The sequence below is a fragment of the Cheilinus undulatus genome, linkage group 19 (genome assembly GCF_018320785.1).
Source record: "Cheilinus undulatus linkage group 19, ASM1832078v1, whole genome shotgun sequence".
In the NCBI taxonomy this organism is placed as follows: domain Eukaryota; kingdom Metazoa; phylum Chordata; class Actinopteri; order Labriformes; family Labridae; genus Cheilinus; species Cheilinus undulatus.
In genome coordinates, this window is record NC_054883.1 from 10305979 (window position 1) to 10364327 (window position 58349).

At 39.4% G+C, this 58349-nt stretch overlaps 1 protein-coding gene across 3 annotated transcripts; it reads right to left on the reverse strand.

The window, feature by feature from the left end:
* Nucleotides 1–3725: 3725 nt before the first annotated feature.
* rbm33a (RNA binding motif protein 33a) lies at nucleotides 3726–52534 on the reverse strand. 3 transcript variants are annotated; one of them, XM_041813749.1, is made up of 19 exons: nucleotides 52328–52534; nucleotides 40490–40565; nucleotides 38931–38979; nucleotides 37631–37704; nucleotides 37227–37545; nucleotides 32599–32757; nucleotides 30592–30766; nucleotides 30212–30420; nucleotides 27260–27578; nucleotides 19615–19676; nucleotides 16954–17083; nucleotides 16191–16558; nucleotides 15340–15594; nucleotides 14882–15166; nucleotides 13765–14466; nucleotides 10317–10493; nucleotides 9332–9520; nucleotides 8832–8920; nucleotides 3726–6346 (listed from the first exon to the last, which is right to left on the reverse strand). In XM_041813749.1, exons 1-19 carry the CDS (start codon nucleotides 52344–52346, stop codon nucleotides 6298–6300), a joined length of 3705 nt encoding a protein of 1234 aa, XP_041669683.1. In that variant the 5' UTR covers nucleotides 52347–52534; the 3' UTR covers nucleotides 3726–6297. The 3 variants fall into 3 exon arrangements, with proteins under 3 accessions (XP_041669683.1, XP_041669684.1, XP_041669682.1); XM_041813750.1 differs by having other exon boundaries at nucleotides 16203–16558; nucleotides 27260–27581; XM_041813748.1 differs by having other exon boundaries at nucleotides 27260–27581.
* Nucleotides 52535–58349: the final 5815 nt, after the last annotated feature.

The window sequence follows — 58349 nt, forward strand, 5'->3', positions numbered from 1 at the left end:
TGTCAAAAATCAACATCAATTCTACTTTTTCATTGACAAAACCCTAAGAAAATAGGCCCAAACATGTTAAGTATCCCCAAAGACCTTTGTTTAAACTACTTAAGTAAAAATTTGGCCATGATCTTATCCCTATCTAATTTTGACAACCTCATTGGCACCCCCCCCCCATGCTTTACACCCATGCATTATTGCAACTACACAACAACTAAAGATTCTGATCCACATTTTTAAGACACTGTTGTATGGATAGGGTGTGCCTTGAGGTCTTGGTTTGATCTTCGGTGTGCCTGTGGAAGAAAAGGTTAAAAACCACTGCTCTAGATGATCTACTTTTAAGATAGATTACAGTATTAGAGGAGCACCAATCTTAAGAATCAGACTAGCTTAGCCATTCTACATTTTACCAATTTGGGTTTTCAAATGGAGTTGCATTATAAAAAAAAATCTGAAGTGAAATGTTACCCTGTCAGTGTAATCAATGCTCAACAAGCTCAGCATGTTCAAAAACGTCTTTATTGTTCTAATTTCACATCAAGACAACATTCAGCAGCATAGTTGCCATTGCTTCTTTGAGAATTTGAATTAGTGGATGGCTTTTAAGACTTACCATTTTTCTTGACTATCATCTTATCTGTACATGTTTTAACAAAAAAGATGGAGACCAGGGTGCGCAGGTGGCCTATTGGTTGGAGGCACGCACCCGGTCAGTCTGGGTTCGAGTCTGGGTTCGAATCTGGCCTGTGGCACTTTTCCACGTCTCTCCCCAGCTCTCTCATCCCTGGTTCTGATTCTGTCCACTGTCCTCTGTCAATAAAGGCATAAAATGACCTAAAAATAAATTTAAAAAAGATGGAGACCTATAAAGAGGTAAAACTAGCAGTTAAGCTCAGGTAGCAAAGGAATTCCAGGAACTCAACCTCACAATGTGATCCAATGCAATATCAAATGTGGCCTAAAGTGTACCAGTAATGTCGCAATAAAGTCTGCAACAGTTGATTGAAAGACAGTCATACCACAATGTGTTTCATCTTTTTATAGCTGTCTGATATTATCCAGCTTTTTTCTTCTTCTTTGGTCAAACAACTTCAGTTCATTTCACGCTCATTTACAAGCACCATCATCATTAAATAGCAATGTGGTCAAGTTAGATCTGAAATCAGTTTGTAGTACCATATTTTTTTACTTGGCACTGATGATTCAATACTGGTATAAGTTTGTTATAAGAATCTTAAAAGGATTAAAAAAAAAAAGATAAAGTTAAGGGCCAAGGCCAAGCAGGACACAACTCCATCTAAGACATTTAAGAGTCTTTAATTGGTGGGGAAATATTTTGAATTCAAATGATATTCACTTTCACAATGAAACAAACTCAATGCTTTGCTTTTATCAAAAAGTTTATTTTTCTCAAGTTTCTCACATCTAGTTTTACACATTATGCTTCTTCAAGAATTCTCTTTTCTTGAACAATCTCATTAGACAATCACATTTCCAATTATCAGATCAAATCACAGTGATTTCAGACTTTTCCAACACAAAACATGATTGTTTGACATCAAAATGTGAAAACATATCAGGATAGACCGTCAAGTTTCAGTAAAACCAGAGGTTGGATTTCAGTCATTTTTCTGTGCACCAAACAGTTCGAGATCAGGAAACCACTGAAGTGTCTTTCTTACATCCAACCAAACTCATGTCAAGAAGTCAGGGAGACTTTTGGTGCATTGACAGCCACAAAGTGGTGCAAGAGTTACGTGTCTGCTCTGTGAAGCCCGCTGTCTTCACAGAGATGGAAACCTCCATCCAGTGGACTAACAAACAATCCAGGTAGGCCCCCCTGCTTGATACAGAAGTCTTAGGTTTAGGAAGAGAAATGGTTATATCACTTTGTAAGTTGGAAGAACAGAAATGGTGGCAAAAGTAGTAATGGAAGGAAATATGGCAGGTCCCCTTTCTATGGTGAAGGAAGTAAGTTTAAGTAAAGTCTTCACTGCAGGCTTGGACTCAGCACGGCTGTAAAAAAACCTCAAGTGTTAGATGAGTGAGTAAAGATAGAAAAAGTGCCGTAGAAGCATCGTAGTCTCCTGTCCCGCCCTACCAGCAGGCTGTTGAGAAATGAGCATATTAAAACATGAGGTGTTCTGGTGGCATCTGTCATGACGCACAGTCGATTTAGGGATGCCTAGGTGAGAAAAATCCAAATTGTGCCACCTTAAACAAAAAAAAGTATGCCCAGTGGATTTAAACCAGTAACACCATGTGTTGGACCATGAAAAGGGTTTTGCAATATTTTTATCTTTGCAGCAATTTGTTGCAATAAAAAAACTTTTTAATGCTTAAATAAAAGGCCATTTGTCAACGTTAAGGCCACGTTTTGCTGGTAAGAAAAAATATTAAAACTTTTTTATAAAACACTTAAAAATGCGGCAACAAAACGCATAGTGGGGAAAAAATGTTGTTCTGAAGCATGACTTAAGTTCAATTTGGAAGCTTTTCTATATAACATGCAGCAATAACTTAGTTTCGTACCAGCATGATAGAAAGCCTTTGGAACATTGAGAAATGGCATTTTAGAAAGTCAAAATTGGTTTCACTTGAGCCAGTATAATTTTCAAAGTGTTGCTTTAATATCACCTCAAGGGGAAAACTTCTCAACTCAAATTTCAGATGGTTATTAATATCCAAACACATAAACAATGAGTGACTAACATCAGACTGCTTTACTGTGCCAATTTAAACTAACCATAAAAAATAATACTTATAGTTAAATAGGCTGTTCTATCAATATCAAACCCATTTATTCCCATTTAGTTCAGCTGCATTTGGGTTGAGAAGAGCGTCAGTTATCATTTAAACGTGCTAAGAGTTTCCTTGAAAAAACAAAAAGCAGATTAGTTGAACATGCTAAACCTTTGTTATGGTCCATTTACTCTGAATTCAGAGCTAACAAACACAGTTACAACGGCTTATCTTGCAGAAGACACCTGAAGGGGAAAAAAAGGAATAATTATTTCAGCCACGCCGCATAATCTCAGGACCATCTATCACCTAAAGGACCTGTTGGAAGAAAAACGTTAAGTTCTACAAAACCCAACCTGGTCTGTGAATTGACCCAAAGCTAATAGAAACAGCCTGATAGTAGTCATTAGTAGCAAAACTGAAGGTCACTTATGACAACATAAGAAAGCCCAAAATAAATATGAAATATACTCCACTGTAACCATATTTAAATATTAAGTTAAATGTCTTAGCGTAAACCAGAGGACAATAGAGCACCATTTTCCTATTTAAAACTTTGAGGAAAAAATCTGTACATGTGTACTTAAAATTAAGATACAAAAAGATCCAATATGAATCTGTTCTGTCATTACAAGACCAGTTGTCTCATATTAATAGAACTACCATCGGCACAGCCAGTACTTTTTCAAATCCACAGGATTTACCACAGCGCTAAAAATCCAGAGTAACACACATGGATAACATTCAATTCACAATGTTATGGAACAAAAACCACAACATAACTTCAACTCAAAACAAAAGGAATAAAAACATAAAGAAGTCAGTTTAGTACAACTGTACAACACACAAAAATTGCAACCACATGATTTCAAGTTTTAACAAATGTAACAAGGAACTTCAAGGAGGGAAGACATTATCAAATGTCTCACTCATCCCAATATTTTTGATGCTAAAAGCATCATTTCTGGTAAGAACTAGACATGTGCAGCTTATTTTAGGAAAGATTTTAAGTTAGGGATAATTATAGGGTAATACCACTAAATTCATCAATTTGATTCCCAAATGACAGAGGCCAATGCTAGTGAACAATAAACTCAATAATTAAATCATTTAACAAAAATCTGTGATGTCATCCAGATCCACAGCTAGTTTACAAATAATAACTGACAGGGTACATGTCTTAAGTGTTAAGGCTCCAAATCAACATGGCCTAAAAGCTCATTTGACCACAAATGAGTCATTTAAAGTGCTTTAAAGTTTAATTTGCCTTCTATTTAAACTCTAACTTGAAGAGGCTGTAGAGAGCTGAACATCAGTATGACATCATGATAAAAGTGCGGAGTTAAAATTCCCATTTTTGATGACAAATTATTTCAATACCAAAATTCAGTGGCATCCCCAAATACTTCTATGAGGTAGTATTGATTTCCATACAATTTGCTGAAACTGTTTCTATTCAATATGTTATTTTGCAATTTGAATACCCAAGACCTAACAGAATAAGCTAATTAAAAATGAATATAAGGGCAGCACAGCTAAAGATAACTGACCGTAATGGCATCAGACACATGGACATCAAACACAACCACACATCTTTGTGCTAAAGTTGAACTGGCTTCACATACCTGCATGCTCACGGTATATTGGCCATGTTTTTATTATTTTCTTGTTTTTCCCTTAAATTGTTTTGTTGCGTATAAACAGAAATGTGGTCCATTCAATCTTCATTTTGGATGTAAATCAGAAACAAAACACTTGTAAAATGTCTATGTCTGGATACATCAGCTTACCCTTACATATAAAATGTTTAACTCCATACAACTTGAGAAGAGAATAACTAAAAAAAATTAAATACTGAGGAAAAATTCCTGGTCTATTTATGTACATGATCCTTTACAGATAATGGTTGCCCCCTCAGATCCCTCTGTCACATTGCGATTTATGTATCCTCTTATTTATACACGATATTCACTTCTGAACTTTAGTAATTGGTCAACTTTGCAAACGACAGCTGAATATCTGCAAGAACTTTCTTGTCTTACACACTTTAAACCCTGTTTTGACTAAAATAAAGTGTGGTGAGCAAAAAAAAGTCATGGGAGGGAGATGAATAAAGTTGGCCAAACTTGCTTTATGTGCTTCAATAATGATATCAAGTTTAAGCCAGAGCTCATAATGGAAATTAAGTTTTTTGAGGTTTCATAGTGATGTGGTAGCACTCCATAAGAAAGGTTGCATGCCAGACATTCTCACATATCTGACATGCATCTTTAAGTAAGATAGTAAATTAGATTTTGTAACAGTGAGGGGAATTCAATCTATAGGGGAGTATTGCTTTAAATCTTTTCTATCCTGTTTCCACATTATCGTCTCAGTATGAAAACAAGCTCAAGCACTATCCCAGATACACCTCACAACTCAGCCAGATACAGACACCTAACATATATCTTCAAGCAAAACTGTTCATAATGTATCATGAGTAGAAGGGAAAGCAAACCTCTCTAGACCACCAAACATACTGTATGATGAATATCACTTTAACAGCACACATTCAAAGGTAAAAAATAAAAACAAAAATAAACTTGAATTACTCACGCCCTCGAAGCACACTCAGCTCAAATTGAATCTTACTATTTGATGATCACACACAATTAAAACATACATCCCAAAGGCATAAGGGAAACAGTTAACAGTAACAGTTAAAAGGAATATTTACAAGAAGGAGCAATGCCAGATCAAAATGTTTGAGCTGAACAAGAGGTAATCCGAACAATCTTTCCCTGAAGCAGCACTGAAACTGAAAAGCACCTCACAAAACCCACACAAGTCACAACATTTACAATCCCCAACACCAAAGGGAATCCAAAGGAAAGCCGTATTTCTGACAAATCCTGCACCAGTTTTGTCACAGTCACTGTTGTGTCTGATATGTAAATCCTCCATCTCTCTGCCTGTATACAAGTTCTCCACTAGGTAGTGCCATTCACCCAAAAACCACTAGGTAGCTTGGCCTGAGAGCTGTCTAGACAGGGAGAAATGAAACCATCAGTGATGAAATACTGCCATCTACAGGAGGGCGGGATACCCTGCTACGTGAAAAGGCTGAAAACATACATACCCTGCATCGAAATCAAACAGCAAGCCACTAATAAAGTTCTATAGAGGTTGTCATATTGGATCTGAAAAGTTTGTGTTGCTTTTAATTCAAGTTTATCTGAAGAGGGAAGCAACCATTATCCTGTTTTAAATTCTACGTAGTGTCCGTGTAAAATGCTCAAAACATTCTTAACAAATTACATTTAAGTCTGATTAACTGTCCAGTGCCTCTCCAGTGCCTTTGTACAACACTGGACATTTGGTAGACAAAGTAAAACAGTTGCATGGCAGCAGTCGAGGTCTTCCTATTCACTGTTCCAAGATGAATGATGCTTCTCTGCAGAAATGCTGACTGTGTTAGACCCCCCAGAGGGCTGCAGGAACATTCCTACGCCAGGTTAGAGGCTCTCGTGCAGGGAGAAAGTGACATCTTGTAACAGGTCTCCCCTGGCTCTCTTCTGCTCCTCATCCATCAATCAGCGACACATCAATGTGGGACAAATCAACCATGTGCCTGTGTGGTAATTGTGATAATGATGTTTTAACCAGAGTCTCAGGGGCAAAGATACAAAAGAGAAAGTATTTTGTGTTGCAGCAGCTTAATACCAGCATGTGGAGACAAAAACATGGAGCTACTATTGTTGCAAAACTATCTGCAAATACATAAACAGAGCTGCATATGCAGTAACACTATTAAACTGGTTCAGATGTATTAATGGCCAAGAAGTCTAATAGTATGTTCCAAATCACATACTTTTGTTTTCTTTACTGCAGTGGTACGCAGCACTAAACTCAACAGGGTAGTAGTGTCCCATATTATGCACTGCTGTTTGGTGACAACTGTTTAATCGCCTCTTAATTCCTCTTCTACTTATTTTTCAAAGGCAATTTGCAAACAGGCATCGTTAATAATCACTGAAATTTAGCAACAATTTTCGACCGCTATAACATTAATTTAACTTAGATTTCATTTAACATTCCCTTAAATAAAATCAACTTTAAATGCCTTATGATTGATAAGGCATTTAAGGATAGTCCATTATCTAGCTAGCAGACGTCAACAGTAGCTCGCATTCTAACAGTCCCAAATCCACTATGTCACCAATATGCAGAGCTGGACTGGAAGGAAAATTTGACCCTGGCATTTTCTGTGCAAATGAGCCCTTTACTCCCAGTCAACACATAACTACACTGTTCCTCTGTTTCCTTTAATAGTTCTGCCAAATTTTCCCCCAAACTAATACAAAGTTAAGAAGTAATTGCCATGAACAAATACAATGGTGTAAATTTACTCTGTTTTCACTGACTCTCTTATTGTTAGAGTAAAACATCCTTAACCAGTAGTACATAAAAAGTAAGACAAAGTATGCTCGGAATATGCCCCGTATGCCGGATAGCCAGTCCATCCTTGCCAATATGGCATTTATTGAGAGTGCAAAGTGTCCACTGTTCCACACTCAATTCTTTAATGGTCTTGTGTGCACCAGTAGAACACTGCATATTAGAATTCCACTCAATATTAATGCCCTTTGCATACTTATGCACGCAAAAAATTCAGTATTTAGGAGAGTAGTATGTGATTTGGAACACACCTTAAGTGTTTTTGCTTTAAAAGCCAAGCATTCACACTGAAGTAACCAGCCATACGTGAGCTGGCCTTCTTCATTAGCTCTCTTTTTACAAGTGAATTTTTGGAACACTTCTGATGCCGAAATTTCAGAAATGTTTGTTTCAATCGTCAAATATCTGTTGAGAGTCTTTTGGTCCTGAGGTAGCCCTTATATGCGCAATAAAGTTTACTTTTGTCCACCCAGCTTCAGTGATAAAAGTCATGAACTAAGAAGTCTTTTCAATCAAACTAGCCCCCTGCAAAATACACAATTTATAGGATTTATTCATCCATTTGCTAACAGTTTTTAAACAATTAATGCTCCATTAAAGTCCCTGTAAAGTGATAAAAAAAATCAGTAATTTAGGTCTGTTGTATGACAGGTGACTGTGTTATGAACCACCAGGCCAAATTTCAGTCATGAAAAACATCTCTAAGTTTATAAAAATTGAACTTCAAAATCGTGAAAAATGAGGCAGTAATATCCCAGTCATGAGACATACAATCCTCTTAAATTAAAAAAAATGCAACAACCTGAATGAGGAATCATCTGTCAGCTATGCTGCTATGTTAAAACTCTATATCTTATTTTCTGAAACATGTGAAGTTGTTTCTTCCACTTATAAGATGTCTTTGTCAAGTTGCTCCTGAAAACACTCCATTTCCTGATGTTGCTCTTCAAAATAAAAGTCTTCAATGATGATTAGCATTGGAGACTTTTATTGTTATAGACCTGGCAGGAAAAGGATGTTTCATCAGATACTTTACTAAACTATAGCATTGCAATGCTAACAGATAGAAAGGCTTGAATTGTTTTTGCTTTGAGAGAGACAAAGCCACATTCTACTTCTTTGAATCATTCAGGTCAAAAGACAAGTAAATTATGGATTAAAAACATCTTCAGCAGATACAATGTTTGTTCCTGCTGCATCTGCTTCAGTTGAAAATTAGACAAGTACTCCATCAATTTGCCCCCTGACTTACGGTGAACTATTGCCTGAGTGCCTGGCTCTGTACCAGAGCAGAGACAGAAGACTGTTTTCTGTGTCTGATCTCTCTGTTATGATGCTTTAAATGATCTGCAGGCCACTGTGGCAGATAGATTTGGCAAATTTACTTAATAATGACCAAAAACATAGCATTTTGACCAAATTAAATCTAGCTAAGAAAGAGGTGAAAAAATATTTCAAACAGTCTAAATCACACAGTCACACACGGAGTTAAGTGTTTTCACATTTTTATAGCAAGCTTATTCCAACATATAGAGCGTGTTTGGGGACAAATTTTGGATTTCACCTTACAGGGACTTTAACGTGGCACATGTAAACACACTTGACAACTGAACTGACACTTCTATAAAAATACGTTTAAAATAAAAAATATTCATTACCTGTGGAAGCTCATTTGAAAACTGGCTGCATGTTCAGGGTTGGAAAATTTTGCCACCGCTTTCCTCTGCTGAGGCATCATTTTGAACATCTACAATACAGAGAGAGAGTAAAGTTAATCTTTAGCACTGGATTCTTCAACCATGCACAAAACAAAGTGAGGATGGAGGAGGTCAACTGATTAGCACATTCACTTCCTCTACCTACCAACTCACTACGACAGAGGGCGCTACGGGACCATGCAAAGAAAACGTAATCAATTCCACTGTGTTGGAAAGTTAAAAGTATTCGTTAAATATATACAGCTTAAAACTGGAAAATCATGCATTTCATTTGGAACAGCCTTAATTTCTTCAAGAATGTTAATTTCTACACCAAGTAGAGATAATTTGGTTAGTTTTATTCAACTAGATGCTTTGCAAACACGATTACTGCTAATGAAAGCGCACAGATATAATAGCATGATTGAGGTCTGTGGAGGTCCATTCAATTCAGTGCATACCTCTATGGGCCCGATGGACCTTAGGAGACTTCTCATCTGCATGTCTGTTGTGGATGAGGAGAGGCCCTCTATGGACACAGTGCAGCGCCCGCCCTCTGCACCTCTCTGCTGGCTCTGTCTGGTGGACATCGGACGACCTCTACCCATCTGACCAACCCCTCTCCCTCGGCCCCGGCCCGACACGACAACCTATACCAACGCCAGGCGTGAGAACATACTTTTTACCACATGAGGAACAGGAAACAACGGGGAGGGGTGTAGAGGGAGCACACTCTGAGGTTTTGCTTAAACAGGCATGTTGATGTTTTAATTCTGCATTCAACTGTATGCAGAGGAGCTATACGGCTTCTCCCCACACAGCAAAATATAAAAACGCTATGCGTTTTCCTTTCAGGCACACCAGGCGATATGATTGACTTATCATTTTTCTACATAGAGCATCAACGTCAGAACATGATGCATGTGGGATGGCATATCTTCATTTGAGCTTTGAGAGTGAGAGGTATGTTTCCTCGGCTGCAGAGGAAGAGGAGGAGGAGGGAGAGCCTGGAAAGATAGCGAAGGAGGTAGAGGGTGTATGTGTGTTGGAGGCGGGGGAGCATGAAAGGGAGAGAAGCCATGCAAGCGTTATGGTGACTGCCTTACCCTGTCAGCGTCAGTGAGTATGGGAAGTGTGACAGCAGCCTGGTGGTGACAGGCGTGCAGAGAGGCCAGGGGACCTTGTGTAGCCCCCCGTGTTACACTGCTTTCAGCTTGTCAATACTGCTGCACCTGGCATACTGTCCTGTCTTATTACCACTGCAGCTCGATTGGTATGTCTCCTGAATGCCAGGTTGGTGCCAGAGGCACAGGACAACTTTACAGGAGGCATTTCAGCGTCTTTTATTTCAGAGCCCAAAGTCTGCACTATTAATACATATCTCTGAGGTGAAATAGTTCCTGGTGTCTAACACACAGAAGAAGGGGAGTGCTCATTACGACATACCCTGTTCTGCTGTGGGTTGCCCGTTCCCCCTCGGCCAGCCTGCGGTGCGCCGCCTGGTCCCTGTAGCTGCTGTCCTGCCACAGTGACCTTCCTTTGGATGGCCTGATTGTGCGGTGTTGTCTGCCAGGTGCCTTGTTGCTGTGCTGGGGTGTCGGCAGCAACAGGCCCTTTTCCAGTCTGAGAGGGGAAGATGGAGGACAGAACCAAATTAGCATCTCTATGAAAATGTCAAACCTCTATTTCTTTCTGCAGCAGAGATGAGCAAGATATCGAAATGGCTTTACATAATAACATTTGATTACTAATTCCAATTTTAAAAATAATAAAAAGATGCTCTGAACTTATTTGCCTGCCAATGTGCCTGCCAATGTTGGAAAAGGTCACAAAGGTAAAGCTAAGAGATGAAGGGTGATAAGAGGTGAAAGTGACACCAATTTACAGTGAATCAACACATTAATCCTGTGCTTTACGTTTTGCAGGGAATTTTCTCATTTTCATTTAATCAGATATCCATGTGGCAGACAAAACTGAGTCAACAAGGCATATTAAGAACTCCTTTGTGTCCAACTCGGTTGAATTTTTAAATAAAGTTTCATGAGGATTTATGGGGTTGTACAAAAAAGCCATGATGTTTTGATCTTTAACTGTTAAGTTTTATGCAGATTTATGCATTAAAACTAATGCATAATCTGCTGTATATTGTTTACATGTGGATTGTTCTTTATTTTGTTGTTCTGTATACTGTGAAAGGAGCTAAATGTGTACAGGGCCGTCAAAAGATTACATTTTTAAAATGTGATTAATCTGAGGGTTTTTTAAATTAATCACGATCAATCACACCCTTTTAAACACATTCAAAAATTCCACTTTTTTCTTTTGAAACTCTTCATGTGTCATTTCTGGATCATTCTACTGTTTTAAAATAAGGGTAATCGACTTACAGATCAGGTATAGACCTGCGTTTATAGTTTGACTGAAGACTTGACCAAGGAAAAAGGAACTTGTTATGGACTGAAAAGGAAATAAATGAACGAATGTTTGATCACACATGGACTGACTCTTTACTGGTCTAGTGACCTGTCTGTGAGGTTTATCGAGTAAGTAGAGTAGTGGTGGACTCATTTTACATCAGTGTGGCTGCAGGGAGACACTGTAGTGGCTTAACCAAAGTTTGTTCACAGGGACATACAAGTCATATGATTAATCTCAATAAAAAAGTGCACTAATTGAAGAATGGAATTAAACACGATTAATCTTCCCAGTCATTGTAAATATCATACTGTGTTATTACTAGGGCTTTCAAAAGATTAAATAATTTTAATTTGATTGATCTCAAGATTTCTGTAGTTAATCACATTTAATCGCACCCTTTATATCACAATTATAAATTCCAATATTTTGCATTTTATACTTATCTTGTGTCATTTTGGATTGTCTTTAACCAAGATAAATTGACCTGTTTGGATACAGACCTGCATTATAGGGTTAATCAAAGATTATAACATGAGGTTAACCACTGAAAAAGGAACTTGTTACGGATTGACAAGGAAGTAAGTGAACAGTTAAATGTTATGGTAAATGTTTGATAGCACAATGTGCAGATGACTTTTGGCTTGCCCATGAGCTGTCTTTGAGTTTTAAAGTGACATTACAAAAACTGAATAATACAATTTGATATAATTATTCCATCATATTAAAATTTTGATTAACTTTCAAGTTACAGTTACTCGCTGCAGTAGACCTTGATAAAACAACAGGGTAGTTTATGTTTTAAATCTATTTTTAATTTAGATTTTTACATCATTTTTTGCTCTCTATTCCTAAAAATGGTACCTTGTTAGCCTGTTTAGGACTGGGCATATTATTAATGCATGACACAATAATTCAATCAAATCAATCAATCAGCTATTCCCAGTGAGCCAAAGTGTTCATGGACAGCAGGAAGAGAGATGAGAGGCCACATCTATCTACAGAGAAAACGGAAAATGTGCCAGTATTGAAACTGGATCCCTATCAGACATTCTGCAGGGAATAAAGATCAACCCAACAAGGTGATGGTCTCATTATCAAATAAAGTCACAGCTCTACTCTGTTGACATGCGGGGAGGAATTGAAGGTCGTCTCTTCCCCGACTCTGCAGAGAGATGTGACAGATCAATACAGGGGAAGAAAAGAGGCGATATCTCTGACCTGTCCCCAGTCGAGAGTAAATGGATTAATCCCTCCTATAGAAATCACAGCTCCTGATTGCACCCATCAAATGCTAAGCTGCATTACACTGAAACGACAGCAGCTCGATGTGTACCCCATCCCCCTTACACCCCCTCCCTCCTCCTCCTGCTTTTGTGTCTTGCGTTGCTTTGTATTATCCCTGATGAAAATATAATTTGCCTCTTATCTGTGTGCCTAAGCCATACAAATCCAAATCCTCAAAAGTGGCAACTTTCTTACACAGGTATTATGCTCTCCCCCCACCACCCCTGTTCAACCAAGAAAGATTAATTACAAGGGACTTGGATTGGCATTCTTTTGTTGCCTTGCACCTGAGAGATGGGATGATGGGAAGAAAAGCAACCCAGGGATGACAGAGAGGAAAAAGGAGAAGAAAAAAAAGAGAGGAGAGGAGATAACATTGTCAAGCGGCTGTTGATGACAGCAGAACAATGTGGAAGAGGGAGCATCAAGACAATCTTCTTTTCACCTCAGCTATAGGCTGTTTCCTTCTCACATCCCACTCCCCCTTTTCTCTCAAAGATGCGGCACATCAGATAGCTCTGCGCAGGTTTCCATTAACGCACTGACACCCAGTTATCTTCATCTGCAGCTAGACAGAGATTTTGGCTCTGCGGCTTGATCCTCAGGGATGGAGTCAGAAAGCGGCTTAATTTGAAAATACTATCATATCCCACCAACATGTCTCATCAGCGACAAGTATGAATGTTTAACATGTGTGCCTTTGTGGTTTTTCAATAAAGATTAATGTGTAATTAACGCCACAGCAGTGACTTATCAAGCGGTCATAAAACAGCCGAAGTGGTGATTCTAGACTTTGTTGGTGTCACCGCCACTCTCTGTGTAAAAAGGATACTCTTCTGCCCTTAAAAGGAGGATATCAACCTTTAAGAGCAGTGATGAGGTGTCCCTAACGCTTAAGATAAATGTCAGTCTGCTCTCCTAATGCCTTTCTGTGTTCTTAAAGGTAAAATGTACGTGCAGGCATTGTGGCTTAAATACCAGTTCTCAAAGCTAAGAGGGGAAACTCTTAACAGATCAATTTTTGGCAAAATGACACAGACATCATCTTGTCATTCCCATAGGTTAGATATCGTCAAGATTACGAAAGACATCAGTGGCATTTCATTTCAAACCAGTCGTTTCCCCTGTGGCTACAATCCATTCAAGTCTTTCAAATAAATGTCGGACCAAAACAGAGAATAAAGAAGCTCACCGCTCCTGAAAGTTTGACAACTCTGACTTTCTGCGGCACCGTCTGGTCTACGATTCCTGGGTTCTTGCCCCGCTGCATCACAGTTCTTTTAGCTCCTGGTTTAAGTCCCAGAGTCTGAGCCTGGCCTGGCCCCACAGAAGGAGATACAGGTATGGTCTTTGGGGTGGCCTGATTGGGCTGGATCTGAGCACCAGGTCTGCTGACGTTCTGCAGAGTGTTGTTCCTTTGCTGTTGTTGAAGCTGTTGAAGATTTTGACGGGGACCAGGGGTTTGGGGCAACTGGGTGTTACCTTTCACCATCTGCAGGCGTGCCTTAACGTTGGGACGAGGTGTCTGGGTCTGACCTTCGCCAATTTGAGGGATGGTGGCGCCTTGATTAGGACTCTTTAATGGTTGATTTAATGATTGTGGTTGTCTCGGTGGGAACTGTCTCTGCTGCTGTGGTTGTAGAGGGTTCTGTTGCTGTGGCTGTTGGTGTTGTACAGGGTGCGGCATTTGCTGGGTTTGTTGTGAGGGTTGACTCTGCGAAGGAGCTGAGCCTTGACTCTGAGTTGAATTGAGCCGGTCCAGCAGCTCTTTCTTCCTGGCGCCTGCCTGCATCTGACGTCGCAACTCCTTTCTTCTCAGGATCTCCTCTCTGAGACGTTTCTGCTCCTCGATCTTTAGACGGTACTGCCTTGTCTCCTCATCTTCATCTGGGTCCTGTAGCATAATAAAAGCAACAATATAACTGTTTCTGCTTACTGGAAGGGAATTCATGTGCTACTGTGTCCTACTTGAACCATATTACTTGGCCTGACACTCAGATGTAATCAAAGGCAAAACCCAAGAGGAAAATGCAATAGTATTGATCTGTTCTTTCTAATGGAATGAGACTGCAGTCATTAACAGCCTTATGATTGGGCTTTTAATAAATGGGAGTGCTTCTCAGCACACTAATAAGCTTGGCTGAGCTACAATTTCTAGGTCACTGTATTCACTGTAGCGAGGGGAAAAAAGCAGTTTACGGTACCATTTCAGGAGACAATTAAAATAAAACCCTATCACACATAAATCTAAGTTGTTTATCTATTATGCTAGAGTGTTTTTCTATTACTCTGAGTGTTAAAAAGCTGACCTGTGGTGCTGTGCTGGCCTGCGATGTTGGGATTTCCTTGCGAACCACTGTCCTACCATCTCCTCCAGCCTGGGATTCAGTCTTGGCAGCAACTTGGCCTCTTCCTCTGCCAATGCCAGGCACCGGCTGAGTGTTCTGCCCAGGACGCACCCCCTGTGTTGCCTTGGCAACAGGCCTAACGTTGGCGGCAGGGCGGGCACTGTTCATGTTTGTGTTGCCAGGTGCTACAGGGAGCTCCCGTAGGTTGCTATTGCGCTGTTGCATTTGCTTGGAGACAGGCGTGTTCTGAAGAAAAGGGCAAAAAAAGAAATCAATATGGTGCTTAGATATTCAAGATGCTATTTTTTATTTAGGGTAAGATGCTGGCAGAATAATGTGCCAAATTTTAAAGAACAAAATGATTAAAAATGGACCCTTTCATCAGTTCAAATAGTTGGGCTGATATGTAAATGTCTCACCATTCTCTGCCTGTTGGACATGTTTCGCTGTTGGGGGTTCTGAGGGCGTGGAGTCATCTGCCTGGGGCTACCGTGAGCCTGCTGTTGGTGGAAGGGATTTTGGCCGTGGTGCATCATGGGGCGAGGCTCATTGACATTTAGCTGCTGCTGCTGATGGTGTAGCTCCTGCCGATGATGTTGCTGGTGGATAGGCTGATGAGATGACAAGGGGTCGTGATGCGAAAGCTGGGAGACAGGCGGCCCGTGCATTAAACCCTGAAAATCGGAGAATGAAAAACCTCCAGTGAACAAAAAGGCAAAGCTTTCTGCTACACAAAAGTTCATTCTATATCACTGTTATAAATCACACCTCCTAAAAGATACTCTTAACATTAATTCTTCCCCATATACAATTAAACTCCATCTGGTGTCTTCATGTAGTAGAATAATAATAATAAGAGTACAACAATTGGGATTTGTCCACTAGAGGGAGCTCTTGTCCATGTCTCTCAACAAAATGCAGAGGCACCAAACAGACACGAGTCTTTCCTCCTCAACGCTTCAGTACCAATGAATATGATATCTAGTCTAGTTTATTCATGTGTACAGTACTCTAGTCATTGATCTTGCCACAACAGATTCAATAATTTAGAGCAAAAAAGCAGACAAAAATTCATATATTCACCAGGCTGCTTTACCAGGATTGTCCCAGGTAAGAGAACAAGCTTAAAAATGATCATACTCATAAAATTACCATATCTAGTACAAAGACTTAAGAGGCAATAAGGGGAGCACTATCAAAAGAGCACATGATTCATGCACAGCATGCTCACACAATTACACGTACAACTACTGGTCATAAAATCACTTACTCTTAGTCGTACCTGCATCCCAAACTGGACTTGTGGAGGAGGGAAAAGGTTCCCCTGCTGACCGAACGGCTGACGAGGGCCCATGAAGGATCTTGGCTGGTTGGGGGGGCCTCCTTGTTGATTTAAGCCCACCATTCCCTGGTGACCTTGGTGGGGAGGGAGGTTGGGTCTTTGGACTTCTCTGGAAAAAAGTCCGAGTGGACCCTGGTTCGGTTGGTTGAAGGCCGGCCCTGGCGGACCGAAGCCCATGTGGCCCTGGCCGGGCAGCTGCTGATGATGATGGAGGTTATGGCTGTTGTTCATGAGAGGGCTTGGGCCCTGGTGATCAAACATGTGCTGCCCGGGAAACCGTGTTGACTCTGTGCGTTCTGAGAGGAAAACCAAAACAACGGAGACATCAGTTTTCTGCTCTGTGAGCCAAATACAATCCATCAGTGACTCCCTTTCCAGATGTAAAGTGTAAAGATGTTAGAACAAGAGGTAACAGACAACTCCATTAAGGTTAAAGGGTAAACAACTGAGTGGGTTTTATTCAATTCTGTGTTAACAGGGTAGGGGAAGTCAGAATGTAGATGTTTAATGCAGTTTCCAAAGCTCATTCAGATGTATATATATACACATGCATTTAACATGAGTGTTGTTAATAGAGCAGCAGAAAGCTAGCAGCATACCCTGTAGGTATACTGCCAGAGGTGATGTCGAATAGGATTAAATATGCTAAGAGAGCTTTGTAACCCTCGTCAAGGCTGGGCATAGGACTCACCTCCAATAAAGAGGGGCTCTCTGTCTTGGGGGCCTTGAGGTGGCTGGTTCCTAAAGGGCTCCATGTGATGAGGGGGCCGCTGAGGCTGGCCAAAATTACCCGACATGTGCTGCTGGAAGTCTCCTGGTCCCTGGGAAAACACAAAACTCATACATTATGGGCTATACTGGGAACTCAATAATCACAAACAAATTAAACTAATGAAAAAGGGGAATTTGTTGAGGAGCATTATATTGTGCAGGGAGCGCCTGTAACTGAAAGGCCAGGATCATTAAAAAGAATTTGGCGTTGTAAACATCAATATGCATGCCAGTATTATAGAAAACCCTTCAGCCTGAATTTGTGAGCAAACTTGCATTAATGCTACTTGGGGCTTTGTTGATAAACCTTCTAAAAGGCTGTCTGTAACAAATAAAGGTTATTTCAGGAGGGGATAAGTGCCCTCACCTTTGTTTCAAACACTTCGTATATTCCTCAGCTTTCTCCTCATCATGCACGCTACTCCCAGTCTATCTACCAAGGAAAACTAGATAACAACCCGTTAATCCCTCCTTGGAATTCGAATCCCCCTCATAACCATCTCCTTTATTCTTTTAAACATCCATCTCTGTTGAAAAATTAACCTGCTATTCAACACGTGGCACTTCCACAAATGGGCTTCTTGCCTCCTCCAAGCCTATTGTAAATTACTTAAGATGCTATCAAGGCTTAATCCATCTTTATTCCACTGCTGCGTGGCGGTATTTAAGAGAGGAGAGGCGTTCGAAAGCTAGAAGGCCAGAGTCCCAAAAACTTGCTGAACAGAAAGTTAATCAAAGGGGCTTACAAAGACAGGGGGATCACAACGGGGGCACAATCGTACTGCTCGAAAAGGTCAGACAGACAGGTTTGCACAATGAGGACTCTGGTGTCCATATAATACCTCTTAAATAACAGCTCATCCTCTCGCTTTTAATCCTTGATAAACAGGCTGCAGGGCTACTCGATCCGTAAGTGATGCGAGGATAGTTCTTAGCAGTGAAGGGATAACCAAGACATTTATAATTGAGAGGGGCCAAATGTCAAATTATTCTATAAAGAAAGGATATTTGAGGGTGGAGAAATGTTTTGTTTCTAGAATTTGCGTTAATTACTCACAGATAATGATGCAGACTGCAGGCACTTGAGCGTATTCTTTCTTGTGTTAAGACTATCATGCAGTTTATAAAAGAGTAAAAAATGCAATTAAAGCAGAATTTAACAACAAAAGGTGCAAAAGAAATTTTAAAATGTAAACAAAAAACCCTTACTGTAAAAAGTCCTGATAATTGTGGCTGGTGCCATCTTCATTTCAGGGTTTAAATTGAATGTCATTATTAAAACAGATTAAATATTCTAATAACTTTAATTGGCACTGAGATTAATATTTCAAAACCAGGCTCCACCAGCAAAAATTTAATGCAGTAATACTAGAGGCTATGACCCCCCCCTTTTGCCCAGTCTTTTAACAATTAAATTTGATGGGATGATAATGTATGATAATCATGAGTAATCAGGTGCCCACTGCTAAATGGAATGTTGCCGGCTGCTATGTCACCTGCATTTCAAATTGTGTCCTTGGCAACGGCAGCCTAAACGCGATTGACAGCTAGGGAATCCAACACTATGCTCTTCATCAGCCCAGTCATCTGCATGCCCTTCCAACCCAAGCCTCTACTGTCTGATAAAAGGCAAAAACAGCTCTCTGCTACTGTGCTAGCAAATATCTCGTACAATCACAGACCTTAGGGAGCAGGAGCAGCACAATACTGACACTGGAGGTTGAAAGAAGTAAATAAAAACACTGTTTTTTTGGGTCACAGAATGACTCCAGTGTGAAAGCCTAGCTCATTTGGCAGCAGGGTAGTAAAGCCACATGAATGCAATTGGTTGCAGCTATTTTCCAATGGCTAATTTGCATAAATCCATACAAAATGCACTTTGCAGGAAGATGTCAGTCAGCACCAGCAACACCTGATGCCTAGGCATCATTAACTAGAAGGACTGAGTAACTCAAGGCACTTTGTCTGACTTTCTGGCTGACCGTTTCCCTCAATACAGTAATTACTTTAAATGCATTTCTGTCATCTCTCGGATGGGTTCTTTTTGAGTGAAATAAAGGGCCTTTTCTTACAGGAGATCACCGACTTAAGATCCCTTTTCTCTGACATGAAATTCAGCCTGCAGAATATACGGTGCTAAAAGGCAAGAGGCTCAACTTAGGCTCCATCAAACCACCACCAGTTTCATTACTACAAATACCGTTCAAAAAGGTCTCGGTGCCTTTGGGACACAAACTTGTGGAAAGTGAATTTTAACTGGAAATATATCCTGGTTTCACAATTCCATTATGAGCCAAGCGGGCTAGTCTGAGCCCCAGCCCATCCATGAAGAGTTGCTAACTAAGTCCCGCCACTGCCGCCCCGACCTCCAAAAGTCTACTGCCTAAAGCCCCTATCACGCATTTCCAGTTGTGCAGCCAGACTCGTATCAGTGTTTACAGATTTGCTTTAACAGTGTTTGGCCGGGGCAGGCGGTCTAATTGCCGTAATGATATTGCCCTCACAAAAAGGGACGCGAACCGTGTGGAGAGGGAGAGAAAAGTGAGGCGAAAAGGGAGGGAGAGGAGCAGCTGCTACTCACGGGGAATCTCTGAGGACCCACAGCAGGTCTGGGCTGGCTCTGAGCAGGAGGCATCAAGGGCACTGCAATGAGATAGAGAGGGGGAGAGAAGAGAGAGAGGGAGGGCAGGAAGAGGAAGGAGGGGGTAAAGGGGGAGGAAAATGAAAATGAGGGGCAGTAGGCAGAGAGAAAGGGCGGAGCCCATTAGACATCTCCATGCTAAAGGCTGTTACACAGGCATACATGTTAAATTCTGTGTCAGAGTTGGCCCTCATATCTTTGCACAGCTGGGTGCAATAAAGAGCTCATAGACACATGATAAACACAAGAATAAATCACAAAATTCAACAAATAAAAAACATTTTGTGTTTATTGTGAAATAGTGTTATTAAATAATTTTGCTGATTTTAAACAAAGGGTTACTGTAATTGTCTTAAATACGTAGCAGGAAAATATTGAACTGAAATCAACCACTCATATCAATATAAAAAAATAACAGGCATGTACACAAGCACAGGCACTTAATCTTAACCACAGGCAATCCCTGATTTTCCAGTCGTCCTCTCAGGAGCAAAACCCAAACCCAAAACCCCAAGCACACTTAGACCCAGTGACACATACACACTCACACATCCATGCTAACATGCTTTACTAACAAAATTTCAATCTTGGCCAAGACAGACAGGCCAGATAAACCCATCTCAGGGAATGAAATGGTGATGCCGCCAGAAGAAAAATGGTGGATAAACCCATTACTGGCTGAGAGAGCTATTCACTTGTCATTCAAGCAAACAAAAAAATGACGTTCTAATCCAGACACCTTTCAGGACAGTGTGAGGATAACTGCCAGCCATGACAGCAGCATACACCTCTACTCAGCATCTTACTGATTAACTAGAGCAGCACAATCGTGGATGAAATAAGCTCATGATTGTCATACACAGAATTCTGATTGTGAGCCTAAGAAAAATATGTTGAACCAAAATAAACTTTTTTTTTTTTTTAATTTATAGTCATGCAGAATGAAGGTATGCAAGTGGTGCTTGGGCTTGGACTTGGCTTGGACTTGCAACTTTTCATTAGGGATAAACATAGGAAAAAACAGCATGGCAGTTTCTTTTTTCTGCAAAATATATAGAGAAATGGAAAAAAAAAGCAGGAAGAAAAATGTGATGTGCAAAGCATGGTATAATGCCAAGATAAACATATCAAATGTAATAAATTAAATACTAATAAGGAATTTGCACGTAGCTCCTGCAGCATTCCTCTCTTGAATCCAAAACAAATCCAAAAAGCTTTTTGCCATTAGATGAACTGAGTGAAGCAGATAACTAGCTTAGTTTCTTCTGACTACATCAAACTGGTGTGAGAAAGCATAGCCATTAAACCAAGGCTTCTATCCAAAGTTAAACTGAGCACATGCTGGGTGATAGACCATTTATTGCATATGGATAGAATATTTCTACTGCAAATACTTCATGCTTTTGTAATGTGTTTATTGTGAATGCTTGTATTGCAACAATAAAAAATTGTGATTTGTTGCACACTTAATCTCACTACGTTAGCATTTTGGAAACAATATGGCTTCAATATAACAATATTTTAAGATGTACAGGGCAAAATATGAAAAGGGATAATAAGAAGTGTCGTCCACTGGGGTCATTTAAATCAGGGGTTCCCACACTTTTCAACCTGTGACCCCCAAAATAACAGTACCAGAGACCCCACCATTTCTTAAGGTGATTAAAGAACAGATGTTGCACAAAGGATAATGTAATAATGGATGCAATGATACACTTCAAATCATTTTTTTTTGTTGTTTTCTTTTCTATTGAAAAACTTCCTGCAACCCCCCCTTAGTCTCTCGCAAGCACAAAGTTGTAAAACGACTTTCAGCAGATTTAATTCTATCTAAAGAAAGTGAGAACAATCATATAACCCAAAGCATGCAGCTCTCAATAACTGCACATTCAAAATTGTGCCATTTGTCTTCCTTTCATCAGATCTGACTGAAATGTGGTATGCAAGTTCAAAAAACAGCTTAGTAAATTCTCTGGTGAGTTTCAGAGGATTGATCAAAGGCATTCTAAGTTATGAGAAAACAAGTGATATGCCAAGCCCACTTTTACCAACCAAGATGGTGATCCGGATTTTGATTAATACTTGCCCCCAAGAGCATGCACACCAATTTGGTGAAAACCTGTCCACCCAAGTTATGTACCCACCCTTTTCTGCTTAAAATTGGAAAAGGCCTGCTTTACCTTCAAAGAATGCACAGGATAACTCACCTGTCTTATTTTTTCAATCTACTTTAATCTTCAATTTTGTTATATCTAACATAAAAAAGTAACAAAACAAGCCAGATTTTACATCTATCTGGGTGACAAGACATAAAATTAGTGGGTTTGATGAGGACTGGATGGATGTTCAGTCACATTCACAACTGGTCAATTAGAGCTGCACAAAATAGAACATAGTAGGTGTGAGCTGCTGCTAAGAAGTAAAAAATATAGCTCTAGCTTGAGAGGAATCTATTTTCTTGTTAATGCACAAATCTGCTAACCTTGCAAGCAGCTGGATATGCCTGTTTCCTTGTTTTTCACTGGCAAATCCATCTTGCAAAGCTCCCATCTGAACAGTTTGGGCCCGGTTAGAAAGTGACAGGACCAATAAGCGACAAGGGGCAGTACTTTTGGGCGCAGCAGAGTCGTGACATTAACAAGCAGCAGCAAGAGCTGGCGCAGTTATGGAGGAAGAGAGTAGCATGGATGCTGCTAAAGTGCCAGTTTTCTTTAAAAACGACAAAAGTCAAGTACCTACGTGTCTATAGTCGCCATATTTCGCATTATTCCGTGGTAGCTGTGCACGTGCAGCTCGATAGCGGCTACGTCACGTGTTTTGTTGCTCTGATTGGCCCGTAAATATGTGACAGACAGAAAGTTCATCCAATCACACTCAGAGTTTTTTCAAAGCCTCTGCCTTTTCCCAAACATTTCCTATTGAAGCTTTCCCAGATGGATGTGTGAAACACATCCATCTGGCGTGTCAGGTTACAAATCTGCAATATCAGTGGAGACAGCTGATAAATCAAACTCTTGCTAAAGTCGGTCAAGGACAAGAATAAAAACATCTTCTCCATGAAGAAAAGCTTTCAGTGTAGTTCTTTGCTTTTTACAAAGAAATGTTATCCAGTTTTGATTAAACTGCCACCACAGCTGCTTTCAGGTTTGTTTCCTCACTGTCCACCAAACTAAACCACAGCTGTAGCTGCTATTTATTCTCAAATGAGAAGAGAGCATGAACAGAGAGATCTGCCTGATGACCAGCATCAAACCTGGCCAATCCACTGGCTTTGGAAGAAAAACGTACATATATATATACACACACGATACCATTGCCAAAACAGCTATTCAAATTAAGATTTCCTTGTAATTAATTATTTAAATTAAATACAGTGCTTAACAAATTTATTAGACCACCTGTCATACTTGTCTCAGAGACCATCCAGCATCATGAAGTGCTTTAATGCGGACTCTTTCATCTTCAGTGAGCTCTCCACATTTTACCATTTTGAACAGGAAGGAGGAATTTCAAACTGAATTCACCCAAATTTGAGCCGGCTCACTGGGCTTCTCTGAGAAGTCAGAAATGAATCAAGCCTAACATTCAACCTCTAAAACTCATTTTTCTGTTCAGGAATGCAAGTAAATAACTATAATTTGACATATTAATCAAGAAATATTAATGTGCTTTACTATTTTTTCAGTTTTTTGTAAATCAGTATATTTGAAAGTTCATGGATAACAATAATAATTATATTTTAGCATTAAAAATATCATTTTTGGTTTAAGAGCTTCTACATATTAGTGTATTAACCATTGCAGAAACATAAAAAATGAGTTTGGTAATTACCAATAATGTTAATTTAGGGCAGCTGTGGCATAAACCTTACTTTGGTTAGGGTTAGGGTGGTCTAATAAATTTGTTAAGCACTCTATCTTCTCAGAAGAATTTAATTTCAATACATAACTTAAATTCTAAACAAGGTAATATAAGTTAAAATTATCAAATCATAGCAACAGATAGCAATAATCAATTAAACTATACAGGCCAACTGGTTTCCATGATTACACAACAGACCAAACACAACTATCGGCACTTTAATCACTACAAAAACAGAATTTTAAACACAGACATGAAACCACTGTCAGACTAATAAAAGTCCACCTCACACTAGAGGCATCGTTCTGGTTAAGTAGCGAGTTAGCTCCTGTTCCATGTGCATCTCATATTGTGTGTTTGTCTACTTAGATGCAGAGTCTCTGTGCAGGTGAAATGAGTTTGATGACTGGCTGTCGCTTCACTGAGAGCTGCTTCATGGTTCCTCCTTGAGCCACAATTGCAGTTGGCACCACAGCTCACTGAACTCCTGCCAACTCCTGCTGGATTGGTGTTGCAAAGCCCCAGCCTCTGCTTTCCCTTCTCTTCCCAACAGTGGACTGTTTGGCAAGTTCAACGCCAATAAAAACCAAAACAAAATCCAGTGCCGATTTGTTGGGTTTTTTTTCTTATTAGAGCTACAGGATTTCCCTTAGATGCTGTTGCTTTTTTCCCATAGCCCCAGCCTGAAGACACATATTAAGATACATAATGATAGGATAAATTGTTACTTAGTTATAGCCCTTTCACTGGTGAACTCTGCCCTACTCAAAGTTTATTGGTCATTTTCTTAAAAATAAAACAAGCTATCAACTAGCCGTAAGCATCTTTTAATGAGCTTTGGCCCATGAGTATCCACAGCATATTTGGCAGTAATCAGATCTACACTCTAGAAGATGTCAAATGTGATTTTCAAAAAGTTTAAAATGCATCATAGTAGACTTTAATGGTCCAAGTGTCTTTGTAGGGCACAATGAGCTCGACTTGTATGCCAGATTTCAAGACAATCCAGTGAATGTAGTGAGGGGCATGACCTTCAAAAAAGATTGTTTTGTTCCTAAATTACAGAGCCAACATTTTGTTGATTTTTGTTGTGCATGTCCACAGTAAATCTCTGAATGTCTCCAATGGGTTTCATCAGGATTGTTCAAAGGCATTTTGAGCCCTTAGCAAATACATGATACACCGCACCTACTTCCATCAAACAATACGGCACTTCAAATTTGAATAAATATGTATATCAGATTTGGTGTACATCTAATCCTTCAATTTTTGAGAACACACTTTTGGTTTTTGGCACCCTCTATGGGCCAGTGCTTATTTTCAGTCTTGAAGATATGGAACTGGATAAACTAGTATAAGAACTGTCATTGAGTTATGGCCATTCTCCTACTGAGCCCCACCCTTTGTGAAGTTTGTCAATAACTTCAACAAAACAAGAGGAGACTAACAAGCCTTTCACAACTTTGAACAGGTTTCCACTTTACATTTGGTACCAACTGGACCAACAGTTTAGAACAAAAAAAATCTAAGATTTGATACTCAAAATATTCAAAATTGTGGAAAATCCATCATTGCGAGCCTTAATGGTCCAAAATACATTGGTAAAGCACAATTTGCAGGACTTTAGTCAAATTTAAAGGCAATTCAACATAGGATGAGAGGGGTGGGAGCTTTCAACATTGCTTTTTCTTACCTGAAATACAGTGCCACCATCTAGCTGATTGGGTTCATGTTCCTTGAGAAGGTAATCAAAAATCAGATTTCCAGTTGTACTTGCAAGTTAACACATTTCATCTTATGGGAATTATATTTTAACTAAAGACTAAACTTTAATCACAATTGTAGTTAATAACAATTGCATCCTTTTTAATGCATTTTAGAATTCCACTGTTTAGCATTTAAAACTGTCCTTGTGTCTTTTGGATTCACCTATTGTCTTAAACTAAGACTAATTTGACCTGACACGCCAGATGGATTTGTTTCACACATCCATCTGGAAAACTACTCATAGTCAGCGTTTAGGAAAGGGAAGAGCGTTTGAGAAAAAAAAAAAAAAACTCTGAGGGTGACTGGATGAACTTTCTGTCTGTCACATCTTTATGGGCCAATCAGAGCAACAAAACATGTGATGTCGTAGCTGCTACCGGGGTGCGCATGCACCACTATTGAGCCACACAGACCATGGCGACTATAGGCATGTCAGTAGATGACTTTTGTCGTTTTTGAAAAGAAAACAACTCACTGCTGTTCTTTGTTCTTCTTTTAATGAAGAAATGTCGTCAAGTTCTGATAAAACTGGCGCTTTAGCAGCATTCACACTAATCTCTCCTGCCGTAGATGCACCGGCCTCTTCTCGCTGCTTGCTTACGTCACGACTCTGCCACGCCTAAAAGTACTGCCCCTGGATGCTGATTGGTCCTGTCACTTTCTAACCGGCCCAAACTGTTCAGACGGGAGTTTGCAAGATGGATTTGCCAGTGAGAAACACATAAACAGGCAGATCCATCTGCTTTGCAAGGTTAAGAGTAACTGACTTCAGGTTTAGATACAGACCTACTTTTATAGGTTGAAGATTTTAACATGAACTTAACCTTGTAAAAGGTAACTTTTTAAGTGCTGAAAAGGGAAAACCGAGCAGTAAAAAGGTAAATGAGTGTTAACACCAGGTTCAGATGACTTGACTTGTCCACTGAGCTGTTGATAGTTTTTTCCATCTAAATGAGACATTTAAAACAGTGTCTGACTTATTCTACATCACTGTGGCCGCAGGAAGACACTGACATGCCTTAACCAAAGTTTGTTAAAAGTAACAACAAAGCATACAATTAATCATGATTAAAAACAAATAAGTGCATTATTTATGGATTTTAGTTCATCATGATTATTGCAATTAATCTTGACAGCTCAAATTTAAACACAATAAACCTTCTATCTACACCAGTGATCACCTTCTGGCACCCTGAGGGCCACATCGGGCCCCCCAACGGCTTTCCATCCTGACCCCAGAAGCTAAATTTAAATAGTGTGAAGAGAAACATGTGTTGTGATATTGAGATTATCTTTTTTTTAAGCCATACAGCTATTAAAACAGTCCCAAAAACGATTGAGATTCGAACAATTTTACATGTTTACAAAATCCAACTATTTTCTTAAAAAAATCCAACTATTTTCTTAAAAAGATTCATGATTAACACATACACATGAATCAGCTATTATTGATTAAAGCTGCTGTATTCTGCATCAACTTTCCACATCAAGGTCTTAGTGCGATATCCAGAATTTTCCCTCTAGGGATCAATAACGTATTCTCTTATCTTATCTAAGGAATGAACACAAAAGACCTGTTTCCTGCACAGACTTTTCCCAAATCAAAACACACCATGTTGGCATCAAACCCAGTGATAGGCAGCGCAACAGTCCCAGAAAAAAAAAAAAAAGCCAAATATATCTCAATCGCTCTCTTGTGGCTGGCTATAGTATAGGTAATCTAAGTGCTAAAGGCTGAAAAGTGTGTAAATTTCAAAGAAAATACAAATCCTTTGACAATAATTGTTAATTAGACCAAAATGTTTATAGTTGTCCAGCCCCCAAAGTGTCAAGTAACAAGCTGGCTCTTGCACAAACGTAGTTTATGATCCCTGATCTACACATACACTATTCAAGCAATGAATGTCTTGAATGAATGTCTTATAAGAAGCATTGGTGAGATAGAAAATAAACGTACCTTGTACTGAGGATGCTGTTGGCCCTCTGAAATGGGGGTTAATGTGGATGTTTTTGGGTGCTGGAGGCTGCTGCTGGTGATGCTGAGGATAGTTGGGTGGCGGGGAGCTCATAATTCGCGGCGGTGGCTCCATCTGGGGCCGCAGCGGCTGGGAACGGTGAGACATGTGCGGGGGGATGAGGGGCTGGAGGGGCTGCTGGGCCAGTGGGCGTCCGTGGTCCTGGAATGGAGGGGGTCCTCTTGGACGTGAGGGGTGGTGCTGCTGGGAGTGCAGTTGCTGCTGATGAAGCTGATGAGAGGGAGGCATGCGGGAGGACTGCTGCTAATTGGAAAGAGATTGGGAAATAGAGAGGAGGGAAAAACCAAGACAGCCTGTCAAAACATATTTTTTATGAGAAGATTCTGATTTTACTGCTCACTGTAATGGCATGACAAACAAACGAACAAGTCAATTCACCAGCAGGGCTGAAGATCGTATAGAAAATGTATGCAAAGCTGAAGATTTAAGCACATGTACAATGCATGTGTTATTTACAAATGTGGGTTATCACAACAACGTGGCTGGCAGATAGAATTAGGTAGTTTCTTGTTTCCATTTATCAAACATGACAAGCAAACTCCTGCACACTGTTTAAACTGCACAGACACTAGCATGCTTTGCTGGCTGCAGCTTCAAGTTAAAAGTACGATAAAAGATCAGAAGCTATTTTAAAGCGCTGTTACTTTTCAAGACTTTTGATTACTAGAATAACAGACAGTATTATTTTAAAACACGTGGACTTCAAAATTTTTAAAGTAGCAAACATATTTTTATGTTACTTTAGAATAATGTTAGTTGCATGAACCTGAAAATAACTTAAGGAGGATAACCATGTATATTTTAGAGTAAGCAGAATCCTTTAGAAGAAGCAAAGACTAAAACCAGTCAGCTGTCTCTGATCATTGTAAATGTCAACAGAGAAGCACAAACTGCAAAATGAACAATAATTAGAACAGGTGATGTTTCATATGGCTCCTTGATAATTGGCTTGCCTACAGTATCTGTTTCTGCTACCAAACAAACAATCAAACAAACATGCCAAAGACCAAATTAGCCCAGTGGTTAAACACGCAGTATGCTGTTTAAAGTACAAGCTCATTAACAGCAGTCTGCAGGATGTTTGTGATGTTGGCATGTTGTCCATCCGTCACCTAATATTCCAAAGCAGTGTTGATGTGTTTGTTTTGAATTTTACCACCTATTATTAGAAAATTTCAACACAATGGTAATCTTGTGTTTCAACATGTATGCAGCTGTCTTTAGGTCCTGTATGATTTCTACAGATTAGTTTGGAAACCATGCAGAAAATAAAGTGTGTGTGATTCTGACAACCTTCCATTGTGTAGCATCTTGTTTAGACTACATGCTGGAAATGACTTTTCCTTTAGTCCTTCAAATGGTCTTGTATGAACTGATGAGCCATGTAAATCAAAGGATTAAATGCTTGGAGAGATATCTAATAATAAAAGCCCACAAGGAGCTAAATCCTGGGCAAAGAACAAATTTAATTTTGTATAATGCTGTCTAAATGGACTACTGCCAAACGCTGCTGTAATCCATATATCAACACTGATACGGGAGAGTGTTTTGACATTTTTCATGTGCAAACGACCATAGCTTTAGAGGTCTTAGACAGTAAAGAGAGTGGCAGAAAACAATACAAATGTCGAGTACACTGATGACAAATCTTGTTTTGACTGTGACAAAGAAAAGAGGTAAATAGGAAAGCCACTTAAAATCATTCTATTTCGTGAAACACAGGCTTTTCATTCAGAGTGGTTTGGGAGGGTAACAGCTAAGAATGTCAAAATATTCAATTATTTGATATTTTTCAGAAGTATCCATTCAGTACAATTTCTGTTATTAATGTTCAATAGTGTGAAAAAGCACAGCGTCTTTAAAAATGGTTTAACTCCGTTGGTAGAGAAGGCACTCATATACAGAGGCTACAGTCATGTTTGGTGCATGCCTTTCACTACTCTCTCCCCATATTCTATCTTTCTTCAGCTGTTCTATTAAACAAACGCAATAAAGTCCAAAACTAATCTCTTAAAAAAAAAAAAAAAAAAAAAAAAAAAAATCAGATGCTAAGTCTAGGGCAGTAGTCAACCAAAGGATATGCTGATGGACTGAAATTACAAATTACACATGATCTCCAGATTAAATGGACTTAATGATAAACATGACAAGCTTTGACCAGCACAACAAATTACTTTTAACTTCATTATGTTGTACGGAAATTACAGCTGACTCAGAGCTGTCCAACGAACACCTACGTATGATCTCAAAATATATAGGCCACATACAAACTATATAACAACAATAATTCAGTTCGTACCTTGGTTTTTGGGTCATAGTTCGGTAGGGATTCAGTCCTGAAATTAAAGACCTAATTCTAGGTTAACCTCCTGTATTGCTTTTATACTTGACTGTAGTGCAGCTTACAGTTGATCTCTTCAACCGTAACTGCTGTAAAATATCAATAAAATATTAAATGATTTATCCGGATCTGTCTACCAGCATTTACTCATTGTTGATCATCCACTGCTGCACCCTTCCTCGTCCTCTCTCTCTGTGCACAAATGTCAGGCCAACGAGGCTGCAGTTAGACAAGAGCATACTGAGCACGTTGAAATGACCAACGAACTGGAGAGAGTCAGTCCCACTTTTTCAGTCGAAAGCAGTGAAAGAAAAAGGCAGCAGTGATCATCAGTGACACTACTGTTTAAGGTGCACAAATACAACACAGGCAATGCATTAGTGCTATTTAGACTGTGCATATCCAGTGTTTGATGCCAAAGAAGTTCTTTGTTGCTTGCAAAAGAGTATTGATATTGTTTGAGTTTTAGATGCACCAGATCTAAAATTGAATTTCTGATACCGAGACAACCCTAGTAACAACAGGGGCTTACCTGCATTCCCATATTTCCCATCAGAGGATGCCGCTGGTCATTCATTCGTCCTCGATGTCCTCTAAAATCGCCCATTCCGAAAGGGGGGAAGCCTCCCCTTCCTCTGCCTCCTCGCCCTCCTCTGCCTCGGCCTCCGTAACGGTTTTGTCTCTTTTGCCGTTCTTGTTCCTCAAACTGCATCAGATCTTGTTTGGCCTTCTCTGACAGTTCTAAAGACAAGGGAAACAAAACAAGAAACAAGTTCTTCATTTGCACTCTGGAAAAAACAATCATGGGAAGATTCATATCAAATGTTAAATATGATCTTTTACAGTGCAGAAGAGTAAATATTTGAGCAAAGACAGAGGGATTCATTTTTGCCTGGCAGGAATGAGTTGTACCTAGAGTTTCTGGAATATTCCTCCTGTTGCTGCCTACATCAGCCAGCCGTGCAACTGCGCCATCTTTTCTCTCTGATTTAAATCGTATGCGACCAGACTCTTCATCTTCCTCGTCCTCCTCATCCTCATCTTCATCCTCTTTTGCTTCAGCCTCAGGGAAAGCTTCATTTTCAACCTGGAGACAATTTTAGAGGTAAAAAACAAATTTCCATCATCTTAACACAATTCTTACTCAGAAAAAGTGTTTTAAAATTAAGATCAGTGTGGACAAACTTTATATGTTCATCATCATGTTCTGCAGAGCATCACTGAATCATATATCCTGTATTGTTATGTAAAGCTAAAACTTAAGTTCATTAACCCACCTGCCAGTTTAAAAGATTTCAATTAATCTGTTTTAATTATCAAAGCACATTGGTAGTGTTTTTTAATGCAATCATGTCAAAACTGTGCTGCTTCAAGGTACTAAAACAGGATTATTCATTTTCTCCATTGTTAGAGACTGTCAGGAAAAAACAGTACCTCTAGAATGGCATTAACACATGTTTTTGGAATTTCTGACAGGTTGTTTGGCAATTTTACAAACCAAAATATTTAATCAATACAGAAGTTTTGGCAAAAAGGATTTTTAGCATTAAATTAGTCAAAAAACAATCACAGATAATAACAGCTAAAGGCTCTTATTGAGAAGGAATTGAAAGAAGTAGTGCTTTTATCATTAATTCGACTGTGCTTCTGCAGCAGTATCAATGACTTCATGCGGCTGCAGTGTTTACAGCTGCCTCTCTGATTTCGTTTAACCCCACAGTCCACTTTTTAGACTTGACATGGACTTACAGTAAGTAAGTCACTAGTTTACACACACTTTTAAACTGTTGTTTAAGCACAATCACTGCAGCGCTGGGCTATAAACAAACCAGAACAACCCAGCTTGTGTTAAAGCCCCAGACAGACTGAGATGCTCAGCTAAGTTAGCACGGCCACTGTGTTGCAGATTATACAGACGTCAAACTTGGAGAGGAAAAAACACAGGTTTGACCTGTTTATTGTCATGCAAATTCAGTACAGCAGCATGAGTGGGTGTCGTCAGTTAGTTTCCTGGCTGCTACTACTGCCAGAGGAAAATCTGCTGCTGACTGGACTCAAATTGAGTCGCTTCCAATTGCTTTGCTACCCTAGCATCAGCTATGTCTCTCATGGGCACGATGACTGAACACACCCAGTAATGACGGTGTTGCAGAAATCCATTATGTGGCTGAAATTGTACCGGTGACCATACTGATATCGCCCACAACAAACAGAGAAAAAGCATTTCCAGCTGCATACAGAGAAATGCCAAAACACATCCGAAAATGCTAAATTCATCCACGGATGTGCAAACGATCCTGCTTAAAGTTTGTTCTCAATATTACTGATTTAAAACCTCTTAAAAAGGTTTGATATTGCTCAACAGTGCGTACTTTAGTTACGAACTTTAGTGACATTCCTAACAAGAAGCTTCCTGTGCGCGTTCAAGGTGCAATGGAAACTTTTTCATGACGAATACCAATTAACTTTAGACAGTGAAACGCCAACAACAGGCAAAGAGACAGTAGGGGAGGAAGACAGCTTGTGCAGACTGACAGCAGAATGAGGCCTACAGCCAGTGCGTGCTTGTGTGTGGGGTTAAGGAGGAAGTCAAGTGTCAAAAGAGTAAAAGATCAAATACAGTAAATGTTAAGTCACTCTTAATAATGTGAATAGCAGAGTAAAATATGGACAACAATGTATCATGCATAAATATATATATCCTTACTCATACTATCAATATACACAATGAATTGCAATTTATTAATCACAAAACCTGCAACAATTAAGATTATGTTTTAATCACTCTGCAGCGCTATTTCAGAGATAATGACTGTGAGTTCAAATGTTAGGCAACAAGAGCAGATCCTCCAAACAACTGGAATCAATTCCTTGCAACAATTTAGTGTAAGGTGTTATTGATAGAGGGTCTGAGCATACCTCCTCTGTGTCAGGGACCTCAGAGCCCCTGGCTGTATCTTCATCCTCCTCTTCCTGCTGCTCTCCTTCCCCTACCTCTTCCTCCTCCGCAGGGGCTGCTTCCTGTTGGACTCCATGTTCATCCAGAGGCTCATCATAGGAGGTTTGATATTCATCATCCTTAAAAAAAAATCACATGGATTACAGATCAATTAAAGCGTTAAAAAACTTCCACAGGCAGGGATCATGAATTGCTGGCTGTATTTCAGTCATTGCTAGAAAGGGTTTTAGTGTCTGTTGAAAATAAAAACATCAAAAGCAGTGTAAAGAAAATATATTCATATAAGCACAAGACATCCTAGATGAGCTCAACTGACATCTGATTGTGTTTAAGGAACTACAGATGTGCATATACATTTTTATGTATATTTGCTTATAAATATTTGCAATTTAAGACTGGAAGATATTTTACTGTTTTCATCCAGAGCATAAAGGAAAACATTAAAATGTTATGGAGAGGATTTTAGGGAGACACCATGTAAGCCCCCCTCCCAACTCAAATTACCATAACAGTGGGAGCCGGGCTTCATTACTATTCCTGACAGCATTTGAAATTCAATGAGATGTAAATGTTTGACATGATATACAGAAATGCAGGCACAGATAAAAACACTTCTCCCCAGTTCAATGATGGTGAAAATATCATTGACTGACTCCTCGCAAATCACGCCGTTATTGGCTGTGCTGCAAGTTCATGACTGCATGCCAAAAACATCAGCCAGACATAAACATTCTGGGAGATGACAAATCAGTTTTTACTGCTACATAAGGAAATTTCACCTCAAGAAATTATACTTTCTTTTCCTGTAATCCTGAATCGAAGTTTTTCCCACAAACCAAAAAGCTCCTACTACCAGCAAATGAGTATCTGGTGAGTCAAGCCACCAATCAGCATAACACGCTACAACAAAAAATTCACTGCTAAATAAGGTCAGACTGTAGGTCACACCAAAGTGTTTGGTGTTGCGCTCCATTAACCTGCCAAACAGCAGCCCATATTAATGCAGAAAAGGAAAAAAAACACAGCAAACCAGACGGATGGACAGGCTGCCCCCAGGGAACACAACCGCTTAATCCTTTAAACTGCTCCACATAGAACTCAATGAAAACCGTGGCGAGCAAAATGTCAAGGCCAGGCAGGTTAGTGACCTTGTAAACTGTTATTACACATAATACAAACACACACCAACATCTGCAGACATCTACCCCAAATCCAAAATAAGCACCCACTTGTGTAGCACGCCCTCAGTAAGAAGGTCAGCATCTTATCTTTGTTTGGAGAGAGGAGGGAGGCTAATATATCTTTGTCAGGTGCCAAACACCATCACACCTTGCTAAATGGACCATAACGGACATTTGCACATGGATCTGCTCTTATCTTTGATCCTCTTAGTCCGGGCTAAGAGGGAGGGGAAACGAATAAAAGGAAAACTCGCATCAATCATTAGAAAACTGTATGGGGTGTCCTCGGGAAGGTCAATAATCTTTTCACCTGCGTGAGACTTTATCAGATCCAGTCTAAAGCCCGAGATAAAAGCCCCCCACATTAACCTCCGCCGATTGGCAGCACATCTCTCCGACACAAAGCAGCTTCTTACTCCCCCAAAGATACACAACCCAAGGTCACAATGGCATAGGGATGTGGAAACGACAGCAGAGCATTACCTCACGCCAAACAAGCTGTCAACACAAACTTTGTCAGCAAGATGGAGAAATTAAGCGGCAGGGGGTAGATAATAGATCGACTCCTCGCCTGCCCAAATAAACACCAGCCAACATCTCCTTCACCTGGATAGATTTTCAATCCTGTCCTTTTACAGAGACAAGAAAACTGACATTATCTCCCAGACACAATAAAGTCGACCTATAAGGAAATGGGAGGATGTGTGTTGGGAGTGTTTTTCTTTCACATCTGAGTAAGGATGCCAACTTTTTCAACATGTTTTGAATTGAAACAACCATTATTATTTCATGATTGTGTTATCAAAACTGATTAAAAAAAAAAATCAGCTCTTCAGTCAAAGCTGCTGTGAGAAAGATTGCTTCATGCAATCTAGGAAAGGCAATGTTTCAGTTGCAAGAATGTGCTGGCAATGTTTCAAGACTAAAATACTTTTAAATACCACGTTTTAAAACAGTGACATTTCTGAACATTATATTGTTTGTTATAACAGCCACAGCAATGTGCGCATTCATTATAGTTACAGTTGTGAAATGTTAATCATGTGACCTAAAGCATGTAAGGCGGCTACTTCTGTACTGTTGGATTCAAACCAAAAGAAGTTTTTTTTTTTTTTTTTTTTTTTATCATTTCCGTGACCAATCTTCATTCAAAGACACAGTATGTTGAATTTTTGTACTTAAATATCGAAATTAATCAGAAAAGTGACCTTTCCTATGTTATGTATTTCTAAGGAAGGTCTGAGGTCAGAGGTTGTGAGTTTACTCGCCCAAACTCATCTCTGTAATATGGAAACCCCCACACTCCAACCCACAGCGCAGTTTACCTTCATGGCCTCCTTCTAAATACTACGTCTTGTTTGAATCGAGGACTTTGTTCAATTAAAACGGCGCCTCATAAGGTGTATCTACTAAACAGGAAACAAACTTTTTTTTATTAATACATTTCTCATAACGAAAGAGAAATGAATCTTATAAGGCACATCCACATGTGTTCTAACGCTGCTTCCAGCACACTTGTGCATTCTGGGACAGCTTCCAGCGCAAATGTGGAAGTGCACTTTTAAGTGCATTTCTATTTTATTACGAGAACTTTACAAATAACAAAATGTTGGTTTTGTGTCTAGTACACCTTCTGAACAAGAAGTGAACATCAGAGGGGCAGCACTGGTCTGTATTTGTCATATTGCGTTATTGTTTTGGTTGGGAGCCCCCGGTGGCAGCTTTTCACAAGTGTGCATTTAAGTCTGCCTATCACCATCAGTAGTCAGTGCAAGTGAGCACTGTGCAGACTGCGTCTGTGTGGTTCCTGCATATACACTCAGGCTACAAGTAGGGCTGGACAATTAATTGAATTTTGATCGTGATTTCAATTTTGGCTTCTCATGATCATAAAAACATTATAATCGATGAAAAATGATTAATGTGTGTTTCAAAGAGTATTTTTGGGTTGTGGTTTTGGCCATGTTATTAGTGTTTTTTGCAAGTTGCAAATTTTGCAAGTTTTACAGGAGTGCATGTAGATTGGATATTTATTTTCATTTATTATTTTTTATTGCTAATATTTAATATATTGTTATTATTTTACTTGTTACTAATTTATTTTTGATTGTTCTTTTAAGTTGTGATTCAATAAATACTCAAATTTTGAAATCAATGAATAATTGTGTTCATTAATCGTGATTTCAATATCAATCAAAATAATCATGATTATTACTTTTGCCATAATCGTCCAGCCCTAGCTACAAGTGACGCTGCTGTTGTCACAGATAAACTACATCAGCACAACGCTCCAGGCAGGTGCTGAATTATGCAAGGCTGATCCTAGGTGAGAGGATCCTGGTTATAAGCAGTTATACAGTCATTAATATATGGTCTGTTGATGCATAGACCTTTCCTTTAAAGCGTTGCATGTGCGCTGCAGTATGTGTAAGTCCAAAGAGCTCAACAACATGCTGAGCTCCTGTTTAATCAGAAGTTACACTCGCAAAAGAGCATGCAGACTAACTGAAAATGTAAGGAAATATTTGAGATATTGTAAGACTGCAATTAAAAACATGTATAATGCAGGAAAGGTCACTTTTTAAATTGATACAGATATTTCAGTGCAGAAATTCTACATACTGTATCTTTGAGTGAAGATAAGTCACAGAAATGCCAGAAATGGCATTTACGTGGTATTTAAAAGCATTTTGGTCTTGAAACATAGCCAGCATATTAGTAATTTGCCTTTTTCTTAACAAGACTAAGTTTAATCATAATCAGAAATGGAGATCAACTTCACCAGCAACAAGCTCATTTGCCATTTGAGAACCATGGCCAGTTAATTTGTAAAGTTCACAAAGAAAATGTCACTGTGTCTTCCTGTTCTCCCTCTCTCCTCATTCCATCATCTTTCGTGTGTTAGAACTGCCATCAGAGCACTGCGGTGTGATACTCTACGTTCAAAAATGACTTAAAGACTCAAATAAGAATAAAATACCTAATTGTTGACTTAAATAAATGTGCATATGCATTATCTTGTTTGATTTCCTTTTTAAATACAAAAAATCTTTATAAACATATCAGAAAAAGAAAAATAATCACAATGTCAGTTTTTATAATATTGCCAAGCCCTATGTGAAAATAATGAGGATTTCCAATTCAAGTTCAGTGATTTTTCTAACCCAAGGCTCCCTAAGTGAAAAGTTACTAACATATTTGTGCAATTTTTATGTTTTTCCCTTCAATTTTTGGCAAATAAAAATGAAAAGAAAAAAATAGGTTAGTATTGTGTGCCTACAGCTTCTATTTTGTTTTTGTTTTTTGTATCAAAACAGTTACAAATACTTTCTGAGTTTTAGTATCAGAGTTTAAAATCATGGTAACATGAAAACTCTACCTGCGAGCACGCATATGTGAGAACTCACTTGAAATTCACCATCTAAGGGCTCATTGATTTCAATGTCTAGCACTTCATCCTGGTAGCCGTCATCGGTCTCAGCTTGCTCTCCAGTGTAATCCATTTGGTCCTCTTGCATCTCCGAGTTATCAACCTGGCTGTAGTCCTCCGTGTACGTCTCCTCCCCCTCTTGCTGGTAGTCCCCCTCCTCCCCTACATCCCCTCCCTCGTAGCCCTCTGCACCCAGGTTCACGACATCATCTGTGTAGTCTGCTTCCTGCGAGTTGTCCTGCTGGCCATAGGATGTACCTAAGCTGTATGTGGCATTGAGGCTCACATCCTGACCACTGAAAACAAACAGCAAGTACAGGGTCAGTATGATGTCAGAAGATGAGCTTTACTTTATGGTTTTAAAACAAAAAGCAAGCAAACCTCATATTAATATCCTCTTCATCACTTTGCAGAAGATCATCATTGAGCTCCTCATCAGATACCTCAGAGGAATTCTGAAACAAAAATTAAGGTGCACTTTTAAATACTGCATCCAACATTTTCTCAGTTGTTAGTGTGTTAGGTGTGGGGGTAGGGGACCACCTCCCACTCCAAAGGATGCTCTATTCCCATGTGGTGAAGGCAATCTGGGCAGGTCAGTAAGGCTCTTTTTTGTCCACTGTACTTCCTCCAGGTTCACATCAACACTTCCCCCTGTGGAGGAGCCACCTGCTACAAGTCCACTTCTATTTTCTAAATGTTCTATCTACACTAACACCTACCTTGGTATATTATTTCCTGCCTTTATGCAGAGGAACCATACCAGCAAGCCAAGTGTTTTAGGCTTCAGGAATAAAATTCAAGTAAACAAAGCATTGTTTCCGCACAGTCCTTGTTTACATGGTCACAAATAATAAGTTTATAGCCTCAACAGAACATAAGTGCATCATGTAAACATGATAATTGGAAGGTTCTAATCCAAATGGACCATTTGAAAATGAAATTCAATTGAGAATCAGAGGGTAGGTTTATGTTGATTGTTGATTATTTTCAGTGATGTATTTGTACACACTTATTCCAAACATGTCTTCCTGGTCAGGGTCAAAGTGCTCATTCCTGTCTTTTTCTCTTCAAATGAGCATGTCTGAAAGTCCTCCTGCTGGCCTGCACTGTACCATGTCTATCAACTTCAGGAGGTTTGTCTGAGATTGTGGAAGCATCTAGAGTTGGCACTCTAGTAAACTTACCAAAACTTAGACTGAAAACAACAGTGGATGAACAAACTCAGGGTAGAGCATCAGTTCTGACTTCACTGGATCCAAGTAAAACCCATTTTGATATGAGCATCTGTCCAGAGTCAGACCTGTAGTTGACTTGTGATATTTTAATGATACCAAAGCAGATCATTGGCTGCTGCTGCTACAGTCCACTCTGTTGATAAGTTAATACTAGTAAGAGATCAATTTGTCCCAAGTTTAAGTACATTATTCATTTTCTCGATAGGAAGGAACAGCTTCCTTGTCTGCTTTGTCTGACGGATCAGACTGGTTATACAGCTCTGAGCATGTCTAAATGTTTTTAATCAGAGTAAATGCTCATAGAATGTGTATGGATGCAATAATCAAACCACTTTATTCAGCATAAATGAAAACAGTGCATTTAGAAAACACAATCAGATGTTTTAACAGACAGTTAATTCAGCATTCAAACACAAATAATAAGTGAGATTTTGTTTTCTTACCTTTTTGCCTGACAGCCAATCATCGTCCAACAAATCTTCTTCCAAATCACTAAAGGCAGACAAAACACAACAAATACTTATCATGATTAAATGCAGCTTTTTGTATGCTTTTTTTTAACCTTACATCATTTGAATACTGTCTGGTTAAGATGACTCGCCTCTTTATTCTCAATTAAAATAATTTGTTTGGTGAACTATAGAGGATTTCCATGATTTTGATTTAACATCAAGGATCCATTTTTAGGTCACCTGCTCCTGGTCTTCATCATGACAAAAAGGTCAATATTTCTTGTTTTAATTTCCTTACACTTTCAAAATCTTGACTCATGTTTTGTCAGTACCTGTGTTTCCATGGACCACTTGTAATCGGAATAAATGCCTGATCTGAATAAAAATGCTTCATATAAGCACTTCATTTGGAATAGAATCCTACGATTTGGCTCATTCAGAGAGAAAATTAATTCAGAGCAAAATAAAACTGGTCTGTTGCCAATACAGCTTTTAAATAGAAACTTTAAAAGAGCACCAAATTGTTGATCAGATAATATGACAGACATGTAATAGAAGAACAATCCAATATTCTGCATAGTAGGAGTTGGAAAAAACCAAGTGAGTGCTGGCAGTTTATTTGTAACAAAGGCGAAGAAGAATATCTTCTTCTACAACAAACATTTTGGTAGATTTGACCAGTGGGACGCTGCCGTTTTATGCAGATTAAATGTATGATACACAAGCACACACATCTGAATCAGATCATATCCTTTAGCGTCCATGTAAACAGAGAAGTTTAAATCCGTAATCAGAATAAATTCAATCGGATTGTGAAAAAATTGCCCATGTAATCGCAGCTACAGAGGGATCAGAGCCTAGCTCATGTAAACACAGGATGCGGCATAACAACAAAGAGCAGTGCGCTTAAAAACCCATTTGTGGTCAGCGTTCTCTACTTCTCTACAGGTCTGAGATCTGCTTTTAAAGGTCACATATTAGGCAAAATACACTTTTTCAGGCTTTCCTAGCAAAAGTATATATCCCTGGCCTGTCCACAATCCCCCCAAGAACCAGAAAAATCCATTTCCACCCCTCGTTTCTTTCTCCATTTTTCAGAAAATGTGTACTGAAACAAGCTGTTCTCAGACTTTCCGCTCATGATGTCATGTGGGGAGTAAGCCCGGCCCCAAGGTTCGGTTGGCCCTCCCCGCTTGGAAGAAAGTTCCACCCCCCTCTCCTGATCCTCCTCTCAGCTGGCAGCTGAGAGAAGGATCAAGAGAGCCACATTCTTTAAGCCACATCCACTTCCTGAGAGGGGTGGAGTCAGGGGCAGAGTCAGACCGCTCATCAACATTTAAAGCAAAAGAAACCACTTGCTCTGAGTAGGGCTTGGGGGGGGGGGTTAGACATGCAAAAATCCAATACTGGAGTCTTTTCAGCAACAACCTTCACAGGCATGTTTTGGGAACCTCTGAGACCAATATACAGGAAAAAAACTTGATTTATATCACACTAAGCAAAAGATCTCTTACTGCAGACACATGAGATTATGGACAAAGATGATTTACCTCTCTAGATCATCTTCACCTCTCCTCCTGCGTGACCGCTCAGCACCGGGTTTGTCATATTCATCAAAGTCATTATCTGTAACAAAAAAAAACAACTTTACTTACACATTGCTCCAGCCAAAAAATGGACATGTTCTCATAATATGCACCATCTTTATGGTCTAACAAGTCTGGGCTTTTGGCCCACATAATCTGAAATGTACAGACTATTAGCACATTGACCGGACAAGCCTCCTTATTCCAAACTGAGTAAAAAGTAGAGGTGTAACAGATTAGAGCTCACAGTTCAGACTAGGACTGGGTTAAAAATAAATCGATTCTCCGAATCAGATCAATTCTTTTTTTTAAATTCTGATATCTATTCATAACATACAAAGATTGATCTTTTGATTTATGCCTCCTCCCTGTCCTGTCGCCTCCTTGCGCGACCAGTCTCAGACTTACGTCACTCATGTAGCCGAAAAGTTGACCTGCAATCGCATCTAAAAGAGTTTAGACTCCGATTCAAAGTTAAATCTTTTGCCCAAATATCTAATTTTGGATATTTGGGCGTGTCATCAATATGAGCTGGATATCTCTTCTTAGGCCTGGGCGATATGGCCTGAAAATCATATCACGGTATTTTTCTTGCCTTTGACGATAACGATACTATATCACGGTATCAAAAAATTAAAAAGAGATAGTGCTTTTTATTCCAAATTCAAGTGTTATTAACTCCCTTCTCCCCTTAAAACAAGCCTTTGATGGCATACTCAATTTATCTTCAAGTATAGGAACACAGAAAACACGTTTTTTTTTTTTTTTAGGTCTCTCTAGGTTTACTTCTGTCTAACTGCACTCCAGGTTTCGCATTTCATCTCTAACCTGATGAGGTGTGTTAAGCTGCTAATGACTTCAACACGTTTCCTAGTGAAGGCATTCACAATAAAAGCACTTCTGAAAAATAACAGCCACGGACTTTTATTTGAAGACCTTGATGGAAGTATTGTGTTTAGCATTGAGTTAGCTTAGATTTGGCTGCCGTTTGGAGAATACGGCTAGTTTACAGCAGCTTTTCTGACCTCATTTAACTTAGCAGCCTGGATCTTTGACTCACTGTGGACTTAGGCGAGAAAGTCATAAGTTAAAACAGACTTTTAAACAGTTGTTTATGCCGTTGTAAGAGGAAGAGCTGCAGCGCTGGCCTCTGCGACCAGCCAAAGCAGCACTTAGCTTGTGTTACAGCCCCAGGCAGGCTGACAGAGACAGCACACTGACTTAGCTGCGGTATAGCCGTCAGACCTTGAGAGGAAAAAACACATGTTTTTGCCTGCTAACTCACACTGAGGCAGATGCGATGATGTCATTAACAAGCGTTATCGCGATTGGTCAGTAGAGTCCAAATCTCTACCGTAGGCCAAGTTTATATCCTTTATACCATCTACTGCATATACCGTGCACCCCTATCTCTTCCTCAAACATCAACCTCCGCTGGTGAAGCATGGGCAGCTGAGCTCTACATGTGACTCGGTGGAGAATGCTTAAGCTGCTGCTGCTACAGACCGGGCAGACTCACACACACAATAGCGATTGTCTGGGATGCTACGTTCAAGAGGAGCGAACCCCGACTGTTTTGCAAAACCCCTGCATGCACTGCTCCGTACAATGTGCTTTATTTTAAGATCCCCTATTCCTCTGTTCACAGCTGCACAAATTACGCATGGCCCCACCGTTTACAGCAGGGAAATGACGGAGCGCTCAGTCTAGTAATTTAGACAGATATGAGTAATAAACTCGCATCTCATGTATATTTTCTATGAAGTTAGCATAATATAACATTTACAACAACATACAATGTACATAATATGATGCATGTTTCTTTTTATCAGTGCTGTGGGTTCTGTCTTTTAATCAAAGAGCGTAGGTGTGTGTCTGTAGTACACACCTCACAGACAGCAGATAGTGTATGGTGGAGCGACAGATCAACATTAAAGAACTACACTGTATGCACTACAACTGAAAATGTGAATATTACTGCTACTGCCACATTACAAACTTCAGTGTAATTATACATCGTGGACTTAATCAAACTTAGTTAAAAATAATTTATCAAATTTACTTATTTTTATTCATTTAAAAACAAGAGTTTCAACTTGGACTTGCAGTAAGTGACTTAGCTATCGCTGTAAAAACAAACATGGTAGATCCTAGCAGCTCTGCTTCACTGAAGGAACATCCAGACTTAAAAGAGGATATAAGACTGCATTTTTAATTTAACCACTACAAAGACAGAGGCAAACTGGACAAAAAAAGACCATATCAAGGATGGGCCACGTGGAGGTAAAATAGTTACTTAAACACTACTAGTTTAGGGTCAATTTTTGATGAAAACCCTGATATTTTTAATAATATGCCAAGTTGGAACATTCTTTGTATTATTTCCAACTAAATTTTTCTTTAAAGCTCTTAAACGTAGAAGCGACATAGGGTTCTTTACTGAAATATCCCTAGATGAATCGATATCAAATCCAATTGAATCAAGAATCAAATCAGGGCCTTGACAATCGGAATCAAATCAATTCAAATCAGTGCCAATACCCAGCCCTAGATCTGACTAAATATTAAATTTTGGTCCTGAATACAAAAAAAAAAAAAAAAAAAAAAAAAAAATTAAAACAACAACACAATTTTTCTAATTCTCTTCATAAATGTGACTTTAACTGAGCATTTAATGCAAAATAAATCAGACTTTATCATTTTATCCTTAATGTTTTTCCATAAGGGCTGCATACATTGCACATTGCATACATTAGCCTAATTAAAAATACACACAATGACATAAATCAGATATCATTTTATTTTGAAAGTGATTTATTTATTGAACGCTAAAGACTGTTATATAAAAACAACTGCACTGTTCAAATATCAGGTACTTCCCAAAATTACTGACATTTAAAACAATAAAGAGAAATTATGATTGAATAACAAGCTTGCTGTCATCTGCTCAAACTTAAAACTATTTTTTTTCATGTGATGTTTAGCCATATTGAACTAGTAACATGCAGGCTCCATTCATTTATGTGGTGAGAGCCAGACAAAAAAAGTGGGGAGGGTGGATTTAAAATTCTTTCTCAGATTTATGGACCAAATACAGGACATCCTGGGGAAGCTTTTAAACAAGACCAAGTATTGAAGAACATACAGAAGACGGGGTAATGTACTTTTTGCTGCTAATGATTTAAGTCGCATGCAGTCACCTGGTGATACCTGCATGTTTAATGCACATGATGAGAATGAACAGAGAAAAGCTGAAGCACCAACTGATACAAAGTAGCCATATGAACAAAAATCAGCAAATTTTGACCCTTTACTTTCCTTTTCTTTTAAAGTTAGTTAGGGATGTTCCAATACCATTTTTTCCTTCCTGATACCAAGGTGCTGGGTATGTGCCAATATCGAGAACTGATCCGACACTAGCATGAACTTTCTTGACTGACTGTGCAGACTAGCAAATTATTTTACACCTACATTTGACTCAGAACATGGCTCAACAAATCAATCATGATGTACAACATCATGACCCTAAAGTTGTTTTTCTGCTGATTGAGTTTTACCCTTAAATATTCAAATAATAATACAGGGGGCTGCATCACAGGCTCTCTCTCTCTCCTTTACGTTCTACTCCAGCACCATGACATGATCACAGAACAGCCTGCAACTGGCTGACAGACTCAAACAAATATGGCGGTTAGCATTCACATTAGCATTGTGGTAATAAATGATCATAATTCGATTAAAGTGGATAAAAAGATGTTCGGTATTGGGTTTACTGGTGTGGATTTAATCATTAAAGTCCACAAAAATCACACAAGTTCCAGGCTCGCTAAAAAATGCTGCCGCAAGGGATTCAAAGGCATCAATAGCGTCAACAGGACGACACAACGACTAACTTCAGGAGGAAAAAAACAAGAGGCAATGATGTATGGTTCAATATTTAACTTTTGATAAACTGTGTCACTTTTGTTGTGTATGACAGCGCCGGCCTGGAAGGCGTTTTAACGATCAAATTGAGAGAAAAAATGTCACGCAGCCACTAATATTTTCTGCCACAGTGTGTCCTCTGGTTCTTCTATGCTGCCCTGAAAACGGTTGCCCGTGCATGACGTGCTTTACGGCAGCAAAGAAGAACGATTTCAGGTTTATAGCGCTAACATTTAAAATTGCTAAACGAAGCAAAATATAAAGCTAAACCAAACGGTATTTGATCGGTGCATAAACTTGTGTACTCCTGCCTTTTACCTGCATTTTAAGCAGTGTCAGATGTATTTCCAATACTGGATATCGAAATCGGAACAACCCTTGGGTTAGTGCAAGATTCCCCTTGAAAAAAAAAAAAAACAAAACACTAGACTGTCTTATCATTTTGTAGACTGCATGTGTTCCAAATATGTATGTATACATAGAGAGCAATTTGTACACGTCACTGTTCAGCTGTGATCCATTATGAAACCAGTAGTAATTTCTACAAAGCAAAGACCTGTGAACACATATTTCATATGGCTTGTACAAATGTATCTAAGCGCTGAAGACTGCATTAACATTCAGGCTGGGTTTTCGGACACCAACTTGACTGCACTTCAGTACATCCATTTACACATCACATTTACAATACATCACCAGGGATGGTCTGCAATTGGAACTGACTTGCCTGACTCATATGCAGTAACAGCCCATTCTGGGGGTCGACCATTAATCGGACCGGCCAATTATCAGCCCCGATATTTGGCATTTTGCCAATTATCGGTATCCGCTACTTTGACTCCTCTGCATGTGTTTCTTTCCCTCTGGCTCAGCGCTCATTTAGTGATACTCTTCACTAATGCCCCGCCCACACTACCTGATTGGCTACGATGTCACAAGAGTTCCAACCAATCAACACTGCAGATTTTGAAAACTGACACCAACCAGCAGCAGTATCCTGATGAAGGAAATACAGTGGTTATCTCTGAGGATGAAAACAGTACAATCCTCCACACTGATGTTCCTAGAAGACCAGAATCCAGGACACAGTGTCTACAGTGACAAGCCTGTCCAGTTTCACAGTTAAACCACAGAAAATGTCCGTAAAGGGAACTGCTGCTAATGTTAGCCTGCTGTGTACATGGACAGGGTTTAAAGTGACATATTAATCCACAGCTAATGTTGTTTCTTAAAGTTACACTGATGCCAGTGCAACAGGGATGTTTTAAAGCTTCCCTTACTACTGCTAAAAATGTACTAGCAATCACTAGGTCATCCACCCTTCCTGCTTTCACAACCATTAAAGTCAGCAAGGAGAAGTTGAGGAGAGGGATAAGAAGCTGGCAGGTCTAGTAGCTCTGATGTAACTACTACTAAAGCTAACTTTCCTTCTTCCCTCTTCTTCAGTGATTGTTCAGTAGTGGTTAGCAAACAGTTACTGCCGACCTAGACAGGCAGTAAACACCGTCATCTGTGATTGCCTTTTGTTCTCCATTCAGACGTACTGGTCATGTAACTACATGCACAGTTCAGGACGAATACAAATACTGTTACATCCCTGGTAAGACTTTGAATATCCCACCATCTTCTTGGGCATAATATCAAAAGATTCAGAGAAACTGGATCAATTTCTGTGCACAAGGGACAAGGCCAAAGGTCAATATTAGATGCCCTGGATCTTCAGGCCCTCATGTGGCACTGAATTACAAAGAGGCATGATTCTGTACTGGAAATGGCTGCATGGGCTCAGGAACACTTCCAGAAATTATTGTCTGCTAACACAGTTCACAGTGCCATCCACAAATACTATATATATATTCATCTACTTTCTCTGAAAATATAATGATAATCTTTTAAACAATATTTTTAAGGAATAATCTAGCAGTGTGTAGAGAAAACACAGGAAAGGGGGCTATCACATACAGCTTTTCTGCTTCTCCCCCTGCATGCCCTCAAATCACCACAGAACAGGTAGTAAGAGTATCTACAGCTATGGAGAGGAGTGCAATCTGCCTGTGTCAATCTACCTTCCTCTGCTATTATTATGTGATAAGCATTAAAGGAAACTTGCTTACAGTGCAATGAAAAAGTATTTGCCCCCTCTCTGATTCCTGATATTTTTGCATATTTATCACATTTAAATGTTTCGGATCATCAAACTCATTTTAATATCTCACAAAGACAACACTAGTAAATACAAAAAGCAGTTTCTAAATGATGATTTTACTTATTAAGGGGGAAAAAATCCAAACCTATCTGGTCTTGTGTGAAAAAGAATTTGCCCCCTGAACCTAATAACTTGTTGTGCCACCCTTGGCTGTAACAACTGAAATCAAATGTTTGTGATAACTCTTTGACATCGCTGTAGAGGAATTTTTGGCCAACTCTGCATGAACTGCCCATTTAAGGTCACACCGCAGCATCTCCATTGTTGGGTTTAAGTCTGGACCTTGACTGGGCCACTCCAAAACCTTAATTTTGTCTTTTTTTAATTTTAGCCATTCAGAGGTGAACTTGCTGGTATGTTTTGTGTTGTTGTCCTGCTGCATAACACAAGAGCGCTTGAGCTTGAGGTCATGAACTGATGGCTGGACATTGGCCTTAGGATTTTCTGGTAGACAGCAGAATTCTTTGTTCCATCAATCACAGCAAGTGGTCCAGGTCCTGAAGCAGCAAAGCAGCCCCAGACCATCACACTTCCACCACCATGTTTGACTGTTGGCATGATGTTCTTTTTATCAAATGCTGTTATTTTTACACCAGATGTAACAGGCCGCACACGTTCCAAAAGGTACTGCTTTCGTCTCATCAGTCCACAGAATATTTTGTCAGCAGTGGTTTTGAAATTGGAACTCTCCCATGGGTGCCATTTATGCCCAGCGTCTTATGGTTGAGTCATGAACTCTCACCTTAACTGAAGCCAGTGAGACCTGCAGTTCTTTGGGTGACCTCCTGGATGAGTCATCGTTACCCTCTTGGAGTCATTTTGGTTGGCCGACCACTCCTGGGAAGGTTCACCACTGTTCCCAGTTTTCTCCATTTGTGGATAATGGCTCTGACAGTGGTTTGCTAAAGTCCCAAAGCCTTGCAAATGGCTCTGTAATATTTTCCAGGCTGATAGATTTCAATCACTTTCTGATTTGTTCTTGAATTTCTTTGGATCGTGGCATGATGTGTTTCTTTCTGAGATCTTGTAGCCAACTTCACTTTGTCTGATAGCTTCTATTTAAGTGATTTCTTGATTCAACAAATCTGGCATTAATCAGGCCTGGGTGTGGCCAATGAAACTGAACTCACCTTTCTTTGGTTAATCACAGTTAACTCATGATTTAACAAGGGGGGACAACTACTTTTTCCACATAGAGCCAGATTCGTTTGGATTTTTTCCCCCTTAAAAAATAAAATCATAAGTTAGAAACTTCATTTTGTATTTACTTGGGTTGTCTTTGTGATATATTTAAATTGATTTGATGATCCAAAACATTTAAGTGTGATAAATATGCAAAGAAAATCAAGAATCAGAAAGGGGGTAAATACTTCTCCCCAGCACTGTATTTGCAATCAGGACACCAGCAGAGTATACACAGTCAAGGCATTTGACTTTCCTCATGAAAGTCTGCAGAGTGCTTTGCACTTCACCTTGGTAAAGTGAGATAGCCTAAATGAGAATGGAAGATAAAATTAGGTTTTTGTCTCTCTTCCCTCCTGGTTCATGCGCAGATGCACTGTTACACACTGGCAGAAGGTTAGCACAGGTTTTGTTTCTTTTTTTGTTTTTTTTACTGTGCCATGATCAGTGATGTTCCTTCTCTTCAGCCAAGTTGGCCGGGAAGAGGGACTGACTTTTCATTCATCCTATACACCAAATTCTATGAATAACAAAGATAAGGGTGCACTCAAGGTTGCTACGATTGGGGGAGGGTTCACTTGTTTGTATCATGGGACTAGCCAGAGGAGTCATTTCAGGGCGCTGACTGATCCTGAACAGTGATAAGCTTTATAACTCAGCTTATTTAGTTCACATGGACATGTGTTGGCTGCCAGCTGACCCTAAGGGTCAAAGCACATAGTGTTAAAAAACGTATCCAAGCATCAAATATTTTTACAGCCTCTGTTAAAACTATGTTGTAGGGCTTTGCACCGGGCTGTAAAAGTCCAGTCTTTCATTCTACTGTTTTAGAATTGCTAATACACAACAAAGACTGTAAAATATGGAATTAAGAGAGTCAAATCTGATAACACATAGTCCTAATTGCTGCTACATTGCATCTTTTTCCTAACTAAAACTGGGATCTGATCTGTGACCTAAAACAAAGATACAGCCTGATTTGTTGGTTTTGTAATCTCTTACACACATACTTTGGTAGATACAACTTTGTGGACCTGCTAAAAATGCATCCACATGTCCAGTCAGTCAATAAACTGACCGGAAAGACAGCCTTAACAGACAGTGATTTCAAACATAAAAAACTCCTGAAAGCGTCCAGGATTTTCTTATGCAATATCAAATAGCCTAACTTCCCTCCTGACTTTACACAGATTTTTTTTCTTGCTGGCTCCCTGGTATTGTCCCCTCCCCCACCCTTGTCTGACAGGGAAATTGCAGGGAAACTTCCAGCTGTGAGGGACAAGTGTGAACAATAAAGCTAAATGGTATATCATTTTTCAGCCAAAAATGCAATTTGTGCATGCATAACAGTCCCATTGCACAACATGCAGTGTTTGTCACATGACCTGAAGTGCTTCATGATGCAACTTGTTGTCTGATGGAAACCAAAGCAGACACTTTCCTTATTTCTATGACTAATTTACAGTAAAAGTCTGTCTGATAATCATTAGCAGCAGTCAGAAAACTGAGCACTATGCATAGGGTGTCTGTGTGTCCCCTGCATGTAAAAACACTGCACTGCTACAGTCATCGGGATTAAACGTGAGGCAGTTGTTTATTTACTTTAAGTCAATCTTAGGTGAGTATATTCCTGTTATCAGCAGCCCGTAGTCTTAGAGCTCTTTAATGCTTTGTCAGTATATATGTTAAATTAACAGCAAGGACATGTCACAGCTTGTTTTCTCTTAAACTGTGTGTGTACGCTGAAGGGTGTGAACACTGCAAGCAACTTAAGACAGTGGTGTTTTGTTTAGAACAGGGCTGAACATGTAGATTAAGGTGTGTGATAGGTAGGACTGGGTGATGTGGCCAACAAATGATATCACAGTATTTTTTTGCCTTGGATGGTAATGGTACTATATCCAATATTACTAAATTAAAAAGGTACAATGTTTTCAAATCCAAATTCAAGTGTTATAAACCCCCTTCTCCCCCCAAAACAAGCCTTTGATTGCATACTCAATTTATGTTTAAGCATAGGAGCACAGAAAAATGGTTTTTAAGATGTCTCTCAATGTTTACTTCCTTCTAACTGTGCACCACATTTTTACGTTTCAGCTTTCCTGCTGAGGTGTGTTAAGGTGCTAGTGACTTTAGCACATTTCCTGATGAGGGCGTTTACAATATAAGCACTTCAGAAAAATAACAGCCACAGACATCTACTGTGAATAGCTTGACATAAGTAGTGTGTTTAGCATTGATTTAGCTTAGCTTTGGCTGCCATACTGGTGAGTTTATGCAGGTAGTTTGTAGCAACTTCTCTGACATCATGTAACGTTGCAGCCTGGATCTTTGACTCATCTTGGACTTAGTAAACAAAGTCATAAGTAAGATCACACCTTTCAATGGTTGTGTAAGCTGTTGTAAAATGAAGAGCTGCAGCGCTAGGCTGGTGGTATTAGGTTAGTTACCTAGCTACACATAATATTGGACTTAAAAAAAGAGGACAAACACATCATATTTATAAAGTGGTGGAAAAAGGACAAATTGGCTTCATAAAATAGATCAGAATCAGACTCCCCTTGCCTGATGGCAGAAACAACAAATAACACATAAATATGTCATCGACCATCAGGTCGCTGCTGAAGGAAAATAAATAAATAAATAAACTTGGATTGAAAATATAATATTTGTGCATTTTCAAAATTATATAGGAATTAAGTTTGTTTTGTCTGTTATTTACAAATTAGACTAAAAATCAGATTGAAAAAGAATTGTAATATGATATGTGAATTGTAATATGATATGTGATATAATATGAAATTTTGACCACATTGCCCACCCCGAGTGTAGACCTAACATAAATATAAACACTGTTAAAAATCACTGATGACACTGAAGTGACACATTAACAAGGAAACATGTCATTCCACCTTCTCTCTAACTACTTCATCTGTCTAGCTGAAGAACCTCAACACATAAACCCAGCTGCACGTTTTGTTTCTGAATGTCACAATTAGAGATAGTAATATTTCTTATAATAGTCAATAACTTTGTGTTTTGTGTTATTTTTTGTAAATATTTTATTATTATCAGTTGTGTTACAGTGATTGTCATTATTACTATTTTTTTTTTTGTTTGTTTATGTACTCTGCTTTGGCAACAAAGGTTTTAACCATTCATGCCATTAAAGCATATTTTCAACTCTGAACTTTGAACTGTGAGTGTAACAGTCAATGACAGAACCTGGACTCAGTATGTGAGTAGCAGAAGTAGCTCAGGAGTGCATGTGTGAGGAAAACATCCGGCAAAAACCACATAGCAATTTATTTTTCCTACTTTCAGCTAAAGGCAATTTAATCCACATTTAAAGAAGTACAAAGAAAAACAACCACACATAGTTAAACAAGGTATCAATCAAAGGACACGCATGGAAAAACCTCTGATATAAATATATCATTTACCCAACATTTGATTGCACATGATCAGATCTTACAGCAGACACTCGGTGTAATGGATATTTTATAGCTCGTATCCATAATCATTTTAATGTGAGCAACGCTCTGTGGAGTAAGTTCTTAACTTCATCTGAACTTCTGTATTGAACACGAGCAACCGTTCATCAAATAAGCCCAATATCATGTTTTTATGACCTATAATGCCCATACAGTAGGAGCATACATTTCACCAACTCACGTCAAACACATATCTGACACACTGAATGTCTGGATGCGTCTACAGTCCGGGTCAAATAAAAAAAACAACCATGTAATAATTCAATGGAGTAGAAACACGCAACTGCGTCATATTCTGCTGCACGTATACAGGCGTGCAGTCGTGAGTTCGGTTCAACCATGGCGAAGGCCAAATAGACAGCATCAGCCAATAAAAAACAGAGTAGCTATTCTAAACCACCGACCCAAAGTACAACTCATTTTCTCAAGTATTTACCCAGTAATAAATCATTTCAGGAATAGCGCTTTGCAGCAATGTTGCGGCTGCTAACGTTAGCATAGATTAAACTCCGGTTGCTTTTGCGTCATAAATCCCTTCTTTGTTATGACAAGTCAGCAACATCAGCGTTTATAGCTTGAAAATATGACAACGGCATCAATATGGATTGGTTCTACACAATACGACCAATAAGATGCAAGCTGGCCAAGCTAGTTGACAGCACTCTCAAAAACTGGTGCTAACAACAAAGCTAGCGACCTCGAGCTTGCGCTACGTTGCGGCTATCCTTCCACTAGCATAACATTTTTGCTACTATCAATGAGTGACTATAAACATGGGTACACGACTTTCTCTGCTTATTAGTCAAGCAAATAGTGCAGCTACAGTCTGATTGAAACGCATTTTTCACAACCAACAGTGTTCACTGAGCAGAGGTTCAGAGTAAAGCCTCACGTAGTCGAAGTCTAGTATGTGGCCTATCGTGAAAACAGCAAGTTAGCTAACGTTGCTACACAGCTAGCATAGCATTGTCGACAAAAACCGCTGACATTACTCACCCTGAGCGTTGGCTGACATGATGCAAGACGCTCCCGCTTACAGTATGACTATAAAACTAGACAGAGCATTTAATCTTTAGTTTTCCGCCATCGTGGTGATTCAATAGATAGACTATTATAGAAACGGTATCTAGTATGCAACAACGACTCCCATCTACGACCGGAGTCCAAACATGGCAGAGCTGGCTTTGCAGCGATGATGCATTGTGGGAGGGAAACAGCAGCTCCCCCGGTCGGTTTGCAGCACAAACGCGAACTGCATGATTATTAACAAAATTGGCTGACAGGGTATGACCTGTGTTCACCTACATCTGTATGTGGGTTATATTTTTCTCATAGCTCTACGTCTTTGTGCTGTAGAGTGTTTTTTTAAGGATTTTGCTTGGATAATTATTTTACTGAAAAGGGGGAAGTAGGTAGGAAACAGGCATCTTTAGGTTATTTAGCATTTTTATGTATAAGTTTAGACATTTTAGTGGCTCTACAGATTGGCTCTATACAGTGGAAGACTCAGGAATTTTGAGGGGCAGGGCAAAAATAATATGAAGGGCACCAGCACACAAAAAGTGTACATTTCTTATCAAATAGTCAGAAACTCTGGTTAAGATTATACCTTTCTATTATGTGATTATGCCTGCTGCACCATTGTAATAAAGATATATTAACTATTGTACTATTTAATTTGCAAATGTACAGGGGCATGTCAGAGAAAATTTAAACATTAATGAGGAGGTAATGGCACATTATCACATTTTCTCCACTTTGGAGGGCACTTTGATAGGCTTTGTCCACTGAGAGAGCACTCTAAAAGGCACCTTACCATGTTTTGTCCACCTAAAGGGCACTTCTCCGTCCACCTAAAGGCCATTGTATCTGAATTTTTCCACTGAGAGGGCGTCCTAAAGGGCACTTTGCCACGTGTTGTCCTGTGGAGGGGCACTATAGAGCAGTTTTTCTCAACCAGGATCGTCGCTCCAAGAACCACTGCTCCAGAGGGCACTTTATCATGTTTATCTACCATAGGGACAGAGGGCACTTTGGCAGCTTTTTTCGAAACATTAGGACACCAGGGGGTAGAAATCATGCCCCTGACCCCCCTCTGAGCCCACCAGTGGCTCTGTATCACTCCTGGTTTCTTTCCTTGCATATCTAAATTGAATGTGACAACAGCAGATATTCACCTCATTTTTTTCTTTGTGTCATGGGGGTCCTTATTGTATTTGTGAGTACTGTTAGACATTTTTAGGAGCTAGTAAAACATTGTTGTTAACTATCAAATTTAGTTTAACAGTTTTTACATTTGTAAAAAAATGTTTAACATACCTTTGAAATTCGAGGAAGGCATTCTGTTGAATAGGATGGAAACAGAATCACAAAAGATCCAAAATAGTTCTAAGTGATATCAAAACAATACACTTCTCAAACACTGATTTGTATGTGATGAATGTTCAAAATATGTTTTATGAGATTATGACCAGATTTATAGATGCACGCTGCCCCACACCTATAAGGAGAATCAGCGTCATCATTCACATAGCTGCTTCTGGATGTTTAACTTTGTACAGCTAGCATTGGGTTTGTATCATCAACTTGCAAGAATGATTAGCACAAACCAGGGTTCACTGATGTCTTAGGGTGACCTTAGAATAATGTCAGGACACAAATTAAATCAATCTTACCAGTCATACGAAGATAGCACAAAAAAACCCACATAAGATAACACACTTAACAACACTTTTTCATACTGTGGTCAATTTGGCATATGGGGTTTTTCTGTTACAACTCTGGGAGCTGTGTCCTGCAGAAGTTCTCTGATGACACAGCCATCCTGGAGATAGTGTGTCTGAGGGGAACGAGTTGGAGTACAAGCAGGTCATTATGGACTTTTTGAGCTGGTGTGTGATCAACCACCTACAGATCAACACCAGCAAGATGAAGGAGATGGTGACTGACTTCAGGAGGAAGTCCCCCCAGACTGCACTGGTGAACATCCAGTGTTTGGACACCGAGAGGGTAGAGACTTAAAGATACCTGGATGTTCACCTGAACAATAAACTGGACTGGCCTACAAACACAGATGTCCTCTATAAAAAGGGTCTAAGGCGACTACACCTGCTGAGGAGACTGAGGTCCTCTGGAGTGTGCAGGACTCTGCTATGGACATTTTATGACTCTGCGGTGGCATCAGCTCTTTTTTTTTTTTTTTTTGCAGTGGTCAACTGGGGTGGAGGGAGCACAGAGAGGGACAGAAAGAGGCTGAACAAGCTGGTCAGGAGGGCCAGTTCTGTCCTGGACTGTCCCTTGGACTCTGTAGAGGAGAGAAGGATGTTGGCCAAGCTGACATCCATCATGGACAACCCCTCTCACCCTCTGCATGACACAGTGGGTGTGTATGTGTATATGCTGATGCGCATGTATATGTAAAGATATGTACAAGCATGTATAAGAACACTCATATGTTTATTCCCACAGCCCAGAAGTTGCTGCAGCCCAAGTGTGTATTTTATTTCAATTTCAAACTGCACATTAAATTTGTTATTATTTTCAGATGTGTAATGTTACTGGAATTTTAAGTCCCTCTTTTACATCATACCATACACACTCTGCTATTTGAGAAACATTATAAATAGACTTACATTAAGGCTTCCATTGTTGTGCAGTGCATTCTGGATAGTGATGTCAAATGGTTGGATGGTTCTTCCTCCACCATCTTTTCAGCTGTACTCACCTCAGTCCACATTACAGTAACTTCTTTCTCCTTATCCTGTTCACTACAACTGCACTTGGGTTAAGATCAAAAAGGCTTTAAGAATGACACTCCAAAGGAAGAACGGCACAACTGTTACACACACTGGTGAACTCAGAAGTGGGATGGGGGATTGCCCCTCTTGGGGACCCTGGGGTGCTTCAGTGGAATACACACATGGTAAGTTAAACACGATAAAGCACCCTCTGTGATGCCCTCAGTGGATATTATTCAGGTAAAAAATAAAATATGAATATCACAGCTTAACTTTATAATGGATCATGATTTTGCTGTTCTCCATGGGCCCCCAGTTTGGCTGGGCCCCAGAAAGCTCTCCCCTTATCCCCCCTTATGGGCGGCCTTTTCTGCACATGACTGTTCTTGAATGTGCCTGTCTGTGTTCAACCACATTCAGGTACAGGAGGGGTCCCCAATCTCTGGCACCTTTATTTTGGGGGTCGTGCGCTGAAAGGCTTGAGAGCCCCTGCTCTAAGGTGCCCTGTAAGTGGGCAAATCTGACAATGTGCCCTTTGAGGTACCCACCAAGTGGGTAAACTCTTTTAAAAAGGGCCCCTCTAAGTGGAAGTAACAAAACAAAGTGCCCCGTTATTGGACAAAATTTGACAAAGTGCCATCTCTGGTCCTCACTTAGCAGAAAACACTTGATAAAGTAGCCTTCCAGTGCACAAAACCTGATCAAGTGACCTCTTAAGGGCACATGTTTAATAAGGAAGAAATACAATTGAGTGCCACAAAGTCCATTTTCACTGACTTTCTTATGTGTGTATTTCTTTAAATAAAATGTTAACTAGCCCCAAGTGTTTTATTACAGATGTGTAGAAGGTTTGATCATAATGGGAAAAATATTTTATCTTAACCAGGGTTTCTAACTGTTTTATTATAAATGTATGGCAACTTTTTGTGCACTGGACCCTCATTGCTTACAATAGGTGCCCCTTTTGCCATTATTATTTATTATTTTTCGCCCCCCTCCCTCAAACATCCCGAGTCCACCACTGGTTTGACATCACTTCCCAAAGTGCATCAACAATATCAGCCTGCAAATTTTCTCCAAATGCAGGAATCTAATGTGTTTCTTTTCACAACATAATCTAAAAGACACTGATTTAATCCAATAAAGTAAACAAACTGTGCAAGGTTCTTTTAAAGTCTGGGAGTCGAAGCTGTTTTTCTGAGTCTTGTGGTCTCACCCTTTAGTTCTTCGGATCACAACACCAGCAAGTTTGGTCTCAGGTCTTAAAATTGGCAAGAGGTTAAGGCTTAATTCTGGCTTGAGTCATTGCAGATGCAAAGTTGGGAAACTCTCACTTGAATGAGTCCGTCAACAACAGAGTACCTGGGAATCTGAAATTTAGATTCTGAGATGATGAAGTCTGTTATTTTATTTTGCCTTTGCAAAAGGGTCAACAGATACAGTGAGCAGCAATGTTAAAAGAGTACATTTTAGACTGTTATTCACCTCATACCAAAGTGAATACACTTCAAGCTATGCACAACAGCAGAGTAGTGAAAGAAAAAAATATCAGTTTGAGCTGTTTGTTAAGTTTCATATTTTCAAAAAGTGATGAAAGGTCAGAGCATGTTAGATCCGTAAATTTCCATTACAGTCTACAGCTAGACTACAGCAGATTTCTAACCCTTAAATTCCTCCTGGGCTGACAAACGTCAACAAAGACCCAGAGAGACACCAAAGAGAGGTGAGCAGTGAACTGAAGCCGCATTGTATTGGCTCATTATGGGGTCCCACAGTGAGGAAGAAGCTATTTTGTAGCACCACAAGGTCAATATCTGAAAGCCAGGGCGATGGAGGGGATCAGCCATGAGATTTTTAATTTGAGAAATCGTAAAGGGGCTTTCCTGGTCAAAGACACTCTGTGAATTCTAATGGACTGTGGGACTTTGTGCAGACAAGATGTTGAGTCGGCAAATACTTTTCCCTGCTCTGTAACGTAATATGAAACACATTTTATCCACACCGGTTCCATGATGTGCAGTTAATGCTGCATTCAAGGTAATCAGGTCAATATTAAGGTATAAATGCACAAGCTCACATAGTAAATCTTTCTCCTTGGAATAAATGAAGGAGCAGTTTACATCAATACGTATTCCTCTCCTTATTTGATTTTTTACATTAAATAGCTGTTTCCAAAGCTCTATGAGATATTTCTACTCTCCCTGGATTCACTTTCCCAGGAATTTTTTACTTCCAAATAGATGTGAAAAGGAGAGCTGTCACACTCTATTATGGTGACCTCAATGATTCTGTGCCCTATCCAAATCCAGCGGTTTTCCATAACAATGCAAATTAAAGGGTGCAAAGCCGAAGGAGACAAGACTTGTTATTTTCCATCCAAAGGACAGAGGTTCTTTACAAAAAACTTGTCTGTACGCCTTGTGTATTGTTTGACAGAATTTGAATACAACTTGGAAGTTGTTTTGTGTGAGACAATGAGGTTTTTGGTGTCAGTTCAGAAAGATCAGCAACTGTCTTGGGAAAAGAAACAGGAGCTGTGGACCCAGATCTTCTTAACCTCCAACATATTGCTGTCTATTTTTTGAAATGTCATCTGTATTTTTTAAATGATCATATGCTGTGTTTATTTTCATGGCAAACTTCACCTAAGATATATATTTTTTTAAGTTTCTGCCAAATTTCATCATGAAGGGGGGTCAAGTAAGTACAACACCAGGTGGCCAGAGAGCTCTTCTCTTTATGTTGATTTTGGCAAATTTGTGGATATTGCTAATCTCACAGGCAAGACTGGGGTTTGTATTGCTGGTTAGGGATTTAAGCTTCTATTGTGAGCATCTTTAATGTAGAAAACCATATTTTTCCAGATCAATATCCAAAGAAATCCTATATTGCTATGAACTTAATGTATATTATACATTTATTTGACTGGGAAACAATGTAATAAACAAGATCACTGTACTTTTTTGATGGAATATAACACAACTGTGCTTATCTATTATATGCTTTTACTGTACACTATTAATTGTAGTTTAATAACAAGTTATTTGTTCTTATAACCTTTTTGTGTGATATTTTTAGAAAGCAAGATGAAGCCTTGTCACCGACATTAGTAAAGGCATCTTGATATCAATAAAAGCCCATTCTAGGAATCTAGGAAACTGCATATTTTAAAACAAAAATTGCATGGTATATTTCCCTTCGAATTCTTCATTTTCATGGTAAATACATATTGGTGTGGTATAGATTCAACATTCTTTGGTAAAAAGGGAAAACCGATTATT

What these genes read in the sequence shown, in the direction of transcription:
- rbm33a (XM_041813748.1), bottom strand. An exon ending in ATTGGCTGTCAGGCAAAAAG is followed by an intron (nt 37,705 to 38,930) that starts GTAAGAAAACAA and finishes TTTTTGTTTCAG; the next exon opens with AATTCCTCTGAGGTATCTGA. An exon ending in CCTTAGATGGTGAATTTCAA is followed by an intron (nt 32,758 to 37,226) that starts GTGAGTTCTCAC and finishes TTTTTTTTTAAG; the next exon opens with GATGATGAATATCAAACCTC.